We start from the raw sequence: 72,089 nt of genomic DNA, 5'->3' as shown, positions 1-72,089 counted from the left end.
CTTGCAGTGGTCTTTGCCATGGAGAAATTCAAGCCTTACTTGTTAGGGTCAAAGGTCATTATTCACACAGACCATTCAATAATTAAATATCTGATGACGAAGAAAGATGCCAAACTAAGGTTGATAAGATGGGTGCTTCTTCAATAAGTGTTTGATACTGAGATTATTGATCAAAAAGGATCAGAAAACAAAGTCGTAGATCATTTTTCGTGACTTGAAAGTCATGAAGCCAATTGCACCCAGCCTATTGTAAATGCTTCCTTTCCTAATGAATCGATATTGAAAATTGACGAATATTTGCCCTGGTTTGCAAACATTGTCAACTTTTTGGTCTACAAACAGTTCCCTGAAGATTATACATCACAACAAAAGAAGAAGCTCATGCATGATTGCAAGTTCTATTACTGGGATGAGCCAGCCTGTATAAAAGAGGCCTTCACATATTTAGACAATGCATTCTTGAAACGACGTTTCATCTCATTATCTACCAATGCCACGAGTCACCCTATGGTAGCCACTTTGGGAGCCAACGCACGGCAGCGAAAGTACTACAAAATGGGTATTACTAGCCCACCTTGTTCAAGAACGCCCAAGAGTATGTCATGAAGTGTGATAAGTGCCAGTACACTAGAAACATCTCTAAAAGGAATGAAATGCCTCTGAACGTCATTTTGGAGATCGAGCTACTTGATGTATGGGGAATTTATTTTATGGGACTATTTCCACCTTCCAATGGTCACAATTAAATCCTGGTAGCTGTAGATTATGTATCAGAATGGGTGGAGGCAATTTCATGTGCCTTGAATGATGTGACCACTGTTTCAAAGTTTCTATAGAAGAACATATTTACCCGTGCTATTATAAGCGATAAAGGAACTCACTTCATCAATTGCATCATCAGTGACCTACTAACCAAATATAATGTTCATCACAAAATAGTCACAGGTTACCACCCTCATACAAATGGTCAAGCTGAAGTGTCCAACAGGGAAATTAAGACAATACTGGAGAAATTTGTTAACTCAATATGCAAAGATTGGACACTCAAGTTAGACGAAGAATTATGGGCATACCATATCGCATATAAAACACCTATAGAAATGTGCCCATATGCGTTGGTCTTTGGGAAAACATGTCATTTTCCAATAGAACTTGAACATAAAGCTTTTAGGCACAAAGAAACTCAGCTTCAATATGGAAGCTGCAGAAGGGGCAAGGAAACTAAGGAGTCTGGAATTAGACGAGTAAAGATTGCAAGCGTATGAAAACGCCAAAATTTACAAGGAGCGTACAAAGCGTTGGCACGATCAATGCATCTGTAAGAGAAATTTCGAAATTGGTCAAAAAGTATTACTTTTTACCTCAAGATTGTGTTTGTTTCCGGGGAAATTGAAGTCACGTTGGTTAGGACCTTTTATCATTAAAGAAATCTACCCGCATGGAGCGGTGGAGCTGACAAATGAAGATGGTACTAACGCATTCAAGGTGAATGGTCAAAGGATAAAACCCTACTATGGAGGCGATTTCAATCACGAAAAGACCTCCATTGGCTTGGGAAATCCTGAGTGATAAAACACATGGAGTCCCTGCGCCAAGAAGCGATGACATCTTTTTCAGGGACATCATATCTTTTTTTCGTATCCTTTCTTTTATACTTTGTTATTTGCATCTTAGGTAATTTTATGCTTTTCTTCTTTCCTTTTCTTATGTGATCAATGACTGTTGAACAATTTGGACAAAAATGAGGGAGAGCTTAAGGTTTTTATACGATGAGTATAGTGGTGCGTAGGGATTATCCCAACACATCCCTATTAAGCTCATCGCAGGTAAGAGAACCATACGTCTGCATGCCATTAGGGTAATGAAGAGACACGCCACCTAACATTCCATCAAATTTCATTTATTACATGTGCATCATAATTGCCTTTCTCTCACTCATGTGTCTATTTAAACCTTTCCTCTTCGACCTCCCAAGACTTCTTACGCTTCAACTAAACCCTAGCTCTCTAAAATTCTAAATTTTCTTAAGTTTTGTGCTTTCTGGAAACCTAAATCCCTCCGACCAACCTATTTCTCCTTAAATCCCTAGCTCACTTCACCACAATGGCTCATCAAAGCACCTGTTCTTCTGTCCGTGCCTCCACTCCCTCCACTTCCTATGAAGTGGTTTCCCCCTCTACAAATGTGCATCCTATTGCCTTTCCGGTCGTCTCTACGCCAATTTAAGCACCACCACCCACAGTGGCCTCTCCTCCCCTATACAACCCTACCCTCCTTCAGCCTGCGCCAGCACTATCGCGCTCTTCATCGCTTCACAAATGTCTGCAATCGATTGTTTCAAACACCAACAAAGTAAGGTGGCGAGACGAGTGAATTTTATGTAGATGTTTTGAAAAACTTGGATCCACTCGAATCCCTAGATGATGGAATCATGAACCAGATAAACAAGGAAGGTTGGTGCCCAAACATCTCTGCATGGTTTCGACCATGCAATGAGTGGCCTCGAGACACTAGCATCTAACGTGTCAAGCCTAATTCGTGTCAAGGAAGGGCCTTTGGGAAGAATTTTCACCATATTCGAAGAGAAAGAAAGTAAAGAAGCAAAGTGGCAAGACAGAAGCGGGATGAGGAGACGTGATTGATGTAAAAGAGGAGCCCCTGTTGAAGAAGAATGTAAGGGGAGAAAAGATGAAAAGCGATGAAATGGTTCTCCTCGCTTCATCTGCAGAAGCATTGATAGACAAATTCAAAAGCAAGGCTAAAAAAGTAAGAGAGTGCCAAAAAAGAGATAAGGAAGGAAGCAATAGCTCTTATCGCTGCAATGAAACTCCACCATCAATTACACGATGAGGAGCTTGAAATACGTGATAAGTCATTAGACAGTGTGGACCGTACCACAATTGAATTTGAGAAAAATGGCACGAGGAGAGCGGCGAGGAAAATAAGGCCAAAAGGAGAAGGCGCAGTGCATAAAGTGCAATTTAAAGAAAATTCGATAAGAAAATAGATTGTTGAGAGAAGAGGATGAGAAGAAAAAGAAGGTAGAGAAGAAAAAGAAAACAAAAGCAGGCAACACCTCAAGGAAGGAAGTTGCGCCAAAATGCACAATGGCAAGAAAAGAAAACAAAGGCAAGGCGCCAACGATAGAAGAAGAGAGAGCGCCTACGAAAAGGCCTCAAATTCTGATTGAGATGGGCTTTTTCCCTGAGAGTCACCATTGCCCCCTTACATCACTGACACAATGATGCGTTGGGATGGAGAGACTTCTGCGAGAGGGCTCGGACGGTCAAGCCATCTGTAGTGACCACATTTTATGATGGGAAGCCTCACAAAATCACTACCGAGCAGATATTGGAGAAGCGACAATCAGATTCAGCGTCAAGAAAATTAACCATCTGTATAATTTGGAAGATATTCCCAACGTCGAAGGAAATAGAATCATAGAAGCTCCAACACCTGAATAGCAGAAGAAAGCGGTGAAAGTGATCGCACTACTTAGCACAAAATGGACCACATCAGCAAAAGGGGTCAAAAGGTTGTCACCTCACAACTTAATGCCTGAAGCAAATGTTTGGCTATACTTCGTCAAAAGGAAACTCCTCCCAACCACGCATGATCCCTCAGTCTCACAAGAGAGAGTGATGGCCATATTTTGCATCATGCGGCTAATCCCAATCAACATTGATCGCTTGATTGCAGGTCAAATATGGTCATTCTTCTCAGGACTTAGGAGGCAACTATTCTTTCCATTGCTTGTAACATAGTTATGCGTTGCGCAAGGCTGGTTCGAGGAAGAGGAGGATGTTAAAGTTAGAAGTACACTCACAAGTAATTCTTTCTGCCACCTCATGAGACTGCTAACTCAATCTAAAAGCCAGCCAGAATAGCAGGTCAAGTGACGAGCCCACAAAGCCAAACGCTTCCAAAACCCTCTCAATGGAAAAAGCAGAAGGTGACTATTGCCCCAAAAATTGAAGAAAGGGTGATCGCTGAAAAAACTCTAAATCTAGAGAATCAGTGAGCGAAAGAAAATCGTTCCAAACTCCATTGTGAATGAACATAAACATTTACAATCAAACGAAACAATTATGCATCAAAGAATAAATTACAGCATGCTTCGAAGAATAAACACAAAGGGATCGAGGAATACCTTTGAAGAACCCTTTCTTCTAGTATGTCCTTGACCAAACTCGAACGCGTTGAACAGCATGAACGCAACGAGCAAACTCAGTAAACAGCATAAGCTGGAAGATCCTTGATCACAACCGAATAAAATTCAAACCTTGATCCTCGATCAGAACTCGACACCACCACGAGGCTACCTTGGTATTCTTGGTGTGAGAATCTAGGAGTTGTGGGCTCTGTGTGGATTTGGATAGAGGGATGGAGGAACTAGATGATCAAGTAGGTGACATAAGGAATAAGTCTATCGTATAGACTTAAGTACTCAATCGTTTAGTAAGCGAGTAACTATCGTATAATAAACTCGATGACTATCGTTCACTCTCTCAACAAGTTATCGTATAATTTTGATCTTTTTGCACGTTCTATAAAAAATGAAAACAATTTTCATCTTTATCCATCAGTTGCCATAAACCGTGCATGGCAACATATCTAATTTATGTTGGGTTTAGGGTCTAGGGTTTAGGGTTTATAATTAATTTATTATAAATAAATATAATAACTAATTTATCATATTATATTTATAACCTATAATTTTAATATTACATCATATGCAACATATAAACCATATTTCTTTTTCTCCTTTATGGCATTTAATATAAATCATTTTATATTAATTCCTCCAATCAAATAATATATCAAATACATTAAATCAATTATATCACATATAATTGAATCAATTTAATTATATCATGTATAATGAAATTCCCTCTAGTTAATTTGAACATTTCAAACTAACCCAAAAACAGATTCTCAAGATGAATCCATTAAGCTACTAAGGGGACCTTATAGATCTGTAGCTTGAAGCTCCAAGGTGCGTGAATAACTAACTAAACTCTTTAATCACGATATCCACCATTCGTTAACTGTCGGGCACTCCACTAAAGATCGACAGCTGCACCCTTCGCACTACAGATATATTTTCGTGTCCATCAAATATATCCAATCAATAGTACGATGACCCTTCACAAATCGCTCGTAAGTAGAGTTAGGCTAATTTGCCGTTTTGCCCCTATAGTTACATCTAACTTTTTAAGTACCACTGATTTCTCTAATGAACAATACATCATAGTCCTACTATGACTAAACCATTCTTGAGCCAAGAGAAGGTGTCGCACCACATTGTTCAAGCCCCAGAATCAGCCCTTAAGGGAGCAATTTATCTACTTATCCCTGCTTCGGGGAAAGAGTGAATTTTGTCTTGTGTAACTGAGTTCCCAGTTCCCCAATCAGACGAATCCCAAAAGTGGTAGGTTTGAGTCCGCGATCTGGCCACTCGCACCCATACAAATCAAAGAACTACCCTCATAGGCAAGAGTTCTCAACTCATTCGGGATTAAGGTCATGTTACCTATGATCATCCTAGTGAAATGAAAGTCTCTATCATGAACGGTGTTATATAATGAGACTAAACATTTCGTGATCCGGTCTTATACAAACTCCTTTGTATAGAGCATTCCTACTCGCATGTCTAATACACGAATGATTAGGATCAGACCATTTGTAGCACTTTACAACATTTGTAACACCTACAAAGCGGGCCACACTCGTAGTGTCACCAGGATAAGGTTTCCCTCCTTTATCCATATACTACTGACCATTTAGGTTATCACTTAAAGCACGATCTACTTGTATGTCTCCACATACATGCTTAAGTTACAACGATAACCAGGGATCGTAGTTTATTGGTTTATGGTTAATGCAACTAAAATATTTCATATTTCATAGACTGAAGTGAATAAAACATCTCATATTATAAATCACCAAGTGTTTTCTCATACAAGTGTTTACAAACTACAGGACCCTACGAGATTTAGGGCATCAACCCCAACAATCGCATCACCCTAAGAAGAAAGGTCCCAGCTACCTCAACCTAGAGCAACCTCCCCCAAAAATGATGATCATGAGAAGTCTCTTAGGTTGAGCATTGATCTCAACAAGTGCCCGCCATCACTCGAGAAGCCCCCTACTCCTGAAGATTACCCTCTTTCTATCTCTCCCATCACATTCAAATTACCAGCACCCCCTTCCCCTAAATCCAAATCAAGTCCACCACGCACCACAGTTGATGACCCAAGTTTGACTATGCCTAGATTAGAAATGGGTAGTTCAGGCATTGGTAAGGCCAGTGAGCATCAAACCAATAAAGAACACCAGCACCATGAAGCCAATGCAACTGAAGGAATGGACCCTGACGATGAATGGTACAATTTCCTTCATGATGACCACCGAGAACCAATTTTAGGAGGTATTGATGAGCTGCGGCAACAACAATAACTCCAAATACAAATGAATGATCTGAAGCAATAGCAAGAAGAACTCGTTAGCCAATATAACGAGTTAAGTGAATTGGTTCAAGGCCAGCAGGGTATAACGCACAACTTCATTCGGCAACAGACATAGAGACAGCATGACCAATTACATTTCATGATCCAATTCTTTCAAGATGTTATCGCTCGCCTTGTGGTAGGATGACCTATTCCCCCACATCTGCAAGCTCCTCTACAATTCCCCAACAAAGATCCACCGCAAGAGCAAAACAACAACGATGTAGGAGAAAATTAAATTTGGGTGTTTCCTTCTATGTTTTTCTTCTCCTTTGTACTATCGCATTGCATTATCAATTTAAGTTTGAACTTACTATGCAATTGCCTACTTTTCTTTACCTTTTCTTTCTATTTGTATCTTGCATATACTTTTGATCGCCTAAGTTGTTCGATTCTTTTGTTGCTTTTTAATAATGACCTCAATGATGATATCGTGTATCAATGCATTAGTTAGCTCGATTGATGTTAGTATTAAGTTTTAGGATTTTGTCTTAGGAAACATTTCTAGGATTTACTGTGCATGCAAGCTTTACTTCAAACTTCTTTTGCAATATCTTTCTAACTCCATCGCATAATTCAATTCTCAGCAATGAGGACCTTGCTATTCTCTAAATTTAGGGGTGGGAGGTTTGAGCGAAAAACATTCAATTCTAGTTCTTAAAAGCCCTGATCTCCTTGATTTCATTCATTTCCAAAAAAAAAAACGTTGAAATCGGATCTTGCTCATAGTTGTGTCCACATGACACCCATGGGGGCAAGCCAAAACGAAGGTAGGAACCATGATCAACGCAACAAATAATTAATCGCAACTCCACTGTCATGTCAAATTACAAGGCATGAATTAAGACTGAAAAAAGCATCTTGCTCATAGTTGAATGTCCACATGACACCCATGGGGGCAAGCCAAAACAAAGCTGAGATGCTCGGATCAGTGCAAGATTGAACCTAATGGATATATCAAGGATAACTTTATTTTGTTTTGAAAAAAACTCAAACCAAAGCACATTTCTGAAAAATGAAATATAAGATGGTTTTGGAAATAAGTAAGGGACTTTTAAAGAATAATGCTTGTGGCATCTTAAGACGAGAAATATTTTTTTAGGGAGAAGAGTAAACTCATGAAAGCTTTAGTCTAGCAATATGAGTTGAGCACTTTGAGTGGTCTAAGCGATATAACAAAGCGATCGGATTTGCTAGGAATCTTAAGTATATGCTTGAGGACAAACATTGTTTTAAATTTGGGGGTGTGATAACTTGTAAAAATACAAGTTATTCTACCTCTTTTATCTAAAACAATTAGGAAAAAGCTATAAAAATGTGACAATTTGGTAAGAAAAATCATAGAAATAATTACAACATGCGATCGCACACACTCAACGCCTAATCTATCTATTTTAAAGCTAAATCATTTTGTTTAGTGTAGAATGATTGCTAATATGATCAAATGAAAATTTTCAATGCTTACATATGATCGCATAGCTAGACGAGTCGGTGACTCCAGGCGATGAGACATGGCGCGACACTTGGGCGGTGGAGGTCAAATCAAAGATTGAGTTGGTGGCTAATAAGAAAGCTTTATTGTAGAGCCAATGAACTCCTAACGCACAGCAGGCGACGCATCAGGGTATGGAATTTAATGCATCTTATCAACACAATCATAAGTAAGAGAAGAAAAGCTATCCTCGTCGTCTATAAATAGCCATGAAATCGCCATGCAAAAGACATAACTTGCTAAGAGAAGAATCAAGAGTAAAAATTATGTCAAATGAACTCCATCTTTCAATAATTACAGTGAAGCAGCCATTGAGGAAGTCAAGGGAAACAAGAAATTGTGCACCACGACTTAACTTTCTTTCCCTATTCTCTATCTCAAAGTGCATTTGTATTGTTTAAGCATTACAAAGACTCATTTTTTTTATATGAAAACATATTCATTTCAACTTTCATCCATACTCTCTTTATTCATTATGAGCAGCTAAATCTTTCATGGGTTGAGAAGCATCTAGCTAATATGAACTAAGCAATATTTAAATCATGCATTTTACTTGTTTTATGTATGCCTGATGAAATACTTGGATAACTCGAAAGATTACCCTAAGTAGATTAAATCTCAGTTTGAGAAAATTAGAAATTTAGTACTCATAAAACAAGTAAAGAGGTTCCTTAGAAATAAGTAACATCTTTTACATTACACACATATCACATGCATCCTAGAGATAGGATATTGTGCCCATGTACACTGAGAAGTGTAAGTTCTAATCTTGAGTGCATCGTGTGAATGCATGATTTATATATTCACTTAGGAATTTTTGGCAAATATTCTTCTCAACCCTGTCATCAAATATCTACATTTCATAACCATCGCATATACTGTTTCACTCAAAGTATAAAACCCCATCGCACATAACTTAGTGTTTGAGTAATGTAAAAAATCAATCTGATTTGTAATCAATTGTGTCAAGATCAAAGCATTAGACTTCATTGCATACTTGTAAAGAAATCCCTGAGTTCGTCCCTAGACTCACCAGGACTCTAGTTGAGCTTGCACTTGGGTTCAATTAGATAAAACAGTCCATTATAGCCTCACAATTAATATTCATTTCTTCACATGTTATGAATGCATCAGTAACAAAATTCTCTTTTAAGATTTCAATATCACCAACCCTCGACTCTTTGGGGAGTCTACAAACGGCGACTCGCCCTTCTCTTGACAAAGGAACATAACGCAAGATTGGAGAGCTCAAATCTTTTTCATCTTTTAGAACTGTAGTATTCGTAAAGCTGGTGGAGTCCTCACTCTCTTTAGAACCAGAGACATTTGCCCTGTCGGTTGTTTCTTTCCTTGCATCTGCTCGTATCTAGACTTGAGTTTATCCTCCCCTTTTGTTAACAAGGTCTCCATAGGCATAACTTCACTGACTATCACTTTTCAAGTAAAACTTTGTGTCTACAAAGTGAGACTTAGTTTCTGAGAATGGATTAGAGTCCACTTCAACTTTCTTAATGTCATCCTGATAGAACTTGAAACATTGATGCAATGTTGAAGTTATCACTCCATTTTCGTGAATCCAAGGACGACCTAGTAATAGCTTATCAGTGGCCCTCGAGTCTATGACATGAAACAATGCATTGACCTTCAGTTCGCGAATGATGAGTTCTAAGCGTATCATGTCTATCACTCTTTGGCTGCCTTAGTTGAAGCCTTGAATTATGATCAGGCCAAAGAATGGTGTTGTTAATTTAAGCTTAACCCAAACAAATAAAATTTAAACTAGAGAGTAGATATAGTGGAGTACGAGATCGTCCACAAAGAATCTTTTTTAACAAGCAAACTTGACTCTTGAATTCCTAAATGTAGGGGGTTTGGATTTTTAGAAACAAAGTAAAACTAAAGCTAAGAAGTGATGTTAATTTTATAAGAGACTAATAATAGAGAGCATAAAAGAATTCTTGCTAAAATTTCAATGTAAAAGATCTTAGAGAATTATGTGGGTTAGCCCAATTTAATCATTGGCTTAATTGTACTTATGCAAATTAATTGTTCCATGGCCCACTAAAGACATGCTCTAATGGCCCAATTAGTTAATCAACCTAAAATTGTCAATTAACCCTAATTTAGTTCAGAGATGCTTCCTTATGACATTTCATATCAAATTCCTAACTTGCATTAATTTTTAGGCCTTTTCTTGACTATGACATGCTTGAAATACTATAGAGTTAATTCAAGAATGATTTGATTTGAACGTTCTAAATTAGTCATGCTTTCAAGAAAATTGGAAAGAAAGTCCTAATTTTCATTCAAGATTCCTAGTTTTTGCAACTTATTTACAGTTATGCAATAGTGCCTTGTAAATTTTGCATAAAAAACTTAACAAATTTGAGGTGTCAACTCATTTCCATTATATTTTATTAAAATTAAAATCAAGAACGTTTAAGAACAATCATTTACATAAGAGAAAAATACAAGAAAAAACCTCAAGAACTGACTAACCTAACAATTTCCCTAAGAAAGAAGATTACCTAGTCATGAACTGGTAGGATCTTGAACAAATCCATTGAATCAAGCAAGAAATTGTTACAAAATTGAAGAAGTTACAGAAAGAATGATGAAAAATGCTCTTAAAATCGTATGAAAAATGGTCTCCCCCCCCCCCAAAAAAAAAAAAAAAAAAATTGGAAATTTTCCTTTTACACAGATGGTGCAACATCGCGACACTAAGGGTAGCGTTGCGATAGTTTTTTGTCTGATTTGCGACTAGAGCATTGCAATGCTCACTTGTGAAGGTGCTCGCATGCAGATTTTCATTTTTTTCTGTCAATATTGGTAGTGTTGCGACACTCGTTGGTGGCATTGCGACGCAACCTATATGGCGAATTTAAGCATGCTTCTGCCTTTCAACGTTGCCCGATGCTAATTAGAGGGTCGAGACGCTGCTTTCAATGGCATTTTGGTAAATATTTTGACTTCTTTTAGAATTGGTGATTCTTGGCTTATTTTTGCTTCTTCTAGCTCCAAACTTCTTCTAATCACTCCAAAACTCTCGGGAACGAACTTAACCTATAAATTTATCATTTTGAGCACATGAGTGGTATAGAATTAAGGGACCTATGCACTAAAACTAAGCTTTTTTCAATAGCTATCAAAATACCCCCAACTTGGCTTTTGGTCGTCCCGAGCAAATAAAACTAGAAATATGCATACATTCAAGCAAAATTATGAAACACTTAATTTTTTTTATTCATCTTGTCATTCAAATTTTTGTTTATATGTTCATTTAAACTACACAATCAATTGATTCTAGACTCATTTCTCAGTAGTCGAACAAGTAGTTATACAAGTAAGCATTTATAAAGTTAAAATTTACTATCAAACAGTCGAAACTTTTTTTTGGAAAGAAAACTCTTTTTCTAGCAAAAACATAAAGAAATGATTGCAAAGCTTTAGTATATTTAAGAGTCAAAAACTAGTGGAAAGGTGTTATTTAACTCTTAATTCCTCTTCGCCCTACACTGACTTGGTTATCAGTCTAAGATATACCTTAACTTGCATTATAAAGTAGCAATTCTAAGACAAGGATGCTTTTATACTCACACACACAAATCTTAATTGTCATTTCTTTTACCTAGAAGGATAACTTTCACACTTCGACTGTCAGTAACCTATTACTCTTTTCTCGCGGGACCTAACTAGACACGTGGAGGTAGCTATTTTCACCTCTATCCATGCACCCACATACACGTTAGTGAAAGTTATGTTAAGAAGTCATGTTATTTTGCAAGCTTGCTTTAATTTTTTTAGAGCAACTATTTTTTTTTATATATCACTAGGCCTTTTTTATTCTCCTTGTCTAGACTTGCTACTCTAATAAGATAGTTGTTCTCAAGACCAAAAGTTTACATATTGGGGTGACAAAGAAAATCAAGTAGACATGACATTTCTAAAAGTCTAAGATTCTAAATAAACTAGAAAACAAAGCATTCAATTTTTTTTCTGAAATTAAAAGGAAAAGAAAATTTCTTAAGAAAAATAGTTCCAAAATTTTGTTTGAAAACTTTAAAATATCTAAAAAAAAATTTGTATCTTTACTAAAAAGAGTGTGTCATAAAAAATTCATCGATAAGAATCAAGTGATCATGTAAAAATCAATTGAAAATATAAAACAAAATGAATGTGATTCTTTTATTTTGTGTTTTCATGTATTCAGTCAATCGTGCATTTATTTATTCCTGAACAAAATGAGTAAAGAGTCCAAGAATGGTAGTTTGGAGTATAAAAAAGAAATCATGAAGAATCATTTTTAATATGAAAGACATATTTTATCAAGAAGTAAAAAATTCACAATCTCAAAATAACAAGGCTATCATCAAGATATTAGAGCCATAAACATATAGTCAAGATATCAAAATATCAAAATATCAAAATCATAAAATCTAAATTTAACTCGAGTTTAGATGCTCAAGGGTTCTAGACATGCATTTATATCATCAAAGAGCAAAAAAAAAAAGACTCATTTTTAAAAAGAAAAATTATCCTTAAAAATGACAAAAACATGAAATGCTTCCTTACCCCCAAACTTTAGAATGAAACATTGTCCTTAATATTCAACTATGCATATAAAAAACAAAAAGACAAAAATGAGAGGGATATAGAGAAACTCCCGGGCTTTTAGAGGGTGTTTTTTCTTTGCTCGAGAGTGATTCTTTATTTGAAAATTCACCTGAAAAGAAGATTTTTTTTTTTTAGACTATACTAAAAATAAAAAATAATAAACATGAAAAATAAAATATGAATATAAAAAGGAAAATAAAAGAAAATTTTTCTTATTCATGCAAATTTTTTAGCATTGTTTGCCCGACATAAATGAAATGGGGGATCAAGTATATGAGGGATGAGTTAAACGCAAGTTCAATTGAACTTAGTTTACTTGCCCTTCGTTGCAGATTTTCAGCATATGCCCATTCACTTATTTTCTTTACTTCTTAGTGAAGGAACTCTTAAACAAGAGTATCCATGAGCATGTTCGAATCTTTCCTATTTCATTGTGACTAAATTACCACACACACAATCAACAAACAAGTATGCAATTTAACACTAATTATAGGCATGCTTTCACAAATAAAATATAATAGATTGAGTTAACGTACTAGTTGAAGTCGTATTCATACGAACTCAATCAAGCGGAAGCAAACCCATTACAGTCTTTATCGCCTAGCAAACAGTCGGCTACCAGCAGCATGATCGTCTACACGAATGGCAGTGCACAAACAAGCAGGACCGGGGACGACACCACCATTTAGAGCCTTTGGTATTCTCAGAGTGAGAATCCAAAGAGTGGTCTTTGATGAAATTGGTCAAGGAAGGAGGAAAGGGATGATCGTGTAGAACAACAAGCAAGTGGGAGAAGGCTATCGTATAGCAAATGCTTATCATTTAGAGAAAGCTACATGATCGTGTAGGTTTTACTAAGCGATCGTCTAGTAATTAGTAAGCGATCGTTTAGAAAACTCGATGCGCTAAACAATTGTTTAGGAAAACTGAGCGATCGTTTAGATAACGCGTGTGATCGTTTAGTACGCGAGGTGTGCAATTGTTTAGGCAATAAGGCACTATCATATAGGCTCTCAGCTAAGCGATCATTACGTTTTCACACCTTGAGCGATTTTTTCGAACTCTTTGCAAAATGAAACCAATTTTAATTTTATTCTTCAGTTATAATAACCGAAAATGATTTTCCCACTAACGCACAATCTAGCAGAAATATCCGGCCAATTATCACATAACCAATCAATTTATTAATGAATATAATCATATTATATTCTTACCCTATAGTTTGATATCACATATCTACTATAGTAGTTTCTCCTCCACTTGATATAAATCATATTTATATCTAAATTCCTCCAAAATAATGTATCTCATACATTTGGTCAATTATATCATATATAATTAACCAGTCTAATCATATCATATATAATCAAACTCCCTCTTATCAATTTGAACATTTCAATCTGACCCAAACATTGATTCTCGACTTTATCCAAGCTACCCAGGGGACCTAATGGACATGTGGCTCAAAGCTCCAACGGGCTGTGAATAGCTGACTAAACTCTTTAGCCACGAGATCCACCATCTGTTAACTGTCAGGCTGTAGGAATGTATCAATAGCAACGGAAGCACGAGGATCATCTAAGCACTCAAATTCATTAATTTTGGCATAATATAAAGCATGCTTCTGTAGGAAAAATGAGTTTCAAGACATACCTCTTGTAGAACTTCTTCAAAGCTCCATCTTCAGTTGCTATCTTCTCCATATCTTATTGTAGACCACCTCAAGATCTTCTCCACTATTCTCTTGGTGCTCTAGATTGAGTTGTGGGACTCAAAACAAGCTTGAATCAAAGGATGAAGGAGAAAAGCTCACTACAGCAACCTATGTTGAAGAACCTTTCTTCAAATCGAATTTTCTCTCAAAATTCTATGGATTACATGCCCGATTTTCACTCTAATCTTCTCATTATATTACAGATCGACATGCAAAGAGAAGAGCTGCATGAGTTGCAGCTCATGCTTGGAGAAGACAAGACAAATGTATTGCTATATGTGTGAGCTAGTTCAAAGATGGATAATGGAAAATCCCATTTTTCCATTTGTGTTTTAGTTTTCTTTTCCTTTTTCAATTTTATCTAAAAATCAAATTTTGATTTTAAAAAATGAAAAATTAATTAATTTCATAAATTAATTATTAAATAAAAATTAATTAATTTTATATCAAATATTAAATTAATTTTTAACACATATCCATCTTTATATATTTAAATCATATTTAAATATATAATTCTCCTATTCCATTTAATTCTAAAATTAAACATAATTATATCACATATAATTACTAATTCCCTTAATTTTAATTTGAACGTTTCAAATTAACTTATCATGCTATTCTAGAGTTAGTCCGTTACGAGCTAGTAGGGGGACCTCACGGACCTACAGATCATGGGCTCCAACGATCCGAAATTAATTGGCTAAACTCATTAAACCAGATTAATCTTCATTCGTTAACTAATGGGTCACTCCACTAAAGCCCATAGTTGCACTCCCCTCATTGTAGATATATTATGTCCACATGATTTAACCATAATCAATAAGTCGACCTTTCACAGGTTGTTCGTAATAACAGCTGGGTCAAATATCTGTTTTACCCTCGAGATTACGCCTTAGTCCTCAAGTCTCTACTGATCCTCTAATGAACAATTGGTTTGTGATCCAATCACCAAACCAAACTCTCTCAGCCTAGTAAGAGGGTAGGGCCCCTTGTTCAAGACCTGGATTCAGTACTTGAGAGCCTTTCTCCTATCCCTAAATCGGGTAGGCGTGAACTTTGTCTTGCACCCTATGTCCCCAGCTATCCATCCGGTCTCACCCCTAAAATGGGAGTCTTATTGAGCCGGCACTATTGAGCCAACCCTCAACTATGCAAATCTAAGGGCAATCCTGAATAAACAGGAGTTCATAGTTAGCTCAAGATTAAGATCGAGTTACCTAGGTCATCTAGGTGAAATAGTCAGTTTTAAACAGTAAACAACATTATAAAGTAAGAGTGACTTATTTCTTGGTCCTGATCTTATGCAAACTCATTGCATATGACGCCCCCACTCCTCATGTCATAACATGTACGAATTAGGATCACATCGTATGTAGCACTTTACAACTATTTGTAACAACTATAGAGTAGGCCGCATCCAATGGTGTTACCAGAATAAGGTACCCAACCTCATTCATGTACCATAGATCATTTTGATTATTTACTCGAACCCGATCCACTCTTATGCCTCCACATAAAGTTCAAGTACTCATACAATAGCCATGGGTCTTAGTTTATTGGATTTAAACTTTCATACAATTTATGAGATCAATAACAAGTATATCGATAATAGAAAATGTTTATCATTTTACAAACTGCGAGTTTTTAGGACATAAAACCCAACACAGGCATTCCACTAAAGACCAACAGCTGAACTCTTCTTACCACAGATATATTTCTATGTCCATCGGATATAACCAATCATGAATACGATGACCCTTCACAGATGCTAGTAAGTACAGTTGGACCAATTTACCATTTTTCCCCTATAATTACATCTCACTCCTTAAGTACCATTGATCCCTCTAATGAATAATACAACATAGTCCTACTATGTGTGAACACCTCTCAGGCCAAGAGAAGGTGTGTGGCATCACATCGTTCAAGCCTTGGGATCAGCCCTTAAGGGAGTTATTTATCTACTTACCCCTACTTCGGGGAAGAAGTGAATTCCATCTTGTGTAGCTGAGTTCCTAGCTCCTAAATCAGACGAATCCCCAAAGTGGTAGGTTTGAGTCGGCGACCTGGCCACTCGCACCCATGCAAATCAAAGAACCGCCCTCAATAGCAGGAGTTCTCAACTCACTCAGGATTGAGGTCATGGTGAAGTGAAGTCTCTGTCATGAACGGTGTTATATACTGAGACGTTAACACTTTGTGGTCAGGTCTTATACAAACTCTTTGTATAGAATGCCCCTGCTCGCATGTCCCCTACACGAATGATTAGGATCAAACCATCTGTGACAAGTCACAACACTTGTAACTATTCCACAAAGTGGGCTGCATCCATAGCGTTACCAGGATGAGGTTTCGCTCCTATATCCATATACTGCAGACCATTTTGGTTATCACTTAAGACATGATCCACTTGTATGTCACCACATACATGCTTAAGTTACATACTGGTAACCAGGGATTTTATATTTGTGGTAAAGCAATTAAAAATAACAACTGAGCAAAAACAAGAAGTGAAGTAAAATATCATATATTATACATCACAAACATTCGTACAAACTGTTTACAAACTACAAGACACGAGACTTTAGGGCCTCAACCCCAACACTTAGGGCACGTTAACATTCTTGGTCCTTTTAGGCCCTTTTTTCTTGGGATTCTTAAAACAACTGCCCAAGAATTTACTCTTCTTAGGAGATGGGAGAGCCTTAGGCTCAATACCATTTTTTTTTTTAAACTTTAAAAACAAAGCAAGGTTAGAAACCTTCCTTTTGTTTTTATTATTACAAACAAATTTAAAATTAGAATCATGAATTTAAGGTTTTTCTTTCAAACAAACAACTTTCAAAGAAGTTGAAATTTCTCTTTTAGAAGAATCATCCTTTTTAACAAACTTGTTTGAATCATTGAAATCATCATCTTTTAAAGAAGACTGATCATCTTTGCAAATTTTAAAAGAAGAATTGACTTTTTCACAGAAGTTCAGAGAAACATTAGAAGAGTTTTTAGAAGCCCATTCAAAGTCATAATCCATAGAAGAAACTGCTAAACAATTAAAATTTTCATACAACATAAAATCAATGACATTGCCTATCTCATCATGCAAATCAATAGAGCAAAGAGACAAGTACTCCTCAGGGAATTTCATGGCATCATATATGTTGAATGATTTTACTTCTCTATCAAATTCTATTGACAAAGACCCTTTATCTACATTAATTTTTGTTTTTGCAGTTTTTATGAAAGGTCTTCCTAACAAGATAATAAAACAAGATGTAGAATAAACCTCATCCATTTTCAAGATATAAAAATCCACAGGAAAAATCAAATCACCTACTCTTAACAAAACATCCTCAACTATGCCAAGTGGTTAAATGAATGACTTATCGGCTAATTGAATACAAACATTAGTTTTTTGCATGCCATTTAATTTTAGGTCTTCATACATATGATAGGGCATAACATTTATTGATGCTCCCAAATCTAGCATGGCATGTGAGATTATTCTATCACCTATTGTGCATGGCAAGGTAAACATTCCATCCCTACATTTCTCAGGCATATCCTTTTTCAATAAAGTAGATACATTCTTACTAAGAATTACTCTCTCCTTTTCTTTCCCTTTTCTTTTCTTAGTACACAAGTCTTTTAAGAATTTGACATACCTAGGTATTTACTAAATAGCATTAAGCAAAGGGATGTTAATTTGTACCTTTTGGAACATCTCAACAAACTCTAAGTCGGTATCTTCTCCCTTAGGTTTTGCTAATCTACTAGGGAATTGTGCTTTAGGTACATATGGTTATACTTTAGGAGAGGAGTAATCACATACCTCGGGAAAAATAGGAATCTCCTTTGGCTCACTTACTTGATCCCTTGTTCATCCATTACCTTTTCTTTCTTCATTGAAGGGGATTGAACCGGGTTTGCATCTTGAGAGAAGGATGAGAGAATCTCCTTTCCACTCCTAAGGGTTATGGCACTTACAATCGTGTGCTCCGATTGGTTGAGAAGCTTTCCAGAGGACTTACTTTCCAGTTTGCTTACCACAATTGCTAGTGGAGTTATTTGAGTCCCTAAACTGGTAAAGCGTTGTATTGTTTCTTGTTAGAAGGATTTTGTGTCTTGTTGAAGCGATTTTGTCTCTTGTTGCAATTGAATGTTGTCCTTCTAAAGTTAATGTAGATCATGTTGAAATTTCAACGAATGGTCAGCTAATGTTTTAATGATATCTTCAAGTGTACTTGAAGAAGATGATGAGGAGGACTAATTTTGTTTGTCAAATTTTCCTTGAGATCACCATTTGAAGTTAGGGTGATCCTTCCACCATGATTGTAGGTTTTCCTATGCGGATCGTACTTCCTTTGGAAGCTGCCTATTACATTAACTTGTACTTGCAGGCGAGCATCAAAGGTATGTCCAGCCACTTCACATGCTCCACATGTCTTAACTTAAGTGATACCACCTTGAGCAACCTAAGTAAAAAGGGACACAAGGTTAGAAACTTGAGATCTCAACTCACTTACCTCCTTTGCTTGAGTAATTTCATGTTCAAGAGTCCTTAAACCAAAATTTTGCGAATTTTTCGTCATGGTTGAAATTAGATGACTAGCTTCAGTGGACGTCTTGTCAACTAGAGCTCCTCCGGCAGCAGCATCTATGTTGCTCCTTTCCGATGGTAGCAACCCTGAATAGAAATACTGAATAAGGTATTGGTCAGAAATTTAATGATGAGGAACGGAAGCACAAAGTTGCTTATACCTTCCTTAGTATTCATAAAATGACTCTCCTACTAATTGCTTAATACCATAAATTTCTTTTCTTATGTTATGAGCCTTAGATGCAGTGAAAAACTTTTCTAAGAATTTATTTTTTAAACCATTCCCAGTTGTAATGGAGCCCGCGGGCAAGTAATATAGTCGATCTTTGGCCACATCCTTCAAGGAGAAAGGAAAGGCCCTAAGATTAAGCTGCTTTTGCATAACCCCATGCGGGCACCTACCATAACAGACTAAGTGGAACTCTTTCATATGTTTGTGTGGGTCCTCCCCCAGATTGCCTCGAAGGTGGGTAGAAGATACACAAGTCCGGGCTTCAATTCAAATGGTATTGTAGTCTCCGGGTACACAATGCACAAAGGTTGCAGAATGTAATCTGGTTCCGCAAGCTCTCTTAATGTTTGCTCCCTTGCTTTGCCTATGTTTCCTCTTTATGTTTGCTTTATTGAGATTGGTGTCCTAATTCTCCTGGAGTCTCGTTGTTTGTAAAAATTGTACACATTATTATGAATAAAATAAGAGTTATTTTATTTTGCATTTACTCGTATCCAATAAATAAAGCTTTGTGGTTATTGTATGTAAACTTAAGCATGTATATGATATATACAAGTGAATCATGCCTTAAGTGATAACCTAAAAAGGTCTGTAGTATAAGGATTGAGGAGGGATACCTGATCTTTGTGACACTATGGATACGACCCGCTTTGTAGAGGTTTACAAGTGTTGTGAACTACTACAGATGGTTGTTCCTGACCATTCATGTGGAGACATGCGAGCGGGGGTGTCCTATACAAAGAATTTGTATAAGACCGGACCACGAGATAATTTGTCTCTTTATATAACATCGTTGATACTTGAGACTTACATCTCACTTAAACGACCATATGTGACATGACCTTAATCCTGAGTGTTTTGGGAATTTCTGTCTTTGAGGGCAGTCCTTTGATTAGTATGGGTGAGAGTGGCCAGATTGCTAACTCAACATGTCTACCTTTTTAGGGATTTGTCTAATTTGGGAGCTGGGAAATTAGTTACACAAGATGTAATTCACTCATTCCCCGAAGCAAGGGTAAGTAGATAGATTGTTCCTTTAAGGGCTGATTCCGGGTCTTGAACATAGTGGCCACAACCTTTCTTTGGAAGAGAGGACTCAGTCATAGTAGGACTATGACTTATGTTCATTAGAGGAATCAGTGGTACTTAAGGAGTTAGATATAACTACAGGCGCATAATGGTAAAATGGCCCAGTTGTACTTACAAACGATTTGTGAAGAGTTATCGAACTGTTGAATGATTGATATGGACACAAAATATATCTATAGTAAGAAGAGTACAGTTGTCGGTCTTTAGTGGAGTGCCTGATAGTTAATGGATGGTGGATCCCATGACTACAAAGTTTAGTCAGTTATTCATGTACCGTTGGATTTCAAACTACGGGTCTATAAGGTTCTCTTGGTAGCTCAATGGATTCAAGTTGAGAATCAGTTCTTGGGGTTAATTTGAAATATTCAAATTGACAAAAGGAAATTTAATTATATATGATAAAATTGGTGTAATGTATGAGATACATCGAGTTGAAAATTAATGTAAATATGATTTACATTAAGTACCATAAAATAGAAAAGGAACTATGGTTTATATGTTTCATGAGATGAAATATTGAAACTATAGGTTATAAATATAATATGGAAATTGGTTATCATATATATTTATAATAATATTAATTATTTGATAATTATCTCTTTTTCTCTAATAACCAATTGAGCGGGAGGTTATTGGTGGTTTTATGGTAACCATGAGACAAAAAGAAAAATGTTTTCCTAAAATTAGAAGTTACTCAATTCGAAAAGTACTCACGGACAAGGATATCAAGTGAAAATGTTTCATTAAGCGATAGCTAGTAGAGAGACTAAACGATTGTGGAGTTTTACCATACGATAGTTCACTCAGCTGGTCGTAGCTAAACGATTGTGTGGCATTGTCTATGCGATAGGTTGCCATCTTCTACACGATTGAACACATCGTCTATACGAAATACTGTGTCATCTCCCACTTAATCAATCATCTATACGATATACTGTGTCATCTCCCACTTAATCAATCATCTATACGATTGTTATTCCTTCAATCTCTTCCTCTAACCAAGCTCATACAGAGCCCACAACTCCTGGATTCTCACACCGAGAATACCAAGGTAACCATTGTGGTAGTGTCCTCACTCAACTCGATTGATATCGAGGTTTTGGAGGCCGTTCGTTGGGTTTGTGTTGTTCGTGAGATGTTTGTCGTGGATCGTGCTATTGTACCGGTCGTTGTGTTCGAGCGTTCGTGTATTGCTATCTTGGAGATTGATCGAGCGCTCGTGATCGAGGAGTTTGAAGAATGAGTCTTCAAAGGTATGTGTATTCTATCCCTTGATTATCTTGTTAGCATGCTGTAATTTCTAATTGTTGCATGACCTGTAAGTTTCCGTTTGTTGACTATAATTGTTAGTGTTCAATTTCGAATGGAATTTGGAACGATCCTTCCACTGCTCATAGAAATCTTCATGTCTAATTTCCTTAATGTTCTTCCTCTTTTTCTTGTTGTCCTTAGAGATCCTCTTGTTCCTCAAGATTCATCTCTTCAAATGCTTCTTCTTCTCTTTTTCTTCCTTCCCTTTACAATCTCTTTTCCTCTTGGTCAATATCTATAATCAAGTCAAAAACTAAACTCCAAGAGGAGTGGATCATGCACAAAAGGAAATTTAATCTCATTGACTATTTTGTATTTTATTATTTCTTTTTTTTTTTTTTAGAAATTCAAAATTCAAGTAAGCCAATTGCATGGTTCCCTGACAACGATGCTAGTTTGATCGGGCCAAAGAATGGCTTCATTAATTTGAGCTTAACCCAAACAAATGAAGTTTGTAAAGCATATACACAATAACTAAAACTAGAGAGTAACTATAGTGGAGTACGAGATCATCCATAAAGAACCTTTTTAACAAGCAAACTTGACTCTTGAATTTCTAAATGTAAGGGGTTTTGAATTTTAGAAACAAAGTAAAACTAAAAACAAGAAGTGATATGAATTTTATAAGAGATTAATAATGGAGAGCATAATAGAATTCTTGCTAAAATTTCAATGTAAAATATCTTGGAAAATTATGTGGGTTAGCACAATTTAATCATTGGCCTAATTGTACTTATGCAAATTAATTATTCCATAGCCCACTAAAGACAGGCTTTAATGGCCCAATTAGTTAATCAACCTAAAATTGTCAATTAACCCTAATTTAGTTCAAAGATGCTTTTTATTCCTAAATTGCATTAATTTTTAGGGCTTTTCTTGACTATGACATGCTTGAAATACTATAGAGTTAATTCAAGAATGATTCGATTTGAATGTTCTAAACTAGTCATGCTTTCAAGAAAATTGAAAAGAAAGTCCTAATTTCCATTCAAGATTCCTAGTTCTTGCAACTTATTTACAATTATACAATAGTGCCTTGTAAATTTTGCATACAGAAACATAACAAGTTTGAATTGTCAACTCATTTCCATTAGATTTTATTGAAATTAAAATCAAGAACATTAAGGAACAATCATTTACATAAGAGAAAAATACAAAAAAAAAAAAACCTCAAGAATTGACTAACATAACAATTTCCCCAAGAAAGAAGATTACGTAGCCATGAAGTGGTATGATCTTGAAATAATCTATTGAATCAAGCAAGAAATTTATACAAAATTGAAGAAGTTACAGAAAGATTGATGAAAAATACAGAAACTACTCTTAAAATCATATGAAAAATGCTCTAAATCTGGAAACTTTCCTTTTATACAGATAGCGCAGCGTCGCGACGATGAGGGTAACATTGTGATGCTTTTTGGGCTGATTTATTATTGGAGCATTGTAACGGTGGTACGAGCATTGCAATGCTCACTTGCGAAGGCGCACGCCCATAGATTTTCATTTTTTTTCATCAATATCTGTAGCGTTGCGACGCTACCCTATATGGCCAATTTAAGCATGCTTCTGCCTTTAAGCATTGCCCGACGCTAATCAAAGGGTTGTGACACTACTTCCAATGGCATTTTGGTAAATATTTTGACTTCTTTCGAAATGGGTGATTCTCTCTTTTTTTTTCTCCTTTTAGCTCCAAACTTCTTTTAATCACTCCAAAACCCTCGAGAACGGAATTAACCTATAAATTCATCATTTTAAGCACATGAGTGGTATAGAATTAAGGGATTTATGCACTAAAACTAAGCTATTTTCAAGAGCTATCAAATTACGAACTTGTTGTTTGATAGTTCTTCCATCAGGATGCCTAATTGCTTCATAGTTGACTTAGGCATTATGTTGACAACTTATTCGTTATCAATGAGAATTTAACCAACCTTATGTTCTTGAATGTATCCTGAGACGTACAAAGGCCTGTAATGAAGTTTTGATCGCAATAGTAGATCTTCATTTAAGAAACCTATGGACGTACTACAAGAGGCGCATGTGTTCATCATAAAGGTCGGAGCACTAAATGACATTTGAGTCTAACAACGTGTCGATGAGAAGCATCTTAGTTGCTGGATGAAGTGTCAATAAGTCATCCATGTTGAACGATGGTAAGTCTTTTGATTCTTCCACCGTTTTTTATGAACTTAAAGAAGTATCCTTGCTTTCTCCTATGTCGATAGCATGACATGGAGACTTCTAGTACCATTCAAACAATTGTCCTAGAAGTTTCTCGGGAGAAAGTTTGCCAAAGTTACTAAATGTCAAGGTCGAAGAATATCATCGTCTTCCTCCTACATGAGCTTAGGCTTCCAAACCTACTAATTCCCTTCATTTTCTGTCTTATTCCCTCTTTTGTACCTTCGATAAGAGCACAACTTTTTTTGGGGAGAACGCGACTTTATTTTCTTTCGACGAGTCACAAGGTTCCATCCGTCGTCGTCGTCGTCATCAACATGATCATCTCTGTTGTTAGACTTTGTCATCGGGATCATTTGTTGAAACCGAACAACTATAGGTTCAAGGGTCCCAAACTAAACCAAATTTTCTCTTTCATCATAAAATACAGTTGATGTTGGGGCACTTGAAATCACCACTAATGAAGCGTGATTCGCTTGAGCTACTTCATCCAGATCCAGCTCAATCTTCTTCTCACAAGCCAACCTTAGAATTAGCTTCTTTAGCACAGAACATTTTTCGACTGAGTGGCTAACGACCCTATGATACTTGCAATAGTTGGGATCATCTACTTCCTGCTTGTTCCAGTCGTTTGCATTCCGCAACTAAATAAGTTATTTTTTCAACAGTTGCGTGAGTATATCTGCAACATCAGAATTAAGAAACGGATAAAACTTCTTTTGTCATTCTTTTAGAGTTAGGTGACGCATTTTGCCTTCATCGTCTCGCTTCTCAATTTTGTTCTCTTTTCCTTTGAAAGAAAATTTCAGCGAGGTCATATTAACCATCGACTCATTGTGGCACTCTTCGCGATCTTGTTGGTGCCTTTTACTTCTTTCTTATCTTTCTTCACTTTAGGGACCAGAAAATCCTTAGTTCCCCTATTAACAACGCTCAACTTCATATCGTGGGTTCCAGTCGCCAACTCTTCAAACGTCTGAGGTTTTATCTCCTGTAGAATGTAGAGGAGTCCCTAGTGCATACCTTAGGTGCACATTGATAGCTTGTAGAAATACAAGTTATTATAGCCTTTTACTTAGAATTATGAGGGCTAATAAGCAGAATATGCATTAATAATACCAAAAAAATCATGTGGAAAAGTGAGCTTGCGTCGACTAGCACCAGAAATCCTCACTAACCTTATATCATGGTTATTATGCATCAAAGCGTCTATTTTTGCAGCCATTGTAGGAATTGACCGCATACGTCGACCTCAAACCGCCACAAGAGTAACCACATGCAAAGGTTCATAAAGACTAGTTCGCTGCATGGAATGTTACGTCCACAGAGTGATAATCGTAATGGAAGATTGATCGCCAAGTGGGTGGAATGCATTGACACTTCAAGAGAAACAAGCTTGAATGCATACCTTGGGAGTATCAACAAGATAAGATGATGTTATTTTCCCATACCGCGACAAAGGTAGTAGTGAGTCAGAACATAATCATCAATGTTGTCGACGTTTGAGCTATATAAATAGCGCCTTGGATCTTCACTTCAAATCATCCGAGTTTCTGCCTTAAGATAGATTCTTGTGATCACAGATGAGAGCATGAGCAAGACACTCTTTTAGGATTCTTCATCTCCACAGCCCATTCCGAGTGACAACCGAAGTTTCGCTGGAGATAGAGCTCAAGAGAGACTTCTCCACCATCTATCCATAACACCACCAGCAGTCTTGACGCATTTCGGATGAGAAGCAAAAGATTGCCTACATTTAACTCTCCACCTCTCCTCTTATCTCTGTATTGTATTACATTTTGGTTTTAAGACATTAATACATTGTGTAATCAATGCATATCTTAGTTCCTTCAGCATCATCTTCATCATTTTCTTTGTCTTTATCATCGTTGAGTTGAGTATTGAAGATAGTTGCATACTCAGTCATGCAGCCTAAAGATAGGACGCATGTAACAACCCACCGAGAGGTGTGTGTTGTAAGAGTATAGTGAGTTAATCCTCTTTGCTTGGTGTGAGGCTGTCGTAACGCTTGTCTATGAGTTGATTAGCTGCAACTAACTGCCCAAGAGGGTAAGTAGTAGAACACACTAAAGCAAAGAAAGCTTTGTTCCTAGAGATAGGAACAATCTTATGCTCGACGCAACCGTGCATATAAGCATGCGGCTGGCCACCGAGAGGTGTGCGATACGTTAGTGCAATGAGTTGGGATTACTCGAGCGGCTTAACATAATGAACCTTATTATATGTTAACAGTTGTTGTATCTCTACCCATTCTCATAGTTAAACTTCCATTGCTCAATCTGTTTAGTTAGGAGTAGGAGTAGTGCATATTCTCTTAACTTCTGTCTTTTTACTTTTATTTATCACCTCAAACTTGCATTCTCATTATACTTGGTGAAAAAGCAAGAAAATTTGTGATAGAAGCGCATGGTCATAGCATACGTGCTTAAACACATATTGTATATTTTCTAGTCCAACACATGACCTTTGACGCATGGAGATTAACACATAACATAAGACAAGCATATTTTCCTCTCCCCGTTTCCCTACCAACACACATCATCACAACAGACAATTCGATGAGTTTGTCTTTGCAGTCAAGACTCAGAGATAGAACCGAAGAAATAGCGCAAAGATGACAAGGGAAAGGGGAAAATCCAAGAAGAAACAATGCAAGAACCAGAACCTTTGGACCCTTTACCCTTGATAATTCGCCCTTCAAGCCCTCCCGCACAACCTTCTTCTTCCCTTCCCGAGCACTTTACTAATCTTCTCCTTCCCCCAAATTCTCCAACCACATATCCAGCAGCCTCATCATCACGTTCAGCATCATCACCGTAACTTCCCCTTCCACCGCCGCATGTTGATGACCCACACAATTTGGGTGAAGGCACTTCTACCCAACCCCAAAATGTCGATGGCGAGGCATCGCAGGCACAAACGACCATTGCTTCCTTAGCTACTGAGTTAGCAGATATGAGATCCCTTCTTGCCCAACAACAACAACTCTTCTCCCAACAGCAAGAACTCTTTTCTCAGCAACAAGCCTTCTTCGGCCTGAGAATTGATGCGGTAATTGAGCGAGTCGACGATTTACAACGTAGTTCTACCATGACAAGGCAGGTGTTAATCAATATTCAGCGCACCATTCTTACGATCCACCTGCATCAAAGACAGCTAGTGGAGCAAAATCATGAGTACTTTAATTTTCTGACAACATATCTTCATGGACCCATGGTACCTTTGCATCTCAGACAGTATCTGATTTTTTAAGAAGCTCCTCAAGTACCACATCCGAACCCTCCTCCAGAACCTCCTGCTTCTCAAAAATTTTTACAATTTAATTTTTATTGCAGCCATTCTTTTATCTTTATTTCATTCATTGTTTAATTAAATTCTTTGATTCTTTGTACAAGCCAAAATTTTAGTATTGCGTTATTTGTAATTATTTGTATACTTAGCTAATTTTCAATACAACTAAGTAGCAATTCTCTCTATATGTCTGTGCCTCTTCTTTATCATCCTTTGTCAACTATGCAATATTCTTAATCTTTCTTTTTGCGTTATGCATTGTGCTGTCATGATGTATAATATGAATTCACTTAGAAACATTTCCCATACTTTGTAATTTCTAACTAACACTTAGGTAATTCGTAGCTTAGCAATGCTTTACCTTTTACCCTTCAAAATTCTGCTCAAACCTTCTTTTTGAAATTTTATCTAAGTGTTTGTCTATTTTGTCCAAACAACGCAATGAGAACCTTGTGCATCTCTAAATTTCGGGGTGGAGAAGGTCTGAGCAGATGAGATCAAAAGTATGCGGTCATTAAGAAAAATGCATTCATTTATCATCTCAAAAAAAATATATTTTCATATAAACTCTAATGTCAGCGCAAGGGAAAACTTAAAAAAAATCCCAACCTGATAAGAGTTAAGTTGTGAAAGAAGCCTGCTCGTAGTTGGATGTTCGCATGACACCCGTGGGAGCAAACCAAAACGAAGGTGAGTTTCCAAGAGCAACGCAATATGAAAAGAGAAAAATACAAAAGAAAAATAAAAGAAGCAAGAGACAACTCCTCTGAAATTCATGAGTTAAAGTTGAGATTGGCATACAACCGTAGTTGGATGTTCGCATGACACCCGTGGGAACAAGCCAAAATGAAGAGTGTAACCATGACAAACAGTCTCTAATAAATGACGCAAAGTTTGACCACCGCATCCAGAAACATCAAGTTGTTTTGACAAGAAGAGGTAAACATTCTTTTTAAAACTAGAAAAGCATTTTTTAGTAGAAATTTGTAGCATCGAAGAATAAAGTAAGGCTTTGATATGAATTAGCAAGGATAGAAGGAAATTGTGTTGTCAAGTAATATTGCCTAAGTGGAGCATTCGAAGCAACCAATCGACGCAAAATTTATGATAGGAATTGAGCATTATTCCCTTAGTAGAAGATATGCTTGAGGACAAGCATATATCTAAATTTGGGGGTGTGATAACTTGTAGAAATACAAGTTATTTATACTGCTTTATTTAGATATTGCGGTTAAAAGAGAGGTAAGTTGCGTCAATTGTATGGAAATTGGCTAAGAAATGCAAGAATTATAAATTGTTGTCAATACACCCACAGACATCATTGCGATGGTAGAAAAGAATATTTCAAGTCTGTTTTGCAGGAAATCAAGTCACCGCATGCGTTCATGGCTCAAGAGAAGAGAACAACGCATCTATGTCGCATTGCGCCCATCATTCAGGAATGAATAGATGATTAACGCAATGATGGCACATGCGACAATCGATCAAGAGCTTTGCGATCAATGCAACTTCAACCGCATGCGGTAATAAAAAACAACACTGCATGCAAGCAAACGATTAAAGATGCAAATGAGCAACGCAATCGTGGAGGATTTTGACACATGTACAACTAACCGTTGTCATTTTCGACGAATTGCATCACAGAAGGAATATTTATTCCACCATTTTTGGAATTTCCATAACAATAAAGTGAGGACCACACGGCAGAGAGTCAGAGCATTCATCTATAAATACCCTCAGAGAATTTACTGAAAGATATACTTGATACGAGGCTATTTTGATATTTGTATATTGAGAGAGATGCTGATCTGAGTGCTGATCGGAGAAGATCCAGGAAGAAAAGAGGCAAGGCCGAGAGGTGAGTCTCAGGGCGAATCATTTCAAATCCCCGCCGTGAAGCTCTGTACCTAGATCAACTTTACTGGTTGAGCAAGCCTGAGAGGGACGCTCATTCTTCCATTCACTTCGTACGCCGGTAAGCGATTTCTCCATCCAGATCTGTGTCAAGACGTTGGCACTCTTCTGTATTTGTTTCTATCTCTATCATCAATTGTTTCTCATTTTCTTAGTCTAAATCATTCACACCATGTATCAGACGTTTGATTCTATAATTAAATGTCATGATCATTTTCATCTCCATATTTTTGTCTACCTCCGTTCCTCCATGAATCGCTTTCTCCACGATATTTTCTTAATCCCTTGGTAATTAGAATGAACAAACAAGTAAATTAATTTGTGCTAAATAAATAAATATGTTTAGCTAGAGCATGCTAGACGGCATCTTCACCTGTGAGAGCAGAAGTGAAGATGTCATTCTGATCTATCGAGATTAGCTTAGAAGAATGTGTTAACTATAGCGAGAAGTACCTCTAGAGATGGAAGCAACCTTGCGTTCATTACGTTCATCCCTGTTTCACCACAGAGATGTGGGAATACGGCCGATCACCAAGAGGTGTACGCCAAGGGAAAGCAGAACCGTAGTTATATCTTTAATGCAATTAATGAACTTGCGATGTTTGTACTAATTATCTTTTCTCTTTCTGCTTCGTACATAAAACCTTGCCACCACATAACACGATTCTTTGTATAATCTTCACAGTCAGTCTCAAACTCAGTATCATGTATCATGTAACCTATATCCTGTATCACCATAGCTTAGGTTTACTTTTATAGCACTTTATTTTACTGCAAACTTTATTTTATCGCAATTTTACTTTACCGCATGACTTTACTTTATCGCATGTACAAACCTCACTTTTATTAAATTGAAAAAGGCCCAGTCGCATATATCACGAATGTAACACAATTAACCTAAAACAATCCCTGTGTTCGACCTCGGATCACTCCGAGAAACTTGCGGTGGAATTATACTTGGTTTCAACGCAAGGAAACTTGTGACAACGCATAGCATACTACAAGCATTTCGTTAATAACGCATATATCTAGAAGTAGTATCACATATCATTGCATCATCGCATTATGCGCTTACAAGGATCAGTAGGAATTTAAGGAGCAAGACGTAATATCGGGGGTAAAACAATATCTTGACCCAACCATTATTACGAACAACCTGTGAAAGGTCGAATTATTGATTATGGTTAAATCATGTGGATACAAATATATCTACAATGAGGAGAGTGAAACTATCGAGCTATAGTGGTGTGACTTGATAGTTAACGAATACTGATTAATTCAGACTAAAGAGTTTTAGCCAATTAATCTTAATCGTTGGAGCTCATGATCTGTAGGTCCATAAGGTTCATCTACTAGCTCATAAAACATGAACGCTTTGAATTAATAAATTGGGTGAATTTGGAATGATATCAATTTGAATTGTTCAAATTAAATTAGTGTTTGAATTTAAATAAGTTCAAAATCAAATTAGGGTTTGTTTAATTATATTCAATATAATTAATGTTTAATTTATTGAAATTAAACAGAATTGGAGAGTTTATAATATTTAAATATTGATCTAAATATTAATTACATGAATAGGATTCATGTTTAAAATTAGGTGTGTGATTAATTTGATATTAAATTAATTAATTAATTAAAAATCAAATTAAATTCCAATTTTAAATTCAATTTAAGAAATTAGATTTTTGATATTTTGGATTTGATTAATTATGAATTAATCAAATCATTTTTTAATTAATTTTTGAATTAATTGAATTTTGAAATGAAAGTTTGAAAAAATTGGATTAAGTGAGTTTTTCCCACAAACACCTCAAGTAGGAGGTGTTCTTCCTGCAAGCATACAAAAATCCCACTTCAATTATTGAAGCAGCTGCTAGCAATGAAGTTGTTGAAGTTGCTTGCATGTATTCAGTGATTAAAAACATTGAATAATGAAGAAAAAGGGAGAGATGGAGCTAGAGAAATCAGTCTTGCAAGTTCATTTTCTTCTCCCTTTCAAACCCAGAAATTTCTTCACCTAATTCACTCAAATTCAAGGTTGAGAATAGTAAAGAAGATCTCTTGGTGGTTCACTGTCGATTTGGAGCTGAATTAACATAAAAAGTAGCTTGGATAAGGGATAATTCATCAAAGGTATGTGAATAGAAACCCCCTTGTGTTTTTCTTGCAAAAGCATGTTTTTAAAACTCAAATTAAATGTAATTAGAGTACTTATTGATTTTGTTTGCTTTGGTTGCATGCTTTTGTATTCCATCACAGGTTACCCTTTCCATTGAATTGTCGGAACCTCGGGGGCTGGTATTGTTGGGGCTGATGTTCTAAATCTCGTAGGGTCCTATAGTTTGTAAACCTTGTATGAACAAACTTGTATGTGATTTATAATATATGATATTTTATTCACTTTGTCTATGAAATATGTGATATTTTAGTTGCATTAACCACAAACCAATAAACTAACATACACGGTTATCGTTGTAACTTAAACATGTATGTGGAGACATACAGGTGGATCATGTTTAAGTGATGACCTAAATGATCTGTAGTATATGGATAAGGTTGGGTATCTTATCCTGGTAACACTACGAGTATGGCCTACTTTGTAGATGGTACAAATGTTGTAAAGTGCTACAAATGATCTGATCCTGATCATTCATGTATCAGACATGCGAGCGAGGATATTCTATACAAAGGAGTTTGTATAAGACTGAACCACGAAATGCTTAGTCTCATTATATAACGTCGTTCATAATAGAGGCTTTCATTTGACTAGGATGACCATAGGTAACATGACCTAAATCCTAAATGAGTTGTGAACTCCTACTTATGAGGGCGGTCCTTTGATTTGTATGGGTGAGAGTGGCCATATCGTTGACTCAACATACCTACCATTTTGGGGATTCGTCTAATTGGGGAACTGGGAACTCAACTACACAAGATGGAATTCACTCCTTCCCCGAAGCATGGGTAAGTAGATAAATTGCTCCCTTAAGGACTAATTCCGGGTCTTGAACAATATGGTGCCACACTCTCTCCTAGCCCGATAGGGATTTAGTCATAGTAGAACTATGATCTATTATTCATTAAAGGGATAAGTGGTACTTAAGAAGTTAGAGGTAACTACAGAGGCAAAACAATAATTTGGCCTAGGTGTACTTACGAGCAATTTTATGAGGGTCATCGTACTATTGATTGGTTATATCCAATGGACACAAATATATTTGTAGTGCGAATAGTGCAGCTGTCGGTCTTGAGTTTCGAGTCTTGGAAGAATGCTTGTATCTTCAAAAGACTTCAGTCTTCAAGCGTGTTCATAATGCTTGTATCTTCAAAGAACTTCAGTCTTCAAGCATGTTCAAAATGCTTGTATCTTCAAAGGACTTCAGTCTTCAAGCGTAGTCAGAATGCTTGTATTTTCAAAGGACTTCAGTCTTCATAATGCTTGTATCTTTAAAGGACTTCAATCTTCAAGCGTGGTTAGCTTCAGGAGTCAAAAAGTCTTCTGATTGTAGAGAATTCTCTCTAAGCTCTCTGAAATTTCGAATTGTTGACCTCCTACAAATGAAGAGAGCTTCTCTATTTATAGAGTTCTCAGGTGGGCTTATGGGCTTGGGCTTGGTTAAACCAGGTGTCTGGCTCTTGGGCCCAATTAGTTGGATTTGGGCTTGGTTGATCCATGAGTATGACTCTTGGGCCCAATTAGTTGAATTTGGGTTTGATTTGACATCTGGGTCAAATTCAACATATTTTTGGGTTTTGAGATTTTAACCCAAATAAAAATAATATTAAATTGTACCAAGTTAAATTTATCCAATTCAACGATGAAACCACATGGCGTCATCAAAATTTGTCTTCAACTTCAATTTAGGATACATGTCACCTCTTAATTGGTCCAAAATTTGATGATTTGAAATTTCGTCATTAATCTAATGAATGACATGGCAGTTTGTGAGTGGTCCAAAATTTCTCGTTCAACAGATGCAATATTAAAACTATAAGTTATAAATATAATATGATAAGTTGGTTATCATATTTATTTATATTATTGATTGTTTTGATAATTAATCCATTTTCCTCTCTAACCACCTTAGTAGGTGGTTTGTTGGGTTTTATGCCATAATGAAATAAATAAAATATGATTTTATTTTTTTTCCAAATCCAAACTATACGAATAGTGAGAGTTTACACGATAAACATACAGAGGCTATACGATAGCTTTTTGGTCTATACGATTGAAGGATTCTCTATGCGATAGTGTTGTTCTTCCTTAATCGTCTTCCTCCTCCAAACTCACAAACTCCCTCCTAACCAAAATAGTCAGAGTTCACCACTTCTAGGTTTTCACCCTGAGAATACTAAGGATACCAAGTGGTAGTGTCTTTCCTTTTGGTTCAAGTTTGGTTGTTGTTCAAGGAGTTCGTGACAGTTCAAGGATTTTAGACGAAGAACTAGTCTTCAAAAGTATAATTACTTGAACCTTTTTGTTGTTTAAAAGTATGTTGTAATTTTAGTTAAGATGCATAATCTATATGTTTGCTGTAAATGTTTTTTTTTCAATTAGAATGGAATTTGGATGATCTGCTTCCGCTCATGAATCTTGTAAATCGAGTTCCTTCAGGTATCTAGTGGGCATCATCAAGATGTCGATTCTCTTAGTGTACAACTTGGAATGCATAAGAGAAGTCTGAGACGGGGTGGAGTTGGTGATCAAATCCTACAGTTGCTAGACCGATAATTCGACAATAAAAGTTGATTGTTGCAACATATTTTTTCGTTTGTCATTGGTTTAGATAGTAGGAGCTTGGCTCGACTCAGTAGTTTCACGAGTCAATATCTGATCTCTTAAGGTAGCAACTTCACAATCTCACTCCTCAACAATTTTCATTAGAAAATTTATTTTCCTCTCCATCTCTGCCATGGTTGTATCGACTATTACATCTGCCATCGTGATAGATATTACATCCGGGTATGATTATTTCTTTGCTCGGTCAGACGCAAGAGCATGGTTATCAAAAAAAGGATTTTCTTTGATGACGATCCCACTTTTTGGAGATTCAAATAATCGTTTCAGAATGCTATGTGTGATGATGGAACCTTGTTCTTGTTCTTGCATGGTCTCTTTTGAACGATCGTGGGTAACAAGTCCCGTGTAAGTCGCTTGCAGAAGATGCTGTGGATGCGACTTTTTTTTTTTTTTGTGTCATTTGTTGATTGTTGATTTGGTGATTTGGATGAGAGAGATGAAAGGTAGAGATGTTCCACTGGATATGCCAATTTGTTTGCACGAGATTTCTAGAGAAACTTATTTCATGGAGTTGAGCTTATGTTGATTAGATTTGATGCAGACATGGTTCGATCTCTAGTGCTCGATCTTTTAATTCTCTCTCAATTGAATGCGTACACTTGACTTGGGGAAGCGGAGCACATGATGTTCTTGAAGTTGAAGTCTTGAAATAATTTATGTATCTTCAAAACTTGAGCTTTAAGGAGTATTTCAATCTTTAGGAGTCAAAGAGTCTTCTAAATGCAGATGTTTCTCTCTAGGCTTTCAGGAATGTAGAATTGTTGACCTCGTAAATAAAGAGAACTCATCTATTTATGGAGTTCTCTAGTGGGCTTTATGAGCTTGGACTTGATTGGTCCGTGAACCTAGCTTTTGGGCCCAATTAATTGGGTTTGAGCTTTAATTGGCCTTTGGGCTAAATTAAGCCCATTTGTTGGACTCAATTTGACCTTAGCTCAAAATTTAATATTTAATTGAACCAGAATAATTAATTCGATCCAATGGTCAACACACAAACACATGGCCTCACCAGGATTTGCCAATTTATGTCTTCAATTTTAATTTGGGGCACATGTCAACCTTTACTAGTCCCAAATTCAATTATTTATGATTTCACAATTAATTTGAGAAATGACATGACAATTTATGATTGGTCTAAGATTTCTCATTTAACATATATAAAAAAAAATTATTCCTATTTTTTTTTGGCATTCATGCTGAAGTGGTAATATATTTTTTTTAATGATTTAATCTAAAAAATCTAGATTTAGATTTTTTATATATTTCCATAATATGTAAAAAATCATTGATGAAAATCTCTATTGTATCTAAAAAATAATTTTTGATAATTTTATTACGTATAAAAATATTTGAGTTTGATTGAAATAAATTTAATCATGATTTGACATCTAAAATTTTCCTATAAATAGATAAATTAAATTGTATTTGATCAGGTAACTCCTCTCATTTTTCTTTTAAATTTAATTTTATTAACTTACTCTTCGAATGTCTCTCTTCTATATGAGATATTACATTTATCACTCTCTCTTTTGTTCAACATATGCCCTCTTTTTTTTTGTTTGACACATGTCATTTTCTTGAATGATGATTTAATATTATTATAATTTTTATATACGCTTTTGTAGTTTTTTTTTTTTTCTATACACATAGATTCTCGCATATTGGATTAGTGGAGAAAAGACCTTGCTTTTGAGATTCGATAAATTTGTCAAGGTTTAAGTAATTTAGAGATCGATAGAGTGACAAAAAAAGATAGTGATTAACTATTTTATATTTTTGCTTTTTAATTTTTGTAAAGCCACAATAATGAGTGAGTTTAAAATTATTTACTATTGTCTGCATACCTTTTTTTTTCTGTTTTTAGATTTGTTGTAAATATACACAAATTCATCTATATATAATTTTGAAATATTTTGTAAAATCAAAATATACTTTAAAATCAAAAGGAAAATCATTGTGGAATCTAACTAAAGTAATTTATGACCTTCAAGGCATTTTAGATCTACCAAAAAAAGAAGTTTTAGGGTTTATGTATCCATAAAAAAATAATATTTTGGTTAAAATAAAAATAAAATTAGGAGCATAATAAAATCATCTTTTTTAACGTAATTTTTAATAAAAAAAATATTTTTATTTAAATAAAAGTTTGCAACTAAGAGAATAATTAAATCATCAAATTCAAATAAATAAAATATAGAAAAATATTATAATTTAATTTGAAGTTGAAAATTAAAACTGTATTCAAATCATGAAATAACCTTTTTTTTCCCTTTTTTTTAAATAAGGAAGAGTTATCATGGTTTTTTTTAAAAAGTTTGTAATCTTCGCGTACAATTCCAAGTTTTTTTTCCCTCTCAAACTATTAAAAATTAAATTAAATTTTTAAGCTTTTCATAACAACCAAAGTAGTATCAAAATAATATAAAAAATAAGGTAAGAAAAAGATTGACAAAATGAACCTAGCTCAACTATTCTAAAATATAAAATTTTGATCGAGAGATTAAAAGTTCAAATCTCTAACTGAAATATTGCTCAACTAAAAAGAAATAAGAGCAAACATCAATTTATACTCCTAAACTTTGGAGATGTTTCAATTTAAACCATGAACTATTAATTGTATCACTTTAAACCTTGAACTTTGTATCAGTTTACACCATTCTCCCAGCTTCATTTGACCAAAATATCGTATGGAACTTATAATTTGAGTCAATTAAATTTCTAATTTTTCATAAACCAATTAGTTTAGACCATTACTTTTGAAAATCATTGGTTCATTAATTATTAAATACGTGTAGACTTGTTCAAATGTCGGTATTATAAAATGAACAATTAAATTAAATGCATTGAGGATTCTAAAAAAAATTATAACTAATAATCAAAATTGATTATGTTATAAAAGTGATTGGATTTAATCGATAGTTTTATACGACATTTTTCATAATAAAACAAAATAGACGGAGTAAATTGATTCACTTTGAGTAGTTTGATAAGAGTCTTGAAATATAAATGGATATTTTAGGAAGAAATGGAAATGGTAAGAAAAAAAAAAACTAATAAAATGAGAAATCCAGGAGGAGGGGATCAGTCGAAGAAAGGACTTGGTGTCAGCTACCACTATATATACCAACTTTTCTTCTTTTCCAAGGGTTCACTATTAGAATTATAGAAAATTTATACGTAACAACACAGCGACTCGCGAACCCCACCCCTTCTCTCTGTCTCTCTCTCTTCTTCCCTTTCTCCCATCGTTTCGTGGTTTCCACCTCTCTCTCTATCTTTCTTTCTCTCTCGCTCTCAAACCCATCGATTCGCCTGTTGCTGTTCAACTCTCACCAATTATCGGATGTGCGCGTTTCCGTTCTCATTCTATCTTCTCCCTCAGGTACCCCTTTCTTCTCTCGCTGTTTAACTCACTCAGTTCATCTTTTTTGTTTTATATCCATTGCAATAATTCTTTTGATTTCAGTGTTTAGGGTTTTTGATGCTCCCTTTTCCTCTGTTTGATTGTATCGTTTCTTGTTGTTTCTTTATTTGTAATCTTTGTTCTATCTTTCCCCCCCTTTTACAGTAGTTGAAAGTCGAGAAGTCGAGGTGAGATGACTACGCAAAGATCAAGTTTGCCGTCGAGGCTGCGGCAACTTCTTTCTGGCGAGGGCTCCTTCGGTCCCTCTATCAAACTCGACTCCGAGCCTGTTAGTTTTTAATTTCTCGCGTTTTCCCCCTTTTTTTTTGAGTATCTTTCATGCATTCTGACTTCTATGTTGCTTTTCGACGGATATTATTAGACCATTGCACCGATTGGTATACCCAACTAGCGATTACCGTAGTTTGATTGTCGTATTTTGCTTTGGATGACTCGATTTTTTGGGGAAGGGCGTCAATGGGAATTTTAGGTGACTACAACGTTGTGGAGTCGATTCCATCTGCTACTTTAATTTTTTGGTAGCTATGCCGTTTTTAGTTGATTTTGACTGGATTTTGATTGAAGAACTATTTTCATTTCTGATGTCATAATGGGGATATTTGTGTTCAACCGCTGTATTTGACACTTTTCAGCACGACATGGTGCAGTTTAAGTTAACTAAAAACTCTTTAATCATTTCACATTGCTCGGTAATTGTTTCACTTCATATGTTATATCACACATTGCGTTCACGTGTATTTGATGTATATTTTATGATCTTAAGTAGCTATTCTCGTTTTTTGTGTGCTTTTGTTTCTCAATTGATAAAGTGATACTTGGAATTATCGTGGAGGCCAATGGCCTGTTTCCTAGTGCAACCATCGATTCAGCAATTTTTTAGAATGAAGCATTGACAACTTATCTATTCTACAGAGGCCACTTTCTAAGTATGGTTTTTATGCTCTTGATATTGAGAGGTGTCACACACCATATTCAGTCATATTTTGAATGTCCAAAAAATTAGATCAATATACTTGTGTATGGTTGGAATGAATAGGCTAAGAACCCTGTTTGATGATAACCACTTGGTTTTGAAGATTGTGCTTGTTTTCTTACCATTTCTTTACCTTCGTTTTCATATTTCTTAAGATTTTTTTTTCTTTTTTGAATTCATAGCCAAATTCACAAAAACTAAAATAAGTTTTTAAAAGCAATTTAATTTCTTCATGTTTTCAAAACTTGGTTTAGATTTCGAAAACATCTAGAAGGAAGTGAATAACGAAACAAATAATCCAAAGGTGGGAGTAGTTTTTAAAAGGTTAATTTTCTAAAATTAAAAACCAAATGTTTATCGACTGAGACCGAAATTGTAGTGCTTGATTGGCCCCTTTTTCTTTAGTGGAGTCCCTTTGGTTTTTTGGGGGCTTGGTTTGTTTTTTATGCCCATGTAGAAAGTGGTTATTTTATAAATAAAAAAGATAAAAATTTGGGGCCTAAATTGTATATGAGTTTCAATACCGGAAGTACATTGCATGTCCCTATTTGGAACGTACAACAATGAGGTCTGGCTGAATTGGTAGGTATGGTAGTGTCTTATATTTATGGATATGTGAAGTTCTGTCAGCTCAGGATTTTTAGCGAATGGAATTTTTGCTATATATATATATAAAATGAGATATTTATATAACCTATTGTACCATCCATGATTTTTTAATCTCTTGTAAAACATATTAACTTCAATTATATAATTACAACGGAGATTGATGGGCGAAAAAGTTCATTCCGTCCAAGACACTAACACCCCTCCCCCACCGGACCCCCATATGGGAAAAAATGCATAATAGATGGCTCTAAGAAGTGAGGATTTATGCAAAATCTGAGTTCTCTTCTTCACTTGAGAACATAACCTCCTAATCTTCAAGAAGATGTACGTGAAGCATAGGAAACTTGGATGCTTTTTCTTTGAAGTTGTTATCTTCCTGTTGTATAACCAAACACATTTTGAGTAAGCAGCTGGTATTACATTACTGCTGTGGACTGTGGTAGTAAAGGTGCCCTGAAAAAGTTGTGTTCCTTTTCATTTGGGTCATCCTCATTGGAGATGTCAGGAATGTAACAGATATTATACACAAGAGGAATTTTAATTGTTTTTTCAGTTAAATGGTGCGAGGATTATTTGTGTTTATTTGTGAAAGTGATGTTGAGTACCAAAGCACCTTTTCCTAGGGTGGGTAATTGTTAAATGAGGCTATTGAAGTTTCTAGGATTGAGCAGGTGTGTTTCTCCAAATTTGAGGACTATAATATCTAATTGTCACGTAGTCACTCCTACACTGAAGTTTTTTGGTTGAATGTGTAAGAACTATCTCATTTGGCAGCTAACTGACGGTAGTTGCTTTTCTTGGGTTCCTATCAATTTTTTTTTTTTTTTTTTTTTTTTTTTGCTTTGCATGAGAGAAATGCTGCACTCAGCCACTTACATTTAAAAACCATTAGTTTATTATCACTCTGCCTTTTATTTTCTAAGCATATTATAAACTACACGGATGATATCTCCTCTTGCGTTTTATCATATAGTGCTCTCTTTTATTTATAATTTTTTGGCAGGCCTTATTATTTTGGATTAGAGGCCTGGTTTGTGTAGTTAGTTGTTTGGTCTTTTTTGGTAAACAGTCTTTTTATTTGCCGTTTTGCATCTCTTATTTTCTCCTGATGAAAGCTTGGCTTCTCTTTTTTCATTTTTTATTTTCTTATTTATATACACGCACATATACGCCTATGTATCTATTCACCCAATAATATTTTCTGTATGCAGCCTCCCAAAATCAAAGCTTTTATTGACAAGGTGATCCAGTGTCCATTGCATGATATAGCCATACCACTTTCTGGTTTTCGATGGGAATACAATAAGGTGGTAAAATGTTTATATTTTATAACATGAAGTTTTTATTCATCAAATGATTTTCAAATATCCATTATAAGACTTGTTTCCTCGGATTTCAGGGGAATTACCATCATTGGAGGCCTCTATTTCTGCATTTTGATACATATTTCAAGACATATTTATCTTGTAGGAATGACCTTCTCTTGTCTGATAAAATTTTAGAAGATGATAGTCCATTTCCCAAACATGCGATTCTACAGATTCTGCGTGTCATGCAGATGGTATTAGAGAATTGCCATAACAAGGGTTCCCTTGATGGATTAGAGGTATTTCATGATGACGGTGTTGGATTCATAGTGCTTTTGTACATTTTGGTCGATTGCAAAACTATTTGTCGTCTCGTAATTTTATTGTAATTTATGAATTTCTTCATTTTTCTGTTCGTTTTTTTCCTCCAACAGCATTTCAAGCTCCTACTTGCATCAACGGATCCCGAAATTCTTATAGCTGCGTTAGAAACTCTCTCTGCTCTTGTCAAAATAAATCCCTCGAAACTTCATGGAAGGGGGAAGTTGATTGGTTGTGGTTCTGTAAATAGCTATCTCCTGTCACTTGCACAGGGATGGGGAAGCAAGGAGGAGGGCTTGGGTTTATATTCATGTGTTGTTGCAAATGAGAGAACCCAAGAAGAAGGCCTATGTTTATTTCCGCATGAAATAGAAAATGATATGGATAATGCTCAGTACCGAATAGGTTCTAGCCTATATTTTGAATTGCACGGTTGTGGTGCCAAAACTAGTGATGAAAGCAGTTCAAGTTCAAACTCTTCTAGTTCCCAAGTTATACACATACCAGATTTACATTTAAAGAAGGAAGATGATTTGATTGTGTTAAAACAGTGTATTGAGCTGTATAATGTAGCTCCTGAGCTTAGATTCTCGCTCTTGACCAGAATCAGATATGCTCGTGCTTTTCGATCTTCTAAAATATGCAGGCTGTATAGCAGAATATGCCTTCTTGCCTTCATTGTACTTGTTCAGTCTGGCGATTCTCACGATGAACTTGTTGCCTTCTTTGCTAATGAACCAGAATATACCAATGAGTTGATTAGAATTGTGCGATCAGAGGAAACTGTTTCTGGGTCCATTAGGACACTTGCTATGCTTGCTTTGGGAGCTCAGTTAGCTGCATATTCATCATCTCATGAGCGGAGGATCTTAAGTGGATCTAGCATCAGTTTTGCTGGGGGGAACCGCATGATACTCTTGAACGTGCTTCAGAAGGCAATTTTATCATTGAAAAATTCTAACGATCCATCATCTCTTGCCTTTGTAGAAGCACTCCTTCAGTTCTATTTACTCCATGTGGTTTCCTCATCAGCTTCAGGAAACAACATCCGGGGTTCAGGTATGGTTCCCACTTTTCTACCTCTATTGGAGGATTCGGATCCTACCCATTTGCATCTTGTTTGTTTTGCTGTGAAAACGTTGCAAAAGCTCATGGATTTCAGCAGTTCTGCTGTATCACTTTTTAAGGAGTTGGGGGGAGTTGAAATTTTGGTTGAAAGGCTTCAGACAGAAGTACATCGAGTAATTGGCTTAAGTGGAGCTAATATAGATTCAATGATTATTGGTGAGAGCTCTAGATGTAATGATGACCAGTTATATAACCAAAAACGGCTGATTAAGGTTTCACTGAAAGCACTGGGAGTTGCAACATATGTCCCAACGAACTCTACGAATTCTTTACCTGCCATACTGTCACAGATATTTGGCAATATAGATAAATTTGGTGGTGATATTTATTGCTCAGCTGTGACTTTAATGAGTGAAATCATCCACAAGGATCCTACTTGTTATTCTTCATTGCATGATATGGGTCTTCCGGATGCATTTTTAGCTTCAGTGGCTGCTGGAATACTGCCTTCTCCTAAGGCAGTTACTTGCGTTCCTAATGGGATTGGTGCAATTTGTCTTAATGCTAGGGGATTAGAAGCAGTGAAAGAAACTTCCGCACTGCGGTTTCTTATTGACATTTTTACCAAAGAAAAATATGTTTTGGCAATGAATGAAGCAATTGTTCCTCTGGCAAATGCAGTGGAAGAGCTTTTGCGCCATGTTTCATCATTACGAAGCACTGGAGTTGATATTATCCTTGAAGTAATTGAAAAAGTTACTTCCCTTGGGGATAAAGACCCTATTGGCTCATCAGGAAAGCTTAACGTGAATACTGCAATGGAAACAGATTCAGATGACAAAGAAAATAACAGCAATTGCTCTCTTGTTACAGAAGAAGGGATCAGTAGCGAGCAAGTCATTCAGTTATGCATTTTTCATCTGATGGTACTGGTTCACAGGACCATGGAGAATTCTGAAACATGTAGGATTTTTGTGGAAAATTCTGGGATTGAGGCTTTATTGAAGCTGTTGTTACGACCTAGCATTGCTCAATCATCAAATGGAACTATTGCTTTACATAGTACAATGGTTTTCAAAGGTTTTACCCAGCATCATTCGGCTCCCTTGGCACGTGCATTCTGCTCCTCCCTTAGAGATCACCTAAAGAAAGCCTTGACTGGGTTTGACTTGATTTCTGGGTCTGTTTTACTAGATCCCAGGACATCGCCAGATGAAAAGATATTTTCTTCTCTTTTTCTTGTTGAGTTCCTTTTGTTTCTTGCTGACTCTAAAGACAATCGGTGGGTGACGGCATTGCTTACTGAATTTGGAAATGAGAGCAAGGATGTACTTGAAGATATTGGTCGTGTACATCGTGAAATTTTGTGGCAGATTGCACTCCTTGAAGATGTAAAACCTGAGTTAGAAGATGAGAGTACCGGTTCTGCTACTGACTTGCAAAACTCTGAGGTTCATACAAATGAAATTGAAGAGCAAAGGTTTAACTCTTTCAGGCAGTTCCTTGATCCCTTATTAAGGAGGAGGACATCTGGATGGAGCATTGAATCTCAGTTTTTTGACCTTATTAACTTGTACCGGGACCTTGGTCGTGCCCCTAGTTCTCTTCAGAGGATGGGTTCTGATAGTTCTTCACTTCTGCAGTTTGGAGCTGGCAATCAAGGACAGCGTGCAGGGCCTTCTGATACCATTGGGACCTCTAACGGTAAAGAACACTCCAATCAGAGAAATTGTTATGCTTCTTGTTGCGACCTGGTGAGATCCCTTTCTTTCCATACTACCCATTTGATTCAAGAGTTGGGGAAGGTAATGCTGCTTCCATCTCGTCGACGTGATGATGTAGTAAATGTCTCATCTTCCTCAAAAGCTGTGGCTTCCACTTTGTCCTCCCTTGTGTTAGATCACATGAATTTTGGGGGCCATGTGATGAATGGTTCTGGATCTGAGGGATCAATATCAACCAAGTGCCGTTACTTTGGGAAGGTTATTGATTTTGTGGATGGTATATTACTGGACAGACCAGATTCCTGTAATCCCGTTTTGCTAAATTGCTTGTATGGGCATGGAGTTGTGCAATCAGTTCTGACCACGTTTGAAGCTACAAGCCAATTGCTTTTCACAATAAATAGGACCCCTGCTTCTCCTATGGAAACTGACGATGCAAATTTAAAGCAGGAGGAAAAGGCAGATAATGATCATTCATGGATTCAAGGCCCCTTAGCTAGCTATGGAAGACTCATGGATCACCTGGTTACCTCTCCATTTATATTATCTTCATTCACTAAGCATTTGCTTGCACAACCTCTAACTAGTGGAGATGTTGCCTTTCCTCGGGATGCAGAAACTTTTGTGAAGGTCCTCCAGTCCATGGTCCTGAAGGCAGTCCTTCCTGTTTGGACTCATCCCCAATTTATTGACTGCAGTTGTGAATTTATTACTACTGTTATATCTATCATTAGGCACATATATTCTGGGGTTGAAGTTAAAAATGTTAGTAGCAATTCCAGTGCTCGTATTACTGGCCCCCCTCCTAATGAAACAACGATTTCGACAATTGTTGAGATGGGTTTCTCAAGGAGCAGGGCAGAAGAAGCACTGAGGCAAGTTGGATCTAACAGTGTGGAATTGGCTATGGAGTGGTTGTTCTCACATCCAGAGGAAGTCCAAGAGGATGACGAGCTTGCTCGTGCACTTGCCTTGTCGTTAGGAAACTCTGAATTGGAAATGAAGGAACCTGTTCCAAGTGAGGTCTCTAAGCAGATGGAAGAGTCGGTCCATCTTCCTTGTACCGAGGAGTTGTTATCTACATGCATAAGGCTTTTGCGAGCAAAAGAAGCTCTGGCATTTCCAGTTAGAGACCTGCTCGTGATGATTTGTTCTCAGAATGATGGTCAGAATCGGTCTAATGTGATCTCTTTTCTAATTGACAGTGTGAAGGGCTGTGATACAGTTACTGATAGTGGAAATTGTACAACATTATCTGCTCTTTTTCATGTTATTGCCTTAATCCTTAATGATGATACTGTGGCACGAGATGCTGCCTATAAGAATGGTTTGGTTGCAGTTTCCTCAAATTTACTTTCGCGATGGGACTCTGGATTGTCTGATGGGGTAAAAGTTGAAGTCCCCAAGTGGGTAACAGCTGCATTTCTTGCCATTGATCGGCTTTTGCAGGAGGAGAAGAAATTCAATCCTGAAATTGCAGACCAGCTGAAAAGGGATAGCGTTGGTGGTGACACTTTGACCATTGATGAAGATAAACAAAATAAGTTGCAGTCTGCCTTGGGACTTTCCCCGAAGTATATTGATGTTGGCAGTCAAAAGAAACTCATTGAAATTGCTTGCAGCTGTATCAAGAAAAGGCTTCCATGCGAAACAATGCATGCTGTTCTGCAGTTATGCTCTAGTCTCACCAGATCTCATTCTGTTGCTGTTAGTTTCCTTGAAGCGGGGGGTTTAACCTCCCTGCTTTCTTTGCCAACAACTAGCCTCTTTCCTGGGTTCGACAGTATTGCATCTACCATTATCCGTCACATTCTTGAAGATCCTCAAACTCTCCAGCAGGCAATGGAATCTGAAATCAGGCACACCCTTATCACTGCTATGAACAGGCATCCAAATGGGAGGGTAACCCCCAGAAACTTTTTGTTAGGTTTAAATTCTGTTATTACGAGGGATCCTGTGATATTTATGCGAGCTGCTCAATCTGTCTGCCAAATTGAGATGGTTGGTGAGAGGCCTTACATTGTATTGCTGAAAGATCGAGAGAAGGATAAGAACAAAGAGAAAGACAAAGAGAAGGAAAAATCAATGGAGAAAGAGAAATCACACAATCATGATGTGAAAGTTTCTTTGGGTAATGCGAATTCTGCCGTTGTAGGAAATGTGCACGGCAAACTTCATGATTCTAACTTAAGAAGTAGTCGTGCTCATAAAAAATCATCCCAGAATTTCATAAACGTGATTGAGCTTCTTTTGGAGTCTGTCTATACATTTATACCTCCCATGAAAGATGATGTTACCATGGATCTGACCTGCAATGCCCGAGCATCATCTGATATGGACATTGATGTTTCTGCTGTTAAGGGAAAAGGAAAAGCCATTGCTTCTTTGTCTGAAGAGAATGATGCAAATAGCCAGGAAGCTTCTGCATCACTGGCGAAAGTTGTGTTTATCTTGAAGTTATTGACAGAGATTTTGTTGATGTATGCCTCCTCAGTTCATGTCCTGCTTCGGAAGGATACTGAAGTTTGTTGTTCCAGACCTGTTCATCAAAGGGGCTCAAACAGCGGATGCACTGGTGGAATATTTCACCACATCCTTCATGAATTTATCCCACTATCACGAAATTCTAAGAAGGAAAAGAAAGTTGATGGGGACTGGAAGCATAAATTAGCAACCAGGGGGAGTCAGTTTCTGGTTGCATCTTGTGTCCGTTCCAGCGAGGCAAGGAGAAGGATTTTTGTGGAGGTTGGTTTTATCCTGAATCAATTTATCGATTCATGTAATGGTTCCAGGCCACCAAGCAGTGACCTTCAAGCATTTGTTGACCTGCTAAATGATATGTTAGCAGCCCGTACACCCACTGGCTCATACATCACTACAGAAGCTTCTGCAACTTTTATTGATGCTGGTCTTGTTAGTTCTTTCACTCAAATTCTTAAAGTGCTGGATCTGGACCATCCAGACTCACCTAAAGTTGTTACAGGTCTTATCAAAGCCCTGGAATTGGTAACCAAGGAGCATGTTCAATTTGCAGATTCTAATACAGGAAAGGGCGATAATTCATTAAAAACTCCCGATCACAATCAACCTGGAGGAGAGAATATTGGTGAGACACCCAGGTCAATGGAAACAGCATCACAGTCCAATCATGAATCGATCCCAGGTGATCAGATTGAGTCGTACAATGTTAACCAGAACTATGGTGGTTCAGAGGCTATTACAGATGATATGGAGCATGACCAAGATCTTGATGGGGTTTTTGGCCCCAATGCAGGGGACGAGTACATGCATGAAACACCTGAGGATGCACGAGGTCTTGAAAATGGCATTGATACAGTGGATATTCGAATTGAAATTCAACCTCACGTGCCAGAAAATCTAGATGAGGATGATGATGAGGAGATGTCTGGGGATGATGGTGATGAAGTAGATGAAGATGAGGACGAGGATGAGGAGGAGCAAAATGATCTAGAAGAGGATGAAGTCCACCATCTTCCACATCCTGATACAGACCATGATGATCACGAGATTGACGATGATGAATTTGACGAGGTATTGGAGGAAGATGATGAAGATGATGAGGATGATGAGGATGGAGTTATATTAAGACTGGAAGAGGGTATTAATGGAATAAATGTTTTTGACCATGTTGAGGTATTTGGAAGAGATACTTCTCAAAATGAAACTCTCCATGTTATGCCAGTTGAAATATTTGGCTCTAGACGTCAAGGGCGCACAACTTCCATTTATAATCTCTTGGGAAGAACTGGAGATAATGTTGCACCCTCACGGCATCCTCTTTTAGGTGGTCCTGCTTTGCATGCAGCTCCTTTTAGACCTTCGGGTAACTTTTTCCCATGTGATACTTTTATGCTGACATTTTATTTATATTATGTATTTATTCCTCATTACGGTCTGCTGTTGTATTTCTTTCAGAGAGTAATCGCGATATGGTTATTTCAGAAAGGACCTTGGAAAACAATTCTTCAGGGTTGGATACTGTTTTCAGGTCTTTGAGGAGTGGTCGCCATGGGCACCGGCTGAACTTGTGGGCTAATGATAACCAACATGGTGGTGGCTCTAGCAACGGTGTAATACCCCAAGGCCTTGAAGAGTTGCTTGTTTCCCAGTTGAGGAGACCAACTCTTGAGAAGTCGTCTGAACCCAATGCAACGGTAGAACCTGATAATAAAGATGGCATTGGACAAATACAGACATCAGAACCTGTTGGAAGGTCTGAGACTATCGTTGAGAACAGTAGGCAGCATGATAGAGATAGTGTACCACCGCTCGGAGCAATTAATAGTTCTGATGGCACCAACAGTGGACCTGCTGTAATTGAATCTCTGCAAGGAACACAGATGACTCAACAATCTCAACCTGTTGAGATGCAATTTGAACATAGTGATGCAGCTGTGCGGGATGTCGAAGCTGTAAGTCAAGAAAGTGGTGGAAGTGGTGCAACTTTAGGGGAGAGTCTTCGGAGTCTGGATGTAGAAATTGGAAGTGCAGACGGTCATGATGATGGTGGAGATAGACAAGGTTCTGCTGTGGATAGAATGTCACTGGGTGATTCACAAGCTGCTCGCATGAGAAGGTCCAATGTTTCTTACAGTAATTCTGCCCCTCTAAGTGGGAGAGACGCATCTCTACATATCGTGACTGAAGTTTCAGAAAATTCAAGTCGAGAGGCAGATGAGGAGGGTCCAGTTGGGGAACAGCAGACTAACAGTGATACTGGTTCGGGAGCAATAGATCCTGCATTCTTGGATGCTCTTCCTGAGGAATTGCGTGCTGAGGTTCTTTCAACCCAACAGGGTCAAGTGGTGCAGCCGCCAAGCAATGAGCCACAGAATGCTGGAGATATCGATCCAGAATTCCTGGCAGCACTTCCTCCAGATATTCGAGCTGAAGTTCTAGCACAACAGCAAGCACAAAGGCTGCATCAATCTCAGGAGTTGGAGGGCCAGCCAGTTGAGATGGACACTGTGTCAATAATTGCTACATTCCCTTCTGATCTTCGAGAAGAGGTAATATGTTTATTTGTTGTAAGGTGGTATTATTTTGTCAACTGACATTATATATAAACTGCAGGTTTTGCTAACTTCATCTGATGCTATTCTTGCTAATCTCACACCTGCCCTTGTTGCTGAGGCGAATATGTTGCGCGAAAGATTTGCACATCGTTATCACAACCGTACTCTCTTTGGCATGTATCCTAGAAACCGCAGAGGTGAAAGTTCCAGAAGAGTGGAAGGTATTTCTGGCTTAGACAGGACTGGTGGAAACATTTCCTCTCGTAGATCCCTTGGAGCTAGGCTGATTGAAGCTGATGGAGCTCCTTTAGTTGATACTGATGCTTTGCATGGTATGATACGGTTGCTTCGTGTGGTGCAGGTATCACTTCTTCTTGAAATGTTCTTTTGGTTTTTATATTTTTGCTACCATTTTCTAATGGATTCCATTTTTCAGCCTTTGTATAAAGGTCAACTGCAGAGGCTACTTTTAAATTTATGCGCACATAATGAAACCAGGACGTCATTGGTTAAAATTCTTATGGACATGCTGCTATTTGATAGAAGGAAGCTTGGCAACCAGTCAAATTCTACCGAGCTTTCATATCGCCTTTTTGCTTGCCAACGTAATGTCATATATTCACGTCCTCAATTTTTCGACGGTGAGTACTTTGGTTTCTGTTGCCGTTCTTTTAATTTATTTTTTTATTCCTATTTAGCTATCAATTTATCTTTTTGTTTTTTTTTTCCTTGATGGGCTACTCCCATTTTCTGAAAGTAGCAATAAGTCATTTGCATGTTGGAAATTGTTTATCTAAACCAGTGCATGTCAGCATGCATTTTGATTCAATTCATCCTGTCACGTAAAAATTGTGACTAATAGAGTTTGCAAAGGTGAAAGTTCTCTGTTTTCTGCTTCATGAAATTTTAAGTTCAGGTTTTCCTCCATTTTCCACTTTTGCTCGGGTTTATCACTGCTTGGTAATAGCTATGCGTTTTGGATTTTATAGGCGCTCCCCCTTTGGTGTCAAGACGTGTTCTAGAAACTCTGACCTATTTGGCCCGAAATCATCCTTATGTAGCTAAGATATTGCTTCAGTTCAAGTTTTTCAGACCGACATTACCGGAATCAGAGAATGTATATCAGGATTGTGGTAAAGCAGTGATGGCAGTTGAACATAATCTACAGTCTGAAGGTTACATATCGATTGCATTACTTCTAGGCCTTCTAAACCAACCCCTGTATTTGAGAAGTATAGCTCACCTTGAGCAGGTAATGCATTACATTGAACCGTATGTTCTTTTCCTTTTATTTATAATGATTGGCACATTCAGAAGTTAAGACTATGTTTCTGGCCTCTTTGTATTCTTTTCTCAGTTGCTTAATTTGTTGGAAGTGATCATTGACAATGCTGAAAGCAAATCACACTTATCCGAGCAATCTGCACCTTCTACTGCTGAGCAACCAGCTGCTCCTGAAGTTTCTTCATCTGATGCTGAAGTGAATGCAGATTCTGGTGGTGTATCCTCTGGGGTTGGGACATCGCCTAAGATTGGTAGCTCCAAAACAATAGCTTCTGCTGCCGATAGTGAATTTGATAGCCATAGTATTCTAGCAAACCTGCCAGAAGCAGAATTACGACTTCTGTGCTCACTTTTAGCACGAGAAGGGTATGAATTGGCTTTAATTGACAATTATCTGATTAGAAGAGTATGGTAGATAAGGAGTCTTTTCCTTCATTAGTACTTTTTGTTTCCTTCCTTCCATGTCTATTATTAATATAGTTTCATAGCTTAATGTGTAATAAATCTTGATTCCTACTCACCCTCTACAAATTTTTCATTTTGTTCATTTCTAACGTTCGACATGCAGAAACATTGCTTTGTGCTTCTTTATGCAAAGAACTCAGGTGCTTGGTCTAATATCTTGTGTGTTATATAGGTTATCAGACAATACTTATGCTCTTGTGGCAGAGGTGATGAAGAAGCTGGTAGCCATTGCTCCAATACATTGTCGCCTGTTTATTACGGAGCTATCAGAATCTGTCCAGAAATTGACAAAATCTGCCATGGATGAGTTGCACATGTTTGGAGAGGCAGTGAAAGCACTCCTCAGTACATCATCTTCTGATGGAGCTGCTATATTAAGAGTTCTTCAGGCATTAAGCTCTCTTGTTGCATCACTGATTGAAAAAGGTAAAGATTCTTCAATTCTTCCTGAAAAAGAGCATGCTTCTGCCCTTACTTTGGTTTGGGATATCAATGCTGCTTTGGAGCCTTTGTGGTTGGAGCTGAGCACCTGTATTAGCAAAATCGAGAGCTATTCAGATTCTTCACCTGATGTGCTGGCTTCATTTCGAACTCCTACAGTGAAGCCAGCTGGTGTAATACCCCCACTTCCAGCTGGTAGTCAGAATATATTACCATATATTGAATCTTTTTTTGTGGTGTGTGAGAAGTTGCATCCTGCCCAGCCTGGTTCAGATCAAGAGTTGAATATTGCTACAGTTTCCGAGGTTGAGGATGCTGGCGTTTCTGCAGTAGCACAGCAAAGAACTACAGTACCCGCCCAAAAAGTTGATGAAAAACACGTTGCTTTTGTTAGGTTCTCAGAGAAGCACCGAAAACTGCTGAATGCTTTCATTCGGCAAAATCCCGGGTTGTTGGAGAAGTCTTTCTCCCCTATGTTGAAGGTCCCTCGATTTATTGATTTTGACAATAAGCGTGCTCATTTTAGATCAAAAATAAAGCATCAGCATGATCATCATCATAGTCCTTTAAGAATTTCTGTTAGGAGGGCATACATTCTTGAAGATTCATATAATCAATTGCGAATGAGATCGACACAAGACTTGAAAGGTAGGCTGACAGTTCACTTTCAAGGAGAGGAAGGTATTGATGCTGGTGGGCTTTCAAGGGAATGGTATCAGTTACTGTCCAGAGTTATCTTCGACAAGGGAGCATTGCTTTTCACGACGGTTGGCAATGATTCAACATTTCAACCGAATCCCAATTCTGCTTACCAAACAGAGCATCTATCATATTTCAAGTTTGTTGGGCGAGTGGTCAGTGCAAACTTTTTGCATTTAATGGATTAAATTGAACAACGGACTTCTAACATGTCTAATTGGTTTCTTTTACCAGGTTGGCAAAGCACTTTATGATGGACAGCTCTTGGATGTGCATTTCACTCGATCATTTTACAAGCATATTTTGGGAGTCAAAGTTACCTATCACGACATTGAAGCTATTGATCCCGATTACTACAAAAACCTGAAATGGATGCTTGAGGTACTGAATACAAGTATTTACTTATAGTTGATAAGAATTATGTCTTCTAATATTTGCACTTCTACAATTGTAGTTTTGCTATAGAGATATAATTATAATTATTTAACTCATGTGAATTGGTCTGTTTGTTGCTCTCCAGAATGATATCAGTGATGTTTTGGACCTTACATTTAGTGTTGATGCTGATGAGGAGAAGCTGATCCTTTATGAAAGGACAGAGGTAATAGTTTTCGTTCTCAATGTCTGGTCTGATGTAATGCGTATGTTATACATTTTACTCAGATTTTGCTATCCTTGTTCCAATAGGTTACCGACTATGAACTGATTCCTGGTGGACGGAACATTAAAGTCACAGAGGAGAATAAGTACCAATACGTTGATCTAGTTGTTGAGCACCAATTAACAACGGCTATACGTCCTCAGATTAACGCCTTTCTGGATGGTTTCCATGAATTAATTCCTAGGGAACTGATATCTATTTTTAATGACAAGGAACTTGAATTGTTAATTTGTGGGCTCCCAGATATTGATCGTAAGCATTTGTTTCATTGTTCTATAAACAATTCTTTTACAAAATAATGTTACTTTCTACATCCGAAGTATGTTGATAGCATTTTTGCTAATGTTTTCACGTTAACGTTTTTTCAGTGGATGATATGCGAGCAAACACAGAATATTCAGGATATAGTGCTGCATCTCCCGTCATACAATGGTTTTGGGAGGTCGTTCAATCCTTTAGCAAAGAAGACAAGGCCCGCCTTTTGCAGTTTGTGACTGGCACCTCAAAGGTATACTGATTTTGCTTAAGCACAGACTAGTTATGAAAGGTGTTTAGGGTTAATTTTCTCCCCCGCCCTTTTGGTTGTTCATTGTTATCTGAACTTTCATGTACAGGCTAGGATTCATAGAGTATCACATAACTGTTCAATACTCATAAATATTTATCGTTCTGCAAATTGGTATCATTTATTTCCATATTTGGTTACAGTTATGTCAATGGGCCTATTCTGTATGAATCTGTACTATTCCTATTAAACTGGTTTGGCAGTCGCAATTTCTTTTATATTTTTTTTTTTGCGAACCTGACACAGCTCAACTATTTTATGCGTATTGCCCTCGACCAAGAATTGTGTAGCTCAAAATAATTTCCTTTTCATTTTTTTATTTGTTCTTGAACGGTTGTAAATTTGAGGACTCGAGTGCCCATTAAAATACTCTCTTTTATTACTCGCCACCATGACCTAGCTGATTTTCTGGTCTGGTTTCTGCATTTTACTTTTAACGGTAGTCTGAACGCTCCCCCTGTGATATTTCAGGTGCCTTTAGAAGGTTTCAGCGCTCTGCAAGGAATTTCAGGTTCACAGAAGTTTCAAATACACAAGGCATATGGCAGCCCGGACCACTTGCCTTCTGCTCACACATGGTAATGAGTGATGATATTTATGATTGATATTTATTTAGTTTGCTGACCTAGAGAGAGATATTGAGTTTTTGCTCTTTGCCTACAGCTTCAACCAGTTAGATTTACCCGAGTATCCATCAAAACAGCATCTGGAAGAAAGATTACTTCTTGCAATTCACGAAGCAAATGAAGGATTCGGCTTTGGTTAAAGGGTTGCGAGTTGTGAAAAAAGAGAGGTATAAACAGTGTATAATATAACTGCATTTCGAAGTTGTTCGGTGAAAAGAGAATTAGGAGGTGAATGGTGGCTTATGACTTGTTGAGTTGCTATATTGTTTATAAATTACTGTACAGTCGTAAATCACTAAAGAAATTGCTTCCGCAGTTGAAATTTTGTCTACCTGTTTCTGTCTCCCTTTGTTTTATATCTTTAGAGAGAGAGAGAGAGGACAAAGAGCACCTTTATTCTTATTATGTAGATTCTTAGTTGATTATTATTTTGTTCTTGATGGTTTGTCAAGGCAGCAAACTGGTGGTTGTACAATTTTTGCTTCTTTTTTCTTTTTCCCCTCCTTTGGTTCATTAGTTTGATCCGGTGAGAACAAAGGATCTTGGGGAGGCAATCTTCACTAATCTATCAGACCAAAATACATACAGGGTGTTCAAAAAATTCGATAACTTGGGTTGGGTTATCAATTTATTTGGATTGGAACCCATTTGTGAATTGGATTGATTTATGGGTTCACTTCTCAATTTATTATAAACTTTAAAGTTCTTTTTGTTACTTATAATATAATTATTTATATATATTGATTTTAGTTTTATTTAATTTCATTATTTTTATTAATTTATTCATCAACAACTTTTAAAAATAGTTTCATTAGCAATTCGAAAAGAAAATTTTCATTATATAAATTGAGTTAATTTTAATTCAATATATAAAATAATTAGATTAGATTTTTATGTATTTATATTTTATTTCTTTTTAGAATAAAATTTTAAATAAATGATTTAATTCGAATCAATCCAATTCAAATATTTCATGATTAGGTTGGATTGAGTTTATTTTTTCAATTTAGTTGGGCCTAAAAATCTCTTCAATCCAAAGATTGACAATTCTTTCAAAAGAGATTTATTTATATATTTTTTAACAAGTTGACACTTGTTTTTGTCAAGACTATACGTTTGGATTGCTTGAAATAGTGTTTTGAAATTGCATCTTCTTTCGAACACTTCCCAATCTGTTCTCTCTAATTTTGTTGAGGTTAAACTTCTTTTTTAAGTACAATTAAGAGTAGGGGATTCACAATTGGAAGTAGAATAATTCAATAGCACCTTAAACTTATCCTACTTAACTCTTAGTATTTTGTAGATTTTGAATATTGTCTAAAAAAATCTATATATTTTGAATATTTAAATGTTCATACATCTTTGAACTTTTGATTTTATATTTAATAGTTTTTTATCTTAAAATATCATTTTGGTCCCTAAAATTTTTGTTCAATTTTAGTTCTATGTATTTTCAATCAATTTTAAATTGAAATAAAAAAGCATTTGCTAATTATTTTTAGGTTTAAATATTAATTCGATTCCTATACTTTTTACTTTAATTCATTTTGGTCTATGTAGATTGTCAAAATATTTGGTTCAAGTGAATGGTTATTTTGGTTTCCTTGTTATTTTTTTAAAGGGGTTAAAATGGTTACGTTTTCAAATTATGGAAGCCAAAACAAATATTTTTATGACAATTTTTTTTACAAGATTCCTTGTGGATCCATGAGATATGAAAGTCAAACTAAAGATTCAATTCCGGTTGTTGATCGGGGATGAGATGAGGACATTTCTTAACTTGTTGAAAGGCTAATCATAATGTAACTTTTGTAATTTCAATGATTTTCCTAAAATAAGGTATTAATAGTTTCTATCTATACATTAGCTATTGGATAATAAAATGATCTTTTCTTAAAAAAAGTTTCAAGCTGAGCTTTCCAAAGTTCATGAGTTTTAAAACGAAGTAGTTTAATGGTACTTTTTTTAATTAAGCCAACATTTGATTAATTCTGTTTAAGCAAGAAACGTCATTTTCTTATCTCAATATCGATAGTACAAGCACTATGCCAGTTGAGCTACGTTCTTGTTGGTAACATTTTTTTTTTAGTTCGATTTAAGTATTTGATAGGAGTTACTTATGATAAATTTTATTAAATGATGAACATATAACATTTAAAATCAAGGATTAAATTCTAACTCTAAATTTGGCCTCACTTTGAAAAATGCTCGAAAGTTGGTATTCTACTGAGGACATAAGATACAACAACAATTTTTTTCTCCCATTTTTCTTTTCATTTGTTCAAATTCTTCCTCTCATTTTCTTGCTTCCACTCCTCGCTTCCCGTTTTCCACTCCTGCTCCCGCTCATCTCTCCTTCGTCTTGTTCTCCTTCAGACACACCTGCAACTTTTTTCTTTGGGAAAAACTGCAGAACAAAGAATAAAGAGAGAAAAATGGAAAGAAAAAAAAGAGAGTGACATAAACAAAAATCACCAGAGAAGAAAAAAGGGAAATCGTCCGAAGGGTAGCGTAAATGAAAGAAATCGTTGGAAGCGAAAAAAGTAAATAAAAGAAGAAAAAAAAAAGAAAAAGAAAAGAAAAAGTGTTGTAAAGAGAGGAGGAAGGAGGAAAAATAAAGAAGGGTTAAATGATAAATTCACAACATGATGACATCAGTAAAAGACCAAAATTCATTTGTTTACAAAAGTGAGATCAAATATTGAGTGTGCCCTAAATAGAGGGTTGTTGAATGAGAAATTTTGGACCAATCACAAATTGCCAGTCATTGATGACGAAATTCCAAATCATCAAATTTGGGACCAATTAGGAGTTGACATGTGTCTCAAATTAGAGTTGAAGACAAATTCTGATGACGCCATATGGTTTTATCATGACTGTTGAATCAGGTGAGATTAATTTGACCCAATTTGATATTATTATTTGGGTTAAAGTCCAACTAAGCTAAAAAATTGGTTGAATTTGACTTAAATGTCAAATCAGACCTAAATCCAATTAATTGGACCAAAAATCAGGCCCATGGAACAACCAAGCCCAAGTCCAACTAATCGGGCCTAAGAACTAGACCCATGGATCAACCAAGCCCAAGCCCACGAGACCCACTAGAGAACTCTATAAATAGAGGAGCTCTCCTCATTTATGAGAGTCCAATTCTACACTTCAGAGGATTTAGAGAGAATTCTCTCAACAATCAGAAGACACCCAAACTTCTGAAACTGACCACACTTGAAGATTGAAGTCCTTTGAAGATACAAGTATTCTTCCAAGACTTCAAGCTCAAGAACATCCACATGCTCCGCTTCTATACATCAGGCATACGTATTCAATCGAGAGAGAATCAGAGGATTAAGTACTAGAGATCGAATCACATTGCATCAAATCAACATTAACATCAACACCAACTCAAGTTCAACTCTATGAAACAAGTTTCTCCGGAAGCCTCGTGCGAACACTTTCTCCAAGAAGATCACCAAATCGAATGGCCGATCATCCAAGAAGATCAACAAGCCCAAAGACCGATCATCCAAGAAGATCAACAAGCCAAAAGATCGATCATTCAAGAAGATCAATAAATCAAAAGGCCGATCATCAAAGAAGATCAACAAGCCAAAAGGTCGATCAGAAGATCAATAAGCCCAAAGGCCGATCATTCAAGAAGATCAATAAACCCAAAGTTGGATCATCCAAGAAGATCATCGAGACCAAAGGCCAATCATCCAAGAAGATCAACAAGTCCAAAGGTCGATCATCCAAGAAAAACAACAAACCCAAAGGTCGATCATCCAAGAAGATCAACAAGCCTAAAGGTCGATCATCCAAGAAAATAAACAAGCCCAAAGGCTGTCATCCAAGAAGATAAACCAACTTAAAGATTAAAGTTTATTTTAAACGCATCAAAGAATTATTTATTAGAGATTATACTTGCTATACTGAAATCAATACAAATATAAAAGTTCATATTCCACGAAACAAATTTCTCCAGAAACCTCGGGTGAATGAATTGACACGCCTAGTGGGACGTCTCTCTCATTTATTTCTCATCTTCTAAGTCAACAAATCAACAAATAAAACCAAATAAAGTTGCATCCAAAGATACTACTGCAAGCGACTCCTACATGGGATTTGTCACCTGTAGTCACTCAAAGAAGATTCTATATGAGCAAGAACAAGACTCTATCACCACGGAGAAAATTTGAGAACGATTGATGGAATTTCCTAAAGGTGGGATCACTATAAGAGAAAATCCTTTGTTTGACAACTCTACTCCTGCTTCTAATCGATCAGAGAAAGAATTGTACTTTGATATAGTGTCTGTCATGATGGCTGACGTAACGACTGAGTCGGCCATGGTAGAGATGGAGAGGAAGATAAATTTCCTAATGAAAGCTGTAGAGGCGCGAGATCATGAAACTGCTGCCTTAAGAGAATAGATGCAAGATTATGAAGCTGCTGATTGAGTCAAACTCCTGTTGTTAAAGCCAATAATAAAGGAAAGATCGTATTGTCAGAAAACCAATCGCAACAATCAACTTTTACTACCTCCTTGTCAGTTCAACAACTACAGGATATGATCATAAAATCCATCAGAGCTTAGTATGGAGGCCCATCTCAAACTTCTTTTATGTACTTCAAGTCGTACACTAAGAGAATTGACAACCTGAGAATGTCTGCTGGGTACCAACCTCCAAAGTTCCAACAATTTGATGGAAAAGGCCATCCGAAACAACATATTGCTCACTTCATCGAAACCTGTGAAAATACAAGAACCAGAGAAGACCTACTAGTCAAACAGTTCATTCGTACCTTGAAAGGAAATACTTTCAATTGGTATATTGATATAGAGCCAGAAGCGATTGACAGTTGAGAACAGTTGGAAAGAGACTTTCTCAATCGCTTTTATAACAATAGGTGTATCGTCAGCATGATGGAACTGACAAGCACCAAGCAAAAAAAGGTAAAGTTGGTCATCGACTACATCAACCGATGGAGAGCTCTAAGTTTAGATTGCAAAGATAGGTTCACAGAGTTGTTTACAATAGAGATATGCACACAAGACATGCATTGGGATCTTTTCTACATCCTACAAGGGATAAAATATCGTACGTTTGAGGAGTTAGAAACACGCGCTCATGACATAAAATTGAGCATCGCCAACAGGGGAACTAAAGATTTTCTAATCCTTGAAGGGAGAAAGCATAAGAATGAAACCAAAGGCACTGAAAGATCGTGGATAGTGCCACTAAAGAATCTATGGTCATTCATGCAACCCCAATGAAATTTCCTCTAAAGGAAAACAAACAAAATTTGAAAGAAAACATAATAAGAGCAAGAAACGTCGCCCAACTCTTAAAGAAAGATAGAATAAGGTTTATTCATTCCTTGATTCTGATGTTGTGGACATGTTGGATTAACTGCTAGAGAAGAAACTTATTTAGTTATCAGAATGTAAGCGACCGAAACAAGCAGGGAAAGTAGATGTTACTAACTACTGCAAGTATCATTGGGTCGTTAGCCATCTAGTGGAAAAGTGCTTCGTGTTGAAGGAGTTAATTTTGAAGTTGGCTCGAGAAAAGAAGATTGAACTAGATTTGGATGAAGTAGCTCAAACAAATCCCGCCACAATAGTGACAACTTCAAGTGTTCCAACATCGTCTGCGTCATATGATCAAAGAGAAAGCATGATCTAGTTTGAAACCTTCAAGTTTATAGTTGTTTGGTTCCAACAAGGGATTCCAACAATAGACTCCCAAAAGAAAGATGAGCCTGTTGAAGATAATGACAAAAGGTGGATCCTTATGACTTGTCAAAAGAGAATATAGCCAAATTCCTTCCAAAAAAGAGTTGCACTCTTATTAAAGCTATAGAAGAGGGAACAAAACTTATAAAAAGAAAGGAAAAAAGATGTCATGGAAGCCTAAGCATGCTAAAGAAGAAGACAAGGACTTTCTTAAACTTCGACGGCCGGTAATTTTAGCAGAATTTCTCCTAAGAATATTCCTCGATAATCATCTAAATGAAGTATCAGAAATTATTGCATGTCATGTTGTCAGCATAACGAAAGTCGACAACAATCATATAACTATTGAAGAAGTCGATGATTCAAAAGAAATTAAGCAAAGAATATCTGTCTTCAATCGTATCAAGCCTTCAACTACTCGATCTTAAGTCTTCCAAAGATTTAGTATGGCCATGATAGAAGAAGAAAGCTAATATCTAACGTCTACTGCAACTCGAACTTTAGCTTCTAAGAGGCTAAGTATCTTCACATCAAAGAAATATCGACCTTCAATATCTGTTTTTGATCATCTTAAGGTGACAAGTGATCAACATAAAAGAAAGATGAAAACCTTGAAGGTAAGACCATTTCATGAAGAGAACAACGACGAAAAGATTCACAGTTGTGTTCCTTCATGCATGAAGAGGAAATTGCCTGTTAATATAAATACAGAAGGTTCCTTGATTGTGAAACCAAAACTCATCATATTGACGAATCCTACAAATGAAAAGGATGATCAAATCCATGATGAAATAAGAGCTTCTGAAGTTTAAATGAGCTCTTCATCGCAAGAGCCTAAACTGCTTGTTGCTCCAAGCCCGCATGAGCTTGAAAGGTAAACGACCCTAAAAAAAACTAACTTTGCATGAACTATGTTATGACTCAATCTCTGTCATTATAAAGGGTACGTGGGAAATTTAAAGAAATTTAAGTTCAGTCACATGAAAAAAAAATCTTTTTTTGAACTACGTCATGACTTGAACCCATTCTTCAAGGGAACGTAGGCAACTTAAAGAAATTTAAGTTCAGTCCGTCGAAAAGGATACCACAACCACCTAAATATGACACTACAAGATTGATGTTGATCATCCTCATTAAAGAATGATACTCTAGATTGAAGATGTTCATCCCTCGGAAAGAGCTAACACAACAAATTAAAAGCACACATTTGGTATGATGCTTTACTTCCTTTTCGAAGTCAAGTTTGGATGCTTCATTGCTTCCTCTTTAAAGTTCAACTTGGGTGTGACTTCCCTGCTTCCCCTAAAAAAATATTATTCCCTGCAGCTTCGCCCATTCTCCAAAAGTCGTTGTAGTTCTGCCTCTTCTACAAAGACGTTGGTGCTACTGCTTCTTCATCTCCAAGTTTGAGGATCAAACTACTGCTTTGATGATCGCACTGTTGTTCCTCCATCTCCGAATTTGATGTTGCACTGCTGTTTCACTGTCTTTAAGTTCGAGGGTTGCACTATCGCTTCTACAACTCTAAGTTTGATGATTGCATTGATGCCTCTCCATCTCCAAATTTGATGGTTTCACTATTGCTTCTCCATCTCCAAGTTTGAGGGTTGGATAGCATGCTCCTCCATCTTCAAGTTTAGAGGCTTTGTTGATACTCCTCCATCTTCAAGTTTAGAGGCTTCATCAACGCTCCTTCATCTTCAAGTTCAGAGGCTTCGTCGATGCACCTCTATCTTCAAGTTCAGATGCTTTGTCGATGCTTCTCCATCTTCAAGTTCAGAGGCTTCGTCAATACTCCTCAATCTTCAAGTTTAGAGGCTCCTTCGATGCTCCTCTATCTTTAAGTTCAAGATCGATGTTCATGGCTTCACTTCAACTTTAAGTTAAAGATCGGTGTGTATGGCTTCGCTTCTATCTTCAAGTTCAAAATCGGTGTACATGGCTCTGCTTCCATCTTCAAAGTTCAAGATCAGTGTGCGTAGCTTCGCTTCCATCTTCAAGTTCAAGATCGATGTGCATAGGCTCCACTTCTATCTTCAAAGTTCAAGATCAACGTGCATAGCTCAGCTCCATTTTTAAGTTCAAGATTGGTGTGCATGGCTCCGCTCCATCTTCAAATTCAAGTTCGAAAAATTTGTCGATGTTCTTCCCCATTTTCAAGTTTAGAGGCTCCGTCGATGCCCCTCTATCTTCAAGTTTAGAGGTTTCATCAATGCTCAATCTTCATGCTCAAATTGGAGGCTTTGCAATGTCATCTTCATGCTCAAAGTCGCAAAGTCAAGTTTAATGCAAAAGATTTTTCGATGCTTCGTCAAACTCAAATGCGGAGGATTCGCCGATACTTCAAGATCAAATGAAAAGGATTCGTCAGTGCTTCGCCAAAATCAAATGCGGAGGATTCTCTGATGCTTCGTCAAATTCAATTGCGGAGGATTCACTAATGCTTCGTCAAGATCAGATATCGAAGATTCATCGATGCTTCGTCAAACTCAAATATGGAAGATTCATTGATACTTTGTCAAGCTCAAGTGCAAAGGTTTCATCGATGTTTCTCCATATTCAAGTTCAAAGGCTCCATCGATACTCCTCCATCTTCAAGTTTAGAGGTTTCATCGATGTTCCTCCATCTTCAAACGCGAAGGTTTCGTCAATGCTTCTCCATCTTCAAATCCAGAGGCTACGTCGATGCTCTTCCATCTTCAAGTTCAGAAGCTTCGTCGATGCTCTTCCATATTCAAATTCAGAGGCTTCTATCGATGTCTTCCATCTTCAAGTTCAGAAGCTTCGTCGATGCTCTTCCATCTTCAAGTTCGGAGGCTTCTATCGATGCTCTTTCATCTTTAAGTTTGGAAGCTTCACTACTTCCTCTTTGAAGTCAGGTTTTGACGCTTCACTCCCTCTTCAAAATATTTGTTCAACTTCCTTCCTTCTCCAAAATGTTGGTGTGGCTTTGCTTCCTCCCTAAAAAAAATATTGGAGCAGCTTTGCTTCCTCCCAAAAAAAAAATGTTGGTGCAGCTTCGCTTTTTCTCCAAAATATCATTATAGCTTCGTTTCCTCTCCAAAAATACTGGTGTGGTTCCATTTCATATGCGAGATCAAGTTTGGTCCGCCCAACTCCACTTCATATACGAGGACAACTTTGGTCTGTCTGGCTTCGCCTCATATGCGAGATCAACTTTAGTCAACCTGACTCTGCTCAAAAGCTTGATGGCATATCCTCCCCATCTTCAAACCTGATGGCATATTTGCCTTATCTTCAAAGTTGGATTAGGAAGTGATATAATGGAGTAGACCTTTCTAGGGTTATCCCTATATGGATCAAATGAGGATTGTTAAACCTTTCCAGGGTCATCCCCATGTTGACCGAGATATGATAGGGTAGACCTTTCCGGGGTCATCCCTATGTTGATCAAATTGGGGTTGTTAGACCTTTCCAAGGTCATCCCCATGTTAATCGTGAGGTGGCGATATAATGGGGTAGACCTTTCAAGGGTTATCTCTATGTGGATCAAATGGAGATTGTTAGAACTTTTTGGGATCATCCCCATGTTGATCGAGATATGATAGAGCAGACCTTTCCAAGGTCATCCATATGTTAATCAAATGGGGATTGTTAGAGGGGTCATTCCTATATTGATCAAATGGAGATTGTTAGACCTTTCTGGGGTCATCCCTATGTTGATCGAGATATAATAGGATAGATCTTTTCGAGATCATCTCGATGTTGATCAAATGAGGGTTATTAGACCTTTCTGGGGTCATCCCTATGTTGATCGAAAATGGCGATATAATGGGGTAGACATTTTCGAGGTCATCCCTATGTGGATCAAATGAGGATTGTTAGACCTTTCCGAGGTCATTCCTATGTTGACCAAGATATAATAGGATAGACCTTTATGGGGTCATCTCTAGGGTCATCCCCATGTTGATCGAAATATAATAGGGCAGACCTTTCCGGGGTCATCCCTATGTTGATCAAATGGGGGTTGTTAGACCTTTCCGGAGTCATCACCATGTTGATCGAAAAGTGACTATATAATAGGGTAGACCTTTCCGAGATCATCCCTATGTTGATCAAATGGGGGTTGTTAGACCTTTCCAAGGTCATCCCCATGTTAATCGGGAAGTGGTGATATAATGGGGTAGACCTTTCAGGGTCCATCCCTATGTGGATCAAATAAGGATTGTTAGACCTTTCCGGGGCCATCCCCATGTTGACTGAGATATGATAGGACAGACCTTTCCTGCGTCATCCCTGTGTTGATCAAATGAGGATTGTTAGACATTTTTGGGGTCATCCCTATGTTGATCAAATGAGGGTTGTTAGACCTTTTCGGAGTCATCCCCGTGTTGATCAAGGAGTGATGGTATAATAGGGTTATTTAGACATTTTTTGAGGTCATCCCTATGTGTGTCAAGGAGACAGTTACATATCAAGGCATTACTGCAAAAAAAAAAAAAAAAAAAACAACAAATATTTAAAAAAGAATAAAAAAACAAGAAGAAAAAAAGAAAGGAGAAAAGAAAGAAACAAAAATAAGGAAGGAAAAAAAAAGAGGGAAGGGAGAAAAGAAAGAGGAGAATAGAGAATGAAAAAGATGTGTGCTATGAAACACAGATACATATACGATTACACGATACGGATACGATTGGATACAACGATTCGTCAATTTCTAAAAAAAACTAAGATACGAAAACGTCTAAGGATACGCCATTTTTGTATATATATATTTTAATATATATATTTCTAAAAATCGAGGATATTGATACATTGAAGATACATTTTTTTCTTTAAAAAAATCTAGGATATAGATAAATTTAACATACAAGTTAATAATAATAACATAAAACAGAATACAAACACTAAAATACAATACAGAAAAGCAACATCTATGATGTTGAAGTATAATATTTAATAAAATGCAATAGAAAAGTGACTCATATTACAAAGAAGAAGAAGAAGATTAAAGGGAAAAGTGTGAAGATAAATGAAGAACTTCTTCATTGAATTGTTGAAGATATCCAAGTGGTTTATATTTTGGTGGACTTTGTGAGGACTCAAATGTGAAGATGAAGATCAGATAATTATAGGGTTTGGTCTTTTATTTATTTTTTTCCTTTTAGTTTTGGACTCGAGTAGTGAGTTTTTCAAATAGGTTGTCTAGTTTTAGATTGAGAAAGATTAGATGAGTTGCTTATCTTTTTTCTTTAAAAAAAGGTACGCGTAGAAATAAATACGTCAAATCACGTGCCAAATACGTATCTGAGAAGTATCTAGAAGTATTGGTATCCGATATGTGTCTAATACGAAATCTTTGTCTCACATGAAGTGTCTGTGCTTCATAGGATGTGTGTGATGAGCCCTATTTATAGAGGTCAAGATGGACTCAAATTCCTAATTTAATTTGGGTTTCCTACTAAAATCTTATCTTTCTAAAAGATTTTGATAAGATCTGAATCATCTTATTTTTAAATTTGAATTTAATATCCTTGATGGATTAGCCTTAAAGCAAATGATATCAAAATCCATTTACATCAATTTTAAATTTGGGCATATTCCAAATTTTATCGTAAATTCAAATCCAAGTTCTAGGTCTTAACGCTCTCCACGTTGTCTCCTTCTGGTAATGCATGGGAGGTTGTCTTCCTTCCACCTCTTTCTATTGTCCTTCTTATAGCGGCTCATCTCGAATCGTCGAATGCTTAAGACCGGAATGCTACCCTCATTTGAACTCAAGAACGAAACTTAAGTCATTGCTCATTCCTGCTCATGCTTGCTATAACAATTCCTTACGAGAGGCTACTAGACTTGTCTAAAAGACGAAAAAAATGTCGCAGCTGTGATGACACAGTTGAGTATTCATTCGATCCACCATCCGATAGCGTTGATCCTATCTCCTAATCAATCGTGATAAAATCTCAAATTAAAATTTGGTCATATTCCAAATTTATTTAAAAAAATTAAATTGTTCAACTTTGAGATTATATTGTACATAAAATCTCAAATTAAAATTTGGACATATTTCAAAATTTTTCCCAAATCTAAATCATCCAAATTTAGACTTTTATCCTCAAGTCAAATTAAATTGGGGATAAAATCTTAAATTGATGTAAAATTCAAATTTGGCATCTTCCAAATTTTATATCAAACTCATCCAAATTTAAGTTCTTATCCCTATTTCCAAATCAAATTAGGGTAAAATCTCAAATTAAAATTTGGTCATTTCCAAATTTTATTGCAAATCTAAATCAAGTTTAGCTTTTATCCTATTTCCAAACCAAATTATGCTAAAGTCTCAAATTAAAATTTGGCCATATTTCAAATTTTATTAAAAAAATTAAATTATTCAACTTTGAGATTAAATTGTATATACAAATTAAAATTTGGACATATTCCAAATTTTATCTCAAATCTAAATCATCCAAATTTAGATTTTTATCCTCAATTCAAATTAAATTGGGGATAAAATCTCAAATTGATGTAAAATTCCAATTTGGGCATCTTCCAAATTTTATATAAATTCATCCCGATTTAGGTTCTTATCCCAATTTCCAAATCAAATTGGGGTAAAATCTCAAATTAAAATTTGGCCATATTCCAAACTTTATCCCAAATTTTAAACTTATGTACTGAATTCATAGTTTGACTGACACATCAACTAAGATCAAATTCAAGAGCAGATATATTTGAATTTCGATTCCAACTTTATATTTTTTGAGATTCATCCAATCATATATGTGCATAAATCTCGAAAAGGGGCATTTGTTGAATGAGAAATTTCGGACAAATCACAAATTTCCATGTCATTCATGACGAAATTCCAAATTATTAAATTTGGGACCAATTAGGATTTGACATGTATCCTAAATTGGAGTTGAAGACAAATTCTGATGACGCTACATGGTTTCATCGTAACTGTTGAATAAGATAAGATTAATTGACCCAATTTTATGTTATTATTTGGGTTAAAGTCTAACTAAGTAAAAAAAAATGGCCTGACCCAAATCTAATAATTGGGCTTAAAGGTCAGACCTATGGACCAACCAAGTCCAACTAATCGAGCCTAAGGACCAGACCCATGGACTAACAATTCTACACTCCAGAGGACCTAGAGAGAATTATCTCAACAATTAGAGGCCCTAGATATAATTCTCTTAACAATCAGAAAATGCTTAAACTTCTGAAGCTGACCACACTTGAAGATTGAAGTCCTTTGAAATACAAGCATTCTGACCACACTTGAAGACTGAAGTCCTTTGAAGATACAAGCATTCTTCCAAGACTCCAAGCTCAAGAACATCCACACACTCCGCTTCTATACATTAGGCGTATGCATTCAACCGAGAGAATTAGAGGATCAAGTACTAGAGATCGAACCACATCGCTTCAAATTAATATCAACATCAACACCAGCTCAAGTTCAACTCTACGAAACAAGTTTCTCCGAAAGCCTTGTGCGAACACGAATCCTCTAAGAAGAACATCAAGCTTAAATGTCGATCATCCAAGAATATCAACAAGCCTAAAGGTTGATCATCCAAGAAGATCAACAAGCCAAAAGGCTGAGCATCAAAGAAGATCAACAAGCCAAAATACCGATCATTCAAGAAGATCATTAAGCCCAAAGGTCGATCATTTAAGAAGATCATCAAGTCCAAAGGCCGATCATCCAAGGAGATCATTAAGCCCAAAGGTCGATCATCCAAGAAGATTAATAAGCCCAAAGGTTGATGAAGATCATCAAGCCCAAAGGTTGATCATCAAGCCCAAAAGCCGATCATCCAAGAAGATCAATAAACCCAAAGGTCGATCATCCAAGAAAATCATCAAGACCAAAGGTGGATCACCCAAGAAGATCAACAAGCCTAAAAATCGATCATCTAAGAAGATTAACAAGCCCAAAGGCCGGTTATCTAAGAAGATCAACAAGCTAATGACCGATCATATAAGAAGATCAGCAAGCCTAAAGGTCAATCATCCAAGAAGATCAACAAGCCCAAGGGCCTATCATCCAAGAAGATAAATCAACTTAAAGATTAAAGTCTATTTTAAATGCATCAAATAATTATATATTAGAGATTGTACTTATTATACTGAAATCAATACAAATACAAAAGTTCAAATTCCACAAAGCCAGTTTCTCTGGAAACCTCGTGCAAACAAGGACCAACATACAAACTTCATAATTTTTAAGACCCCGTTTGGTGACCATTTGGTTTTTGAAAATTAAAGCTATTCCATCATTTGCATCTCTAGCAAGTACAATCGTTGAATTCTTAGCTAAATTCAAAAAACAAAAACAACTTTTTGAAAGTTACTTTTTTAGTCATCAAAATTTGGCTAGATTTTTTAAACAGTTGATGAAAAGTAGATAACAAAGGAAAAAAAATTTAAGGGTAGAAATAGTATCCATAGGCTTAATTTTAAAAAACAAAAACAATGAAAACTATTTTTTTTTTTAGTTCTCAAAATTTTGCTAGACTTTTTAAACCATTGGTAAAAGATAGATAACAAAGAAAAAAGTTTAAGAGTAGAAGTAGTGTTTTAATTTTTTAAAATAAAAATAAAAAATGAAACAAAAAATAAAAATAAAAAGGAGACAGTTACATATCGGGACATTGCTGCAAAAAAAAAAAGAATAAAAAAATATTTAAAAAAGAATAAAAAAACAAGAAGAAGAAAAGAAAGGAGAAAAGAAAGAAACAAAAAGAAGGAAGGAAAAAAAAAGAGGGAAGGGAGAAAAGAAAGTGGAGAATAGAGAATGAGAAAGATGTGTGCTATGGAACACAGACACAGATACGGTTACACGATACGGATACGATCGGATACGGTGATTCGTCAATTTCTAAAAAAACTAAGATACAAAAACGTCTAAGGTTGCGTCATTTTATATATATATATTTCTAAAAAAACGAGGATACTGATACATTGAAGATACATTTTTTTCCTTAAAAAATCTAGGATATAGATAAATTTAGCATACAAGTTAATAAAAATGACACAAAATAGAATACAAATACTGAAATACAATACAAAAAAGCAACATCTATGATGTTGAAGTACAATAGTTAATAAAATGCAATAGAAAAGTGACTCGTATTACAAAGAATAAGAAGAGGATTAAAGGGAGAAGTGTAAAGATAAACGAAGAACTTCTTCATTGAATTGTTGAAGATATCCAAATTGTTTATATTTTGGTGGACTTTGTGAGGACTCAAACGTGAAGATGAAGATTGGATGATTATAGGGTTTGATCTTTTATTTATTTTTTCCTTTGTTTTGGACTCGAGTAGTGAGCTCTTTAAATAGATTGTCTAGTTTTAGATTGGGAAAGATTAGATGAGTTGCTTATCTCTTTTCTTTAAAAAAAGGTACACGTAGAAATAGATACGTCAAATCGCGTGCCAAATACGTATCTGGGAAGTATCTGAAGATACGTATCTGGGAAGTATCTGAAAGTATCGATATCCGATATGTGTCTAATACAGATTCTTTGCCTCACATGAAGTGTCTGTGCTTCATAGGATGTGTGTGGTGAGTCCTATTTATAGAGGTTAAGATGGACTCAAATTCCTAATTTAATTTGGGTTTCCTACTAAAATCTTATCTTTCTAAAAGATTTTGATAAGATCTGAATCAAAATATCTTATTTTTAAATTTGAATTTAATATCCTTGATGGATTAGCCTTAAAGCAAATGATATCAAAATCCATTTACATCAATTTTAAATTTGGGCATATTTCAAATTTTATCATAAATTCAAATCAAAGTTCTAGGTCTTAATGCTCTCCGCGTTGTCTCCTTCTGGTAATGCATGAGAGGCTGTCTTCCTTCCACCTCTTTCTATTACCCTTCTTATAGCTGCTCATCTCGAATCATCGAATGCTTAAGACCGGAATGCTACCCCTGCTCGAACTCAAGAACGAAACTCAAGTCATTGCTCATTCCCGCTCATGCTTGCTATAACAATTCCTTACGAGAGGCTACTAGACTTGTCTAAAAGAAGAAAAAATGTCGCAACTGTGATGACACAATTGAGTGTTCATTTGGTCCACCACCCGATAGCTTTTATCCTATTTCCAAATTAAATCGTGATAAAATCTCAAATTAAAATTTGGCCATATTCCAAATTTTATTAAAAAAAAATTAAATTGTTCAACTTTGATATGATATTGTATATAAAATCTCAAATTAAAATTTGGACTATTCCAAAATTTTTCCCAAATCTAAATCATCCAAATTTAGACTTTTATCCTCAAATCAAATTAAATTGGGGATAAAATCTCAAATTGATGTAAAATTCAAATTTGGCATCTTCCAAATTTTATATCAAACTCATCCAAATTTAGGTTTTTATCCCTATTTTCAAATCAAATTAGGGGTAAAATCTCAAATTAAAATTTGGTCATATTCCAAATTTTATTGCAAATCCAAATCAATTTTAGTTTTTATCCTATTTCCAAGCCAAAATATGCTAAATTTCAAATTAAAATTTGGCCATATTTCAAATTTTATTTAAAAAATAAATAAATTATTCAACTTTGAGATTAAATTGCATATAAAATCTTAAATTAAAATTTGGACATATTCCAAATTTTATACCAAATCTAAATCATCCAAATTTAGATTTTTATCCTCAATTCAAATTAAATTGAGGATAAAATCTCAAATTGATGTAAAATTTCAATTTGGGCATCTTCCAAATTTTATATCAAATTCATCCAAATTTAGGTTCTTATCCCTATTTCCAAATTAAATTGGAGTAAAATTTCAAATTAAAATTTGGCCATATTCTAAATTTTATCCCAAATTCTAATTGACACATCAACTAAGATCAAATTCAAGAGCAGATATATTTGAATTTCGATTCCAACTTTATATTTTTTGAGATTCATCCAATCATATATGTGCATAAATCTTGAAAAGGGGCATTTGCTGAATGAGAAATTTTGGACCAATCACAAATTGCCACGAAATTTCATTAAATTTGGGACCAATTAGGGAGTTGACATGTGTCCCAAATTGGAGTTGAAGACAAATTCTGATGACGCTACATGGTTTCATTTAATCAGATAAGATTAATTGACTCAATTTGATATTATTATCTGGGTTAAAGTCCAACTAAGCAAAAAAAATGGCCTGAATTTGACCTAAATGTCAAATCAAACCCAAATCCAACTAATTGGGCCCAAAGTCCAGGCCTATTAACCAACCAAACCCAAATCCAACTAGTCGAGCCTAAAGACCAGGCCCATGGATCAACAATTCTAAACTCCAGAGGACCTAGAGAGAATTATCTCAACACTCATAGGCTCTAGATATAATTACAATCAGAAGACGCCCAAACTTCTGAAGCTTACCACACTTGAAGATTGAAGTACTTTGAAGATACAAGCATTCTAACCACACTTGAAGACCGAAGTCCTTTGAAAATACAAGCTTCTTCTAAGACTCCAAGCTCAAGAACATCTACACGCTTCGCTGCTATACATCAGGCGTATGCATTCAACCGAGAGAATCAGAGGATCAAATACTAGAGACCGAACCACATCACATCAAATCAACATCAACATCAACACCAACTCAAGTTCAACTTTATGAAACAAGTTTCTCCGGAAGCCTTGTGCGAACACTAATCCTCCAAGAAGAACATCAAGCTTAAAGGTCGATCATCCAAGAAGATCAACAAGCCTAAAGGTCGGTCATCTAAGAAGATCAACAAGCCAAAAGGCTGATCATTTAAGAATATCATCAAGCCCAAAGGTCGATCATTCAAGAAGATCATTAAGTCCAAAGGCCGATCATCCAAGAAGATCATCAAGCCCAAAGGCTGATCATCCAAGAAGATCATCAAGACCAAAGGTGGATCACCCAAGAAGATCAACAAACCCAAAGGCCGATTATCCAAAAAAATCAACAAACCCAAAGGTCGATTATCCAAGAAAATCATCAAGACCAAAGGTGGATCACCCAAGAAGATCAACAAGCCCAAAGGCCGATCATCCAAGAAGATCAACAAACCCAAAGGTAGATCATCCAAGAAAATCATCAAGACCAAAGGCGGATCACTCAAGAAGATCAACAAGCCCAAAGGCCGATCATCCAAGAAGATCAACAAACCCAAAGGTCGATCATCCAAGAAAATCATCAAGACCAAAGGCGGATCACCCAAGAAGATTAACAAGCCCAAAGGCCGATCATCAAGATCAATAAGCCAATGATCGATCATATAAGAAGATAACAAGCCCAAAGGTCGATCATCCAAGAAGATAAACCAACTAATATATTAAAGTTTATTTTAAACGCATCAAAGAATTATATATTAGAGATTGTACTTATTATACTTATTATACTGAAATCAATACAAATACAAAAGTTCAAATTCCACGAAGTCAATTTCTCTGGAATCCTCGTGCAAACAGGGGCCAACATACAAACTTCTTAATTTTTAAGAGCCCGTTTGGTAACCATTTGGTTTTTGAAAATTAAAGCTATTCCATCATTTGCATCTCTAGTAAGTACAATTGTTGAATTTTTAGCTAAATTCAAAAAACAAAAACAACTTTTTGAAAGTTAGTTTTTTAGTCATCAAAATTTAGCTAGATTTTTTAAACAATTGGTGAAAAGTAGATAACAAAAAAAAAAATTTTAGGGTAGAAATAATGTCCATAGGCTTAATTTTAAAAAACAAAAACAATGAAAACTATTTTTTTTTTAGTTCTCAAAATTTTACTAAACTTTTTAAACTATTGGTGAAAAATAAATAACAAAGAAAAAATTTAAGAGTAGAAGTAGTATTTTAATTTTCAAAAATAAAAATAAAAAATGAAATGGTTATCACCCTAAACAATTAAATTATAGTTTATTTTGAATTGGAGAGAACATTCCAGAATAGTTCGTTGGTCTCATTTAGGTTCGCTTCTTGTGCAAGGGAAGAAAGATAGAACCACGTGGTGATCTCCAATTGGTAGAGTACGCGATTCTATGTATTTGTCAACTTTCCGTGTTTAGAGAACTAATCAGAAACCCCAATTATCTGGCTTCCTATATAAACCGCCAAGAAAAGGAAATCCACCAACCCTAAAACTTCAGATATCTTCTACCGCAAGAGGCAGCCACCGCCATTCTTTTACATTTCATCGACGCAGTCGTCCTTTCTCATCGTCCGTAACCATGCCTCGTCGGAGCTCTGGGGGTCAGTATTTCGCTCGTTTCTCCTTCATATCTTCCTATGTCACTCGTTATTTCTTTGTTCTGATTAATTTTATCCGGCCAGATTTTGTTTCCCGTTCTTTTTTCCTTGATTCTCTATCTCCGTATATGTATGGCGATTGATTTTGTATGAACGGTTGGATTGGATTTCAGGCTTCGATAAAT

General features: G+C 36.3%; 2 protein-coding genes across 2 annotated transcripts in view; both read left to right on the top strand.

Annotated features, from left to right (window-relative positions):
• Positions 1 to 36,810: 36,810 nt before the first annotated feature.
• On the top strand, positions 36,811 to 53,303 carry LOC120075169 (E3 ubiquitin-protein ligase UPL2-like). The gene is made up of 17 exons (XM_039028360.2): positions 36,811 to 37,151; positions 37,338 to 37,461; positions 39,987 to 40,082; positions 40,175 to 40,381; positions 40,517 to 47,039; positions 47,132 to 48,225; positions 48,290 to 48,592; positions 48,668 to 48,872; positions 49,221 to 49,483; positions 49,589 to 49,881; positions 50,153 to 51,275; positions 51,355 to 51,501; positions 51,641 to 51,721; positions 51,808 to 52,033; positions 52,150 to 52,289; positions 52,818 to 52,924; positions 53,010 to 53,303. Exons 2-17 carry the CDS (start codon positions 37,366 to 37,368, stop codon positions 53,110 to 53,112), a joined length of 11,007 nt encoding a protein of 3,668 aa, XP_038884288.1. The 5' UTR covers positions 36,811 to 37,151; positions 37,338 to 37,365; the 3' UTR covers positions 53,113 to 53,303.
• An 18,375-nt stretch (positions 53,304 to 71,678) lies between these two features.
• LOC120076571 (uncharacterized) overlaps positions 71,679 to 72,089 on the top strand; it is a 2,755-nt gene continuing 2,344 nt past the window's right edge. Inside the window, exon 1 of the mRNA XM_039030445.2 lies at positions 71,679 to 71,907. Within this exon, the coding sequence (XP_038886373.1) occupies positions 71,886 to 71,907 (22 nt within the window). The 5' untranslated portion in view covers positions 71,679 to 71,885. The remainder of the gene's footprint in view (positions 71,908 to 72,089) is intronic.

The sequence above is a fragment of the Benincasa hispida genome, chromosome 4 (genome assembly GCF_027475165.1).
Source record: "Benincasa hispida cultivar pf3 chromosome 4, pf3_genome.v1.1, whole genome shotgun sequence".
In the NCBI taxonomy this organism is placed as follows: domain Eukaryota; kingdom Viridiplantae; phylum Streptophyta; class Magnoliopsida; order Cucurbitales; family Cucurbitaceae; genus Benincasa; species Benincasa hispida.
This window is presented reverse-complemented; position numbering and strand designations above follow the sequence as displayed.

Excerpts from the sequence above, each read along its gene's own strand:
- LOC120075169 (XM_039028360.2), top strand. The coding sequence starts at position 37,366 with ATGACTACGCAAAGATCAAGTTTGCCGTCGAGGCTGCGGCAACTTCTT. Across the intron at positions 47,040-47,131 it reads AGCTCCTTTTAGACCTTCGG|AGAGTAATCGCGATATGGTT; the intron begins GTAACTTTTTCC and ends TATTTCTTTCAG. Across the intron at positions 48,873-49,220 it reads ACGTCCTCAATTTTTCGACG|GCGCTCCCCCTTTGGTGTCA; the intron begins GTGAGTACTTTG and ends TGGATTTTATAG.